Raw genomic sequence first — 72089 nt, forward strand, 5'->3', positions numbered from 1 at the left:
ATCATCAACATCCACCTCTTGCTGTAATTTCCAGATATTACTAGCAATGCTTGGGTGCAAAAAGTTTTGCCAAATCAATTTTGGCCATGACAATACATCTTCTTTGCTTCTTATTTTCTCAACGGCATCAGCTGTTGAAAAACTATCATTTTTGCTTCCAGTACATACCATATTAACTTTTCCATAACTTAACACTGGCACATTTTCAACTGAAATGTAAAGCTGCAATTCAGTTAGAATTCTCATTCCCATATTATGTTTAACATATTCACTGTATCCAATATCACTAATTAGACCACTGTCACCATACCAAGTAACAAACCAAAGAGAGATTTGAGATCCATCTCCCACACACCATCTGACATCTTCTTTAAGAACATTCCAGGCCCATTTCAACCCCTTCCAAATAGAAGAGTGCTTCCAATTATCAGTCCACTGACCATATTTATCTTTAAATTTAGAAGAAAAAAAAATGTCCATTCCTCTTTTGAATTCATAATCTTCCACATCATCTTTATCAATAAAGATCTGTTAATCACTTCTAGCCTCTTGATGCCAAGTCCACCTTCTGCATAAGGAGTACACACTCTGTTCCAGGAAATGGTTTTAAACTTTCTAATATCACCATCACCAAACCATAAAAAGTTCCTAATTAACTTTTCACACGCTTTAATTACTGAAGAAGGCCATTTGTAAACTGACATGTTATATATTGGAACACTACAAAAGACTAATTTAACCAGAATAAGTCTATCTTGGAATGAGAGAATTCTACCTTTCCATGCAGCTAACTTTCTTTGAAGTAATTCCACAATTGGCCACACCATTGCAGATGTAATCTTGCCTGGTGCTAAATACACACCCAGATATTTATCAGGAAACTTTGCTACTTCCAGATGTAATAGCTCACTGATTAATATTTTCTCTGTTGTGAAGTTCCATCCACAAATAGTTTACTTTTGACTTTCCAAATAATTTGGCCTGAACTAGCTTGGTAATTATCCAGAAGTTTGAGAAGATTTGTAAGACTCTTTTCCCCCCCATTACTGAATACAAAGACAATCATCTGCAAAAAAAGGTGAGTATGATGAATACCCTTTTTGTTGACCATTGGTTGTAACTCTCCTCTATCTACCAAAGCTGATATATTTCTGCTTAACACCTCTTCCATTATTACAAATAGTAATGGTGATAAGGGGTCGCCCTGTTTCAACCCTCTCTCCATAGGAAAAAATCCACATGGTCCTCCATTGACCATTACATATATCCTTGCTGATTTAAACATGATTATAAGCCAATCACACCAAGAAGAAGAGAAACCAAATTGTTTTGACACCTTGACTAGGAAATACCAACTAACTGTATCATAAGCTTGGGGAATATCCATCTTTATACCAACATTACCATCCCTCCTTTTGAATTTCATTTCATTGACAAGTTCAGATGCAAGCATAACTTGCTCATGTATACTTCTACCTTTTACATAAGCAACTTGTTGAGGTGAAATTATCTTCCGCATAAGTCCACTCATTCTCTTGGTGATAAGTTTTGTGAAAATTTTGAAAATCACATTACTTAACCCAATTGGTCTGAAATTGTTTGCAGATTTAGCTCCTTGCACTTTTGGAAGTAATACAAGAGAGATTGAATTCATCCCTTTGGGTATAAACTTTCTCATTCAGCAAAATTGAATAGCATTTATTAAATCATTCTTGATTATCTCCCAGCAACTTCTATAAAAAATCCCAGAAAAACCATCTGGACCTGATGCACTTTCAGGATCAATATCAAAAAAAAAATTCTTTAATCTCTTCTTCATCAGGAATGCCATCCAACATTTTTTGATCCTCCTCATCAATTAATTTAAGTATCACATCTAATAACTTGTCATCACAAACCACAAGTTGATATTGAAATTTTCCTTGGAAGTGATTCACTAATAATTCTGCAATTTTTTCTTGGTCTGCAATCAAATTCCCATCTTTATTTTCAATCTCACTAATCATATTTTTTGAATCCCTTATCTTCATGTTGTTATGAAAGAATCTTGTTTTGACTGATCCTTCTTTAATCCATTTAACTCTAGATTTCTTCCTTAACAAAGTATTTGCATGAACCTCTCCGCTTGCATGCTCATTTTGAGCATTAACTAAAATATTAAGAGCTTCTTCATCAAATGAGTATCTATCAGAGATTTTAGTTGCTACTTTTACTTTTTCTCCTGCTTCTCTTATCTTAACATTGACATCTCCAAAAACCTTTCAATTCCACTCATTTAAATTTTTTTTTAATTCTTTCAATTTCTGCAGGAACTGAAAAGCAGGATCACCAACAATTGGCTTTGACCAGCAATCAAATACTACATGAAAAAAGTCAGGATGACTAATCCACATTTTTTGAAATTTTCTTGAAACATTCTTGGGTTTAGGGATACTAGCAGAACCACCCAACAATGGAGCATGATCTGAGACAATTCTCATACCAATCTTGTAACCCCAATCTCCATAAAGCTGTAACCATTTTTGGTTAAAAACTTCTCTATCCAATTCACATAAAATTCTCTTGCTACCTTGTTGACAGTTTGACCATGAGAATTGTAACCCAGTTTTAGGAGCTTGAAATAGTTCACACTGATTGAGACACTCATTGAATTCCAACATTGCATTTTTATTAGGAAGTCTTCCTCCAATTTTCTCTTCTTGTGATAATAAAACATTAAAATATCCAAGTACAATCCATAGTTTGTTTAAATCACTGATAATCAGCATTTCAGCCCACAAAAATCTTCTTTGAACTACTTTAACATGTGCATGCACTCCTGATACAACTACATCACCAACACTGATTGTTATCATTTGACTAGAAACAGAAATAACTTGTGGCTGACTAATATTTTTGCTCCAAAATAACCAGATATTTCCTTTTTTACCAGGACTAGAATTATGAATAACCATTTTTTCCATTCCTGGAAGATTTAACTTTTGACAAAAAGAAGAACTGCAAACTACTTTAAGTTCAGCTATCCATACTAAAGAAGGACTAAATTGATTAATTAAAGACCAAAGTTTGTCCTGAGCCCTCAACTTTCTAAGACCCCTGACATTCCAAAAGATAATCTTCATTATTTAGATGGGGGGTTCCTGGTACCCCCTTTACCAGGCTTTCTGAAATTATATTTATTATTTACTGGAACTAAACCATTTACCTTTGCATTCACTGTTGGACTTTTTGAAGAAGATGTACTTGCAGTAGAAGTTACCATTTCTTTCTCTACTATTTTAGACCAAGAAGTAACCTGAACATGCATATCAACCACTGTACCGTCTTTTCCATTCACAAACTTAACACTACTATTATTAAGATTACTTTGTTCCACTACCTTATAAATCTTTGGAGTTTCAACTTTTTCTTCAACAATATTTTCTTCTTGTATTTCAGTCTCTAAAATACTGAATATATTTTGTTGTGCAACATTTTCACCACTTGAAGCATTGTCTTGAACTGTAACTTTAATAGTATCCACAACTGAATCAACTTGCAATAGAGGAGCAATATCAAAAGGAATCAGAGGCTGCCTCTCCCTCCTTTGAGTATTACTATTTGTCTTTTCAAAAGATTTTTCAACTTGGCTTTTATTCTTCTCAAACCTGCATTCAGTATTCAAATGACCCAATATATTACATGAAGTACAGAATTTAGGACAATCTGGTATTAAAACATCTTGAAAAAAACCTCCATACTTTGTTCCAATCCAAACCTTACTAGGAATGTGTTTTGAAAAATCAACTTCAACCAACACATTAGCATAATACCCCATTTCACATCTCGATGTAGCATAATCAATTTTAATTGGAGTACCTATTTCCCTACAGATAGTGAATAAAATCTTCTCACTCCAAAATTCCAATCCCAACCCAGGAAATCTGACCCAAACCATTGCTTTTGAAGTTCTTTGACTTGCTGGACGAAAATTAGATACCCAGTTTCTGATTTGCAGCACTTGATTTAAGACTTCCAAACTCTCAGACTTGATGTAGTTTTTATCTCTTTGATTCTCAAGCTTAATCGTAAAAAAAACCCTACCCCAAGGAATCATTATAACCTCACCTTCTAATTTCCATTGACTAATAACAACATCATCAACAAATTTTATTTGTTGCAAATTCAGTCTACCAATCAATGAGAATCTCCACGGATTAATACTTTATTCAAACAAATCATCAGGCAATTCGATTGAAGGAATTTTATTTGGAGATTTATTATTATTATCTAAAAAATCCATTTCAGATGAACTTGGATCAATCGAAGTATTTTTTGGATCATGATCCATTAAAAACACTTGATTAATACACAAAAATCATTGTATAACAAGAAACAAGAAGGAAGCCTGACTTTTTCACCTGAATTACTGCTTTGAATCTCGGAAATCGAAGAAAAAAGTCGCCGAGTCACACCGATCCTCAGAGCTCAACTCATCCCGAGTCACACCGATCGAAGACAAGAGAGGGGTCCACACAAAAACAAATGCGCCAAAAAAAAGACAAGGGTCTCTGTTACAACTGTGGTGATGTTTATAGGATGGGTCACATTTGCAAAGTTAGCCAACAACCATTTACGGTGCAAGTAGAGTCAATTAATACTCAGGACAATGAGTTTGGGGAAGATATTTTTGAAGAGGATGTTGAATCACCTGTTGAGTATGATATGAAAATTTCTTTACATGCACTCACTAGGTGATACAGTTCGACTTGTAGACAACCTGCCAAGCCGGTCGCACGTTTTCACGGGCCGGCCCAAGGATTTTGGCCTGTTTGCCGGCTCTAAATTTTGGTTCTCTGTCTTCGTACATTTAAGCTGAAAATATTTAACATTGAAAATTGCAATTGCAAATATTTGCAGTTCTCAATCAAATACAAACCCTTTCTCCTTTTCTTTTTCCTTTTCTTCTGAGTTTCCACTCCTTCTTTTCCTTATCCATTTCAGAGCTGGTTTTTTCTGTAGAGCACTCAAATCTCCTGTCTTCTTCTCAATCGTCTGTAAGTATATTTCTCTCATCTCTATGTATTTAATCCATCTCTCAAAAGAAAAATCTCTGTTTTTTTTTTCACTTTAAAACCCTAGCTCTAGTCTCTTCCTTTGATCAACCAATGTTTTCATCATACTCATTCATACGCTTGTTTAAAATCTATTTGATTGAAAACCCAAGTTTATTTGCGATTTTTAAGTCTCTTGCAATAAAAAAAATCTCAACATTCCATTGCTATGAGATTTGCCTGTGTTTGGGGGGAAATTGAGTGAATGCTGCGTTTCATGGTTACCTGTAAAGATTTGAGATGGTTTGGTTCTTGATGTATTGATTATTATCTTCAGTTCCTTATATTACCTGTAATAATTTGTTTATTTCTTCGAATAGATGGGTGGCGTGTCTTGTTAAACACTATTGATTCAAATAGTGGTATTAGTGTTTTGCAATCATTCGGGGTTGGCAAAGGCATATTCAATCTATCATTTGGTAATGCGGGTAAAACGTTGGAGCAGAGTTGTAGTCCGCCACTCAACATACCAAGTACTCGTATAAATGCCTCTTCTACTTTAGGTACATCTACTACTACTTTCAATATATTTTGTGCGAATACTAGTTTTTCGTGCATTTGATAAGGATGGTAGTGTAATGTAGGGATTTTGTTACAGGTCAATTTCGTTATCTACATAAAACATCAAGCACACCTCCAACAAGCATTCTCAGGCCTTTTCACCAGTCTTGCGGCAATCGGTAAATATTCTTAACAGTAATTCCATAGATGCCTCTTCACATGGTTGCTAATGATGAAATTTCGTTAGTTTAAGAAAAATGAATGTGCTCCAAGATGGTAATGGGATACTGTACTTTGGTTCTTTAGATAGAGTTTCCAAGAACATTTTATTGCGTTTATAAAAGTTTCAAAAAACTAATTTAAAATTTATGTTGCGGCATATATCTGCATTGTTACATATTATCAGCTTACCACATGTTGTTACATATTATCAGCTTACCACATGTTAAATGGTTTACATCATTTTCAGGATCAGTTTATAGTGTATGACTTTTATATACTGTTGAAGGCGGTGGACTATCATTAGTTATGCTGTCTAGGTTTCTCATTTGTCAGACAAACTGACTCCGCCAGACCTCAAATCCTTTTACATTCCCCAGTTTAGGTTGAGTAGTATGTATTAAATAGCTTAGGTTGAGTAGTATGTATTAAATAAGAGAAATGGTAGTGGGTTGCCCCTTAAAAGAGTTGCACGCTGCAACTCCTCATGATATTAGTTGAATTCTACAACTCAGATGCCCCTATTTGAAATCTAGTTGTTCTTAAAATCAAATCTAGTTTCCTCTTTGCACTGCACAACTTTTTTGAAGGAGCTGCCTCCTACTATTCCTTAGTAAGAGGACACCATGTACATTCAAATTGAATGATTCAATACTAGATGCGAGATACATAGGGAACAGTTTGTCACATAAATTAAATATTTGCGCTTGTTCCTTCTTTGATACTTTTATACTGTTAACTCCGACACCACTTTAAATTACAGGGAATTTCTTCTTCAAGGAAGTTTCTTTCAGAATCGTCCTCCGACCAGACACCTGTAGCAAATCCACCGTCATGACCTGTTCCGCAAATAGGCAGTGGAACAACTGAAACCCAAGCGGTGGTCCCTAAACGTGCCAGCCTTCAGGCAGTGTTGAAGGATATAAACAGGTATGGGGTTGTTATATATATTTGAGTGTGTTTATTAGTTTCTTGTTCGATGTGAGTTTAAGTCCCCTGTATATACCATCGATAAGTGCAAAGTACTTGCTGAAAGAACAACGAGAAGTATATTTCAAATTTAGAAAGGAAATTCAGCAGCTCCTTAAAAAAGTTACACGATGCAGCCCTCATCTTATCCGTTGAATATAGAACTCACGTGCCCATTTTACCCTCGTGCTTACTGCTTGGGGTCAACATCCATTGGATGCCTTTCTGCACCATGCAATTCTTTTTATGTAGCTGCCTGCTAGTTCACCTCTGTCAGAACTATGGTCGCGTAAAAAATAGTCATATTTTTTTATTTATTATCCTTGTTTGATCTAAATATTACTTCATACCTCTCCTAGAAATGATATAACTATCAGTCAAAAAAAGAATTTGAAGGGATATTCTTTTGATTTGGCAGATGAGATGGATCGTTTAATGTGTTTCCATTGTAGCTGTTCCTCCTGTAGAACTTTTGTTAGCCTTGCCTCATGCATACCTTTTGGCATCGTGCATAAACTTTTGTTTGTTAATAGCCTAATGTTTAGCTTTCTCGAGGTTTGGGAAACTGTAGAAGTTAAACATAAAATTCGAAATATTCATCTACTTGTACTTACTTGATTAGGGATTATATTTTGAGAACTATACTAAAGATACTCATGACTACTTTTAATGATAGGTAGATTTTAAACTCAGAAATCTACTGGTCTACACTCCTAGGTCCTTCGTTTCAAGGTCACACAGCTCCATGCCTTGCTGACATATTGATCATATACTTTGTTTTTCAGTAACCATGCCTCATCTCATACTCTCTAGTTTTTGTATAATATCTCTTTGTTGAACAAGCCAAACCATTAGAAGCTAGCTAACTTGGGATGCGAATGTTGATGGGTGTTTCATTTCATATATAATCTCTTAGTCATTATATAGGCAAACCTTGTCCTCTATTGCAACTGCAGCTTACAAGAAAGCGAGCATCAAAGACCGCCTATCAGGTAAACTTGTACATGAACAATGGAACTTATGCCTGAACTGTTGAACATAGCAGGGTCGCTAACAACTGTAGGCCGTTTTAAATTCTTTAGGGATTTCTTGTCAAATGCCACTTTAACCAGTGTTTCCCGCCATTAAATTTTTTGTGCTTTTACAATTTCCCAATTAACCCTGTCTCAGATCCTTGAAAATGAGTATATTCTGTGCTTAACTTTGTGATTTTGCTAAAATTTCAAGCTCTTGCATTTTCATGTTCATTCAAATTTTTATTGATGTAATGGTACAGCTAAGTATTGTTCTATCAAGCATTACTTAACTTGAACTAATATTTGTTCATGCAGGTTATACACTCAGCAGTCAGCACGTGCCAATGCAACCCATAATCATGGGTGGGATAAAGATCGTCTCCTAGTTGGTAAGTGCAAGAACTGCTGATGTTGTAAGAGCGCAAAACCAGCTGTGCTAATTATACTTGCCGGTATTTGTGCGACAGCCGAGGCGTTTGTAGGGAAAGGGTTATTCAAAAAGAGAGTTTCATATCACGCGAAGGGAAGATCTGGAATGGAAGTGCGAGCAGAGTGTAGGTTAACTGTCGTCGTCAGGGAGATGACAGGAATGGCACCGGGCATGCTGTTCATATCGAGTACAATGTTCCTGGAGAAACGGTGGAGAATACAGCCCTGAAATCTGGCAGAACGCGCTCCTCCTTTTGACTCCAGGGGGTTAGTTTGGAGGCTATGATAGCCAGACAAAGAATACACAATTTCCACAAGCTCTCGAAGAGGGAGAGGCGATTGGTTCCACATAAGCTTATCGAGACTACTGACTACCCCTTTATGGGGCCGCAAAAGCAAGCCTAGCAACTCAGAGAAGTGTTCCATGGCTTGAAGTAGAGTTTTGGAGAAACAATCTTGTTGCAGAACCAACCACCTTGGTCCAAAATTCGATGCTAGAGGTGGACATTTTTGCTTCGGTTTATGATAAGATGTTTCTGTACCTGGGATTTAAATTTGCTAAACAAACTAAGTTGAAGCAAAGGTGGACATCTAATTGCTTCACAAAATTAAGATCAATAAGTTTTGTATTTTTGGGGCCATTAATTTTTCTTGTGTTCCTTCTGGACTCCATCTTGTGTTATATTGAAAATCGTCGATCTCATCATGAATAGAGAGACATCTGGATGGTTATTCCGTTGAAATAGTGTCCTCCTTTTCACAATCGGCTGGAATCTTTATCACGGTTAGGTATGCAGCAACTATCACCCTTAAATGCAACACGAATTAAGAGTGGAGTCAGCTACCTACTCTCGTAGTGTTTCCCGAAAAAGATACTATTCTTTAGTGCACGTTATTTTCTTAATTAATATTTGCCCACCTTCACTTGAAATTTCCATCAAAGGAAACAAAAAAGAAATAAAAGTCTTGGGGTTCTGATGGAAGATACTGCTGAGGTTATATACCAAGGTTTGTTCATACTGCTAAAAACAGTAGACTGAAGCAGAAATCAATGAATCTTCATCATTTGGTTAGTGGACCTATCCAGGCAAGTAAGATGCCATTAATGCCCTTTACATTGTTTTCATTTTCTTGAAACTCCGTTGTTCAATCAGTGTTTCTTTATCAATTTTGGGAGCTGCTTAAAATACTAAAGAAAAAAAGTTTGGGAGCTGCTTAAAAATAAAGAGTTAGCCTAGATCCAAATGCAACTTAAAGATTCAAGAAGATGAACTAAACAACAATCTGTGCTTAAACCCGATCATCATCATTTGAACTTATCAAAACCAAAAAGTTCATCTTCTTTACCTTCTATCAGTCTTCGTGTTAAAGTCATTTTGCCTTCTTCCACAAACTGCTTTGTTTTGAACCAGAAGATTTACAAGTACTAGTGTAAGTTTCTTCTCGTGTACCCTTTCCAACGCAACTCCTTCTATCAGTTTTAATTTCTTTGACTTAATTTGCTGAAAATACGTTTGATTTTTGTTCTAAAGTTTCTAGATAGATCTGTCAATTTTATTTTGTTAAACCATTTGCATATCAAGTATGGTTTTTTTGCAAGTTGTTAAACCATCATTCTTTGGCAGATCTGTAACAACAAGGTCATTTTGTTGGTTAATTTGCTACTTTGCTTTAGAGTCTGTAAGATTTTGGAGGTTTTCTTGAATCGTTGCTTTTGAGGGGATAATTTATATAATTGATGGGGAATTGCAGATCAAGTTTTTTGTTGTAAATTCATGATCTTCAGTTTCATATTCTTTTATGTCATAACTGTTGCTTGACATGGAGTCTGTATTTTCGCAGATCTGAAACAATAGAAAATGGGTAATTTATTGGGCTGTGTAAAAGTCCACCAGATGGAAGTTGCTGTCAAGGAGAACTTTGGCGAGTATAAGAAAGTTCTTGCCCCTGGATGCCATTGCGTACCATGGTGTTTTGGTAGTCGAATAGTTGGTCATGTCAACCTCAGGGTTCAGGAGCTGGATTTGAGATGCAAGACCAAGACAAAGGTACGTAGACGGAAATACCTTTAGCGCATCTCGAGACTTGATATTTATACAAACTTATAATTAACGGGGTTATAGAAGCATTTAGATGAACTTTTTTTTCCTTACAGGATAATGTGTTTCTGACTGTCGATGCATCTATACAATATCGAGCTGTACGAGAAAATGCAGGCGATGCATTCTACAAACTGAGCAATACAAGGGGCCAAATCCAAGCCTATGTTTTTGATGGTATGCGTGCACTCTAAACTGTGAAATTAACATCTTACTCTTAATTTTAAAGTGTAATCTTTATATGGTTAATCTATTATTTCAGCTATCAGATCCATTGTTCCAAAGCTTACTTTGAATGATGTTTTCGAGCAAAAGGATGATATTGCTAACGAAGTTGATGAACAACTGGAAAGGGTATAATTCATTTCTAATAGCAATTGTTTGATAATGTTCTGTGAGAAATGGCATTTTCATTTGATTTGGCCGTATTTAATTTGACTGCAGGCTTTAGCGGATTATGGATATGAAATCGTTAAGACACTCATTGTTGACGTAGAACCCGATGACAAGATCAAATTTGAAATCAATGACGGTAAGATTCTATCAATGATGGCTATTACTTTGGTTTGTCTTGCATTCCACTCTTCAAACTGTAACTTCACAGAGTTTCTATGGACCCAACTTGCATCCTTTCTGACGCTAAAGTATTCCCAGATATCCTTTGTGAAGGTACAATTTAGTAACAGATGATCCACAGACTTGTGTTCATTATCACACAAGCTACAGTTAGTGTTATCAATCTGAAAACCTCTTCGCAACAGGTTATCAGTTGTTGGTATAGCATTATTAGGAGGTATATTTTTCTCCAAATATGCTTGTAAGAGACTATATTTCCATGATGCATATTCTTCATTTGCCATTTATAACCCTCCTTGGTAGAATATCCTGTAGCAGCCGAAAATTTTTATTTTATCATCTAAATCGGTTAGAGTTGGTGGATTACCATGGATATTGAGATGATTGTTCAGCTCAACTGTGACTTCAGTGGAAGGATTCTCCCTAAGCTATATTCTACAACTTCCATTATGTATTAAATCTGCCACTTTAGCTTGCTTTTGAGATGTTGCCTTGAAAGCTCTATGTGTGTTTCCTTGAACGGAATTGAGCTCTTCCATGCATCCTGCCAGATATTGATATCCCTCCCCCTATCAATAATGAATGTGGAGTTCCACTGCACCAGTCCCATTTCACTTTGAATACCTTTCCAGTAACCCCTTCCATGAGGCTTCTTGTACTCTTTTGGCCATAAGTCATTGTTGTCAGATTTAGTTTGTTGCTGAATTATCTTTCTCCATAAACCTTGTTTATCTTGTGTATACCTGCAGCTCCACTTTGCCATCATAGCTTTGTTAGTTGCACTTATATTTCTTATGCCTAACCCTCCGAACTCTTTAGGTGTGCAACATCTATCCCAAGCAACCCAGCGAATCTTTTTCTTTTCCCTTGTTGTACCCCATAAGAAGTCTCTCATCATCTTGATCATTCTTTTCTCCACACTAGCAGGCATCTTAAGTAAGGACATGAAATAGATTGATAAACTAGCTAGTGCACTGTTTATTAGAATAGTTCTCATTGCTTTCGACAGAAGTTTTCTTTTCCAAATGGCGAGCTTCTTTTGAAGTTTCTCATTAATATACTCCCAAATGCTTGTTTGCTTCACTCAGGCCCCAAGTGGCATGCCTAGGTATTTAATGGGAAGACTTTCCAATTTGCAATAGAGAATCTTAGCTAAATCTTGAATCGTATGGACCAATAAACTTGAAGTATCAACACAAGATTCTCAACCATCTCTTCTTTTGAATCTAGAAAGATCAATGTGTCATCAGCAAATTGCAGATGAGACACTTTGATCTCTGGATGGATATTAAATCAAGTAATCATCCCTAAATGCTCTGCCTTCTCCAGAAGTTTAGTGAGAAGCAATTTACCCGAACTGATGTTTGAGCAGAAGAAAGGAACCATTCAACCCAGTTTCTCCATTTCAATCCAAAACCAGCTCCTTCCAGCAGCATATCCAAGCAGCACCAGTTCACATTATCAAAAGCCTTTTCTATGTCTAATTTACATAACACACCTGGCTTGTTGGATTTAAATCTGTCTTCAATGAGCTCCCCAGCAATAGAATCCCATCTTGAATAAGTTTGCCTTGGATGAAGGCTCCTTGGTGTTCTGAGATGATCTGAGGAAGCACTGTCTTAAACCTCCCAGCTAGAATTTTTGAGATAATTTTATACATGCTGTTCACGAGACTTATAGGTCTGAAGTGCTGAGGTCTGTTAGACTCCTCCCTTTTAGGTATTAAACTTATGAAGGCAGAATTTATTCTCCAATCCATCTTTTCCTCATCTTGAAACTCTTGAATCACATCCATGATATCTGAAAGACTTGATCACAGGCCATGCCACTGTGTAGAATTCCAGTGGACCAGGTGATCTGTTTTTACCACAATTCTTAACAGTTTGCCAAACTTCACTTTTTTGAATTGGTCTTTCAAGCCAAGTTTTCTCCTTGGGTAGTCAGAAGTGTCTAGTGTAGGTATCCAAGGATGAGCCTCATTGAATAAATCTGAGAAGTATCGAGAGAAGTCTTCTCTTATGTCACTTTGATTGAAGTTATCTTGACCATTTATCACCAGTTTGTGCACCTTATTTCTTCTTCTTCTTCCACTAAATTCTTAAATTTGGTTTCAGCTGCAAGGCTACGGTTGGTAGCAACGGAAAAGGCAGAGGCTGAGAAGATGTTGCTTATCAAGATTGCAGAGGCTGAAGCGGAATCGAAATACCGCTCCGGATTGGGTATTGCTTGGAAGCGTCAAGCAGTTTTTGATGGTCTCGCTAACACAATACAACGGTTCTCAGATAGCGTTCCCGGAATTTCTCCCAAAGATGTCATGGAGATGGTTTTAGCAACAGAATACTTGGACACTTTGAAGGAAATTCGTGCTCACACTGAATCTTCCGCAGAGGTTATGCCTCATGGGCTTGGTGCTGTTCGTGACGCAGTCACTCAAATTCGTCAGGGTGGTCTATTTCAAGGCTCTTCTGCTTAGTTCATCTTCACCTTAAAAATACAGCCTAACCCTTTATTCAGTACCCAGCTATATTTATGTTTACATTAATCAACTTCCATACACTCTGTTTGCCTTTTGGGACTAATAGTGTGCTGATATGTTGTTGTTGTTCAACTTTGAACTTGTTTTATGGTTTTCTGAACTCCAACTCTCTTTTTTCATTTTCTTTCTCTTACATCGTAAACGGATGCAATGTTAACCGACCTCAGTAGCCACAGTTCTAGTCTGTTCTCATTCTAGATTTTTCTTTACTTAGCATATGAGTGTTTGACTAGCTAGCATGACCACTTTTACAACTTGTTACAGACTGTAGTAATTTCATAATCTACTTGGCACACTTTGGAGTTATCCAGACTAACAACCGACTCTTCTAAACAAGGACTAGACCAAACGTCATTCACACTTGACAATTAACTAAGTTGACTTATTTATCACAAGAGAAAGAGACCTCCGTTACACTTAAGAGTGAAATATCTGCACAATTGAGTAGTCCTTTTTTGTTGCACACTGTGATTGATCTTTTTAGAGTCTGACAAGATATATATATTCCTATTTCATGGTTTAAAACAAAGCATGGCCGGAAGTTAGGCCTTAGTTTTCTCACAGTGGAATAGCACACAATTGGTTACCGGTGGCCGGCCGGTATGCATTTTAACCTTTAACCCCAATTTATTTATTTTCACTACCCATTATTATCCTTTTTAAACATAGTAACAATGTGAGCTATGACAGAACTAGATTACAGCTCAACTTGGGAGGTCTGGGACTAGAATAGTATATATGTTTTATCTTATTTGCCAACCTCAATGGGCTAGCATTAAGAAATTTAATGAAGAAAATTTCTTGGAAGTTGTTTACCGCAAGAGCACACAGTAGGTAACAGATTAAAAAGATGATGGCAGAGTAAATGTAGAATTGTAGTTGTACATCATAATCCCAACATTATTGCAGCATAAACTCATTGTTATTACATCCACTAGGATCACAGTGTAGCTAGGCTACTACCCCCACTATCTATTCCCAAAGAAGATCAATAATAACTCTTACCCATAAACGGTTTTCAGTTGCTTTCATTTCTTGGAACTTCTACTGCTCCTGGGTGGAGGGTTAACGGCATTAATTTGCACACCTGTCCAACAAGAGGTCACCGGGATTTTGTAAGGGAATATATACTCCTGTATGTAACCGACATGTTCCGAAATTGAGTTTTCCGTTCTTTGGTCGTTGTGTAATTCGATGATCAAGAAAAAAAGACTGCCAAAGTCAAGCGACCAAAAAGAACAAATTTGACTATCTTGTCTGAATCTCACTGTGGAATCTCGTATTGCATTTTAAGCTTCTTTTCACTCACTCTATCCTCAAAGAAAAATAAATATCTGATCAAAAAAAAAAAAAAAGTAAGGGAGTGGGTTAATATGAAACTGATACACAGTTCAATGATTCGTGAGCGTGAATCTAAATATTTATATACGATTTTGAAATATAAAATTCTAATCACATGATCAATGAACCTTAAACCTTACAGAAAACTTATTTTTAAAGCAAAACCTTACGATACTAAATAAGGCTTGTTTTACCGTTCCCTCTTCAAACCAATTCACTTATTGGCAGCAGGAGTTGCAATGGCCACTGCCTATATTGTTCTACATTGACTTCGATAATTTTTTGGAACAACCCGAGTGCATTGTAAAAGCATCTTCATCGTCTTCTTTTTCCATACATCACAACTCTATTAGAAAAGAGAAATAAAATTTGAATGGTAAAAGCGTTTTTTCAATTAGTTTGCTGCAGCTTCGTGAATGATCTCAATTTCTTTCGACCAAGGGAATTTAGCGCTTCTCATCTACTTGTTGAACGTTGAGGCGAAGCATGTACAAAATTCAAACCTACCGAAACTAAAAGGTTTTGCTGTAACCTCTCCAAGTTCGGATTCTTTACCATCGGAACTACCACTATATATCTTAACGTGTTTAATATATACATCCCAACCAAGAGGACGTTTGGGAAGTGAGGTGGCTTTTTTTCTAGGATCAAAATTACTGTGTGAACAAGTGTCTCTTAACCGAGTAGTTTGTAGCAAAAAACTGTTTGAAAAGGAAAATAAAACATACGTTTGTTATTTGTGAATAGGTTTATGATGACATGGTGCTGTAGATGTTATGAAAAAACAGAGGATTGTTAATCTAGCTACATGTACTACTTAAATTTTTATGAACGTCTATGTATATATTTAGTTTTAGTTGCAAGGGAGGCCTTTAGTGAATCTGGGATTTTTCTTAGCATTATCCTAAGTGATTATGTAATTTAGGTCTTTGACCTCTTCCTCCCACTTCCTGATCGTTTGGGAAGTTGAATACTATACCAAGAATTGAGACATAAGAAAAATAGCCTCCGTACTTAGATGTCAGATTGATAGATTTGGAGTGAAGAGAAGTACCAAGTAATGATCCAGGAGGCTTGATCATTGAAAGATAATCGGCACAAGTGGAAAGGGGATCTGTTTACTGCAAGTTGAGGCAAGTTTATTCGGTCCTTTAGTCTCCGACAGATGTAGAATCGGCGATTGAATAATTCTTAAACTGTGTGGCTTATTTATGAATTTAAAGTAAGAGAAGATTCTAGTTTGGCTTTAGAGGGTGTTCTCTCTGGTACATGTCACCAAATTACCCGCAGTTTGATAAGGTATATAGAAATAGCACTACAACTCTAAATACTAGTATTATTTTCAGTTTCATTTTAATTACTACAAATGTTCATTAACCTCTTTTTTCTTACAAATGTTAATTGATAGGCTGTGCCAACAGATATGAATTTGAAAGATCCAGTTCTGGATTGGTTGCACTTGAGCATCCTGTACCTGTTGTCTTGGGATATTAGCTCAACTGATACAAGGGTTCAAGTTCACTGACATGAGAGGTGGGAATCAAAACTAATTACTAGACTTTTTCTATTTGTCTTCCCTTTGGATTGATGTGTTCTGCAAAGTAATTGCTTCTAACTAAAAACTGTAACTAATACAGGATTCGGTTGATGCTCATGCGGTGGAAGATGATGGAGAATTTAAAGAATCAAGTTTGACTTTGAGGGTTTAATCATGGTAATGTCAAAAGCCAAATAGAAGTTGATTTAACTACACGCCAAAAGCTGCAGTTTGAGGTACAAAGAACTAGCACTACCACTGTAAATCCTATTTTTTCAGTTTTATTTGCCAGATTGAGTACCTTAAACAAAGAATCTTTGTTGATTTTGAACTATGAATTTGATTCAATACCTGCTAGGATTTGTTTTATCAAATGTTAGGGTATTGAGACATTTGAGTGCATTGACATTCCGTGAAAGATGTTCCAACACACACACACACCACAACTGCACATCTCTGTTCATTTCGCTTAGCATCTTGTTTGGCTTCTGGACATACACAGAACAGTTGAGGAAAAATGTACCTTTGTATGTTGTTGACCATTAATAGCTGGGTCATGACTGTCGTTAAGTTTGTGGATTCAGTTATCTAGTGGTCGGCGGTAATGAACGGCAGACAAAAGTCTTAACAATATTTTTTTCTAAGCAACTCTTTAAACTAGCTATATCAGTCTAGTGAATATATGCAATCCAAGTAAGCTTTGTTAAAGCATCATGCTAGCCACTTAAACTTGTGATGAGGAACAACATATCAGCAACTCAATTGGATATTGTACATGATTTTTGAAGTTATACATATTCCATCAAGAGAATGTAAATGACTGGAGCTATGTTGTAAGAGGTATGGCGCTCTAAGCGTAGGACTAGCGCCTAGCAAAAAAAGGCGCCAAGTCGAGGGGACATGACCAGCGCCTAGATACTACTGCTGATCTACATGATGTCATTTGTAGAATGAAAAATAAAATGGAGAGACTATCACTGCTAACTAGATGATATATTGAAGTGAGAGCTTTTTGCTAGTTTAATTTGCAGACGATCTTATTTTGGTTTGCGGCGGCCTTCTATAGAGAGAGGGAGTTAGAGAAGGGGAGGCGAAGAAGTATAAAAGAAATGGTTTTAGGGTTTTTGTTTAGTGGTGTTAAAAAGATGTTCGGTCAAATAGCCCAAATGAATTGCCTTGGGCTTGAATATTGTATTTGAGGTGAAATGTTGGAACTTAAGAATTTTAGAAAGTATATTTTATATTTGTATTGGGTATCATCCCGGCTCAACCTCCCGTGATAGTCTTTAGTTTACATACATTAAAACTGATTACATCTTAATCAATGTATCTAAATACTTTTAAAAGATAAGTAAATAGTTTAGTTATTAAGACCCCATGATGTTCACATGTATTTCATAAAATACATGTCGATATGAAAAATTATTCATAAAACTCAATTTGGATAATACTGTGAAAAAGTGATTTCATATTGATATTGTTGTCCCTGCATATGTCGTTCCTACTCATTTTATTTTATTTTGGAATCCATAGATTTTCTGCCAAGGAAAAAAGGGCGCCATTTGTAAATTTTTTTGTTGTTGCCGTAGCTAACATTGTAACAATATGTTCTTCATCTATTGAACTATTTTGATATGAAATTTAAACTATCTTGTTGTGGAGAGATATTTTTTTCTTTCTATTGTTCTCCAAAATCATATCTTATTTGTCGTAGTACGGAAACTCTGTTATTTTTAGGTTTATGTAACAATTTTACACAACCTATTTTTTTATATCGACTTGTGATTCGCATGTGAGTATATACCGAATTCTAACTAAATTTGGAAATCGTCTAGTTTTATGAAACTGTGTAGATTGTTTAATATGTTTTTATATTTTCTACGTATTTTGGTTTTAGTGTGCCTGGTTGGTATTGAACGTTAATATTTTAGCCACTAACTCAAAAAATCTGTAAATATATTTGTGTCATGTGGGTGTATTATTTTAAACGTTATTTTTTTACTTCAATATGCCAGTTTTGCACCCGGAAGTACTGACCCTAAAACTTGATTTAAACCATCGAACTTTAACGAAATTCACAAATTCATGTGGTAAATAGTTACTCGAAAAATTCTTAGAAAAATCATTCACCGAAACCAATATATTATGTTGTCACTCTTGAGATAAATATCAATATTTTCCTAATCAACAACTTTAGCTGCAATTATCGACTAAAGTTTCAACAAAATTTCAATGTCGTCGCTGAAAATATAAGTACCTGGAAAGAGTTAAGGATTCAACTGAATATCCTTTTAAGCAGTCCATCATACAATTCATACCACCAAAGATCAATAAACTTATTAACAGAAGAGGGTAAACACTGATTTGGCTCAAAGCCTAAAACAACTCGATGAGAAAGCACATAGCAAAATTTTACCCTTTTCCATGCGCAGAGATCGCAACAAATGCTAAATATGAACAATAATATTGGGTCTTGGAATTTGAAAAAAAGAAGCCTCCAAAGAGACTTACAATCTGATACATTTTCTGTCTGTATGTACCTACACTTGCATCTATTTATCTAAAAGATTTAATAGTACGAGATAATATCGAGAAGACATTGTACCTCACACCATCCTTTATGTACGCTAATAGAAGATCCGAGTTCTATACTTTAATGTTAAAGTCATCATTCCACATTACCAAATATTTATTAAAATACCGTTACATTGCAAGTTTTTTAGCCTTGGCTTGAAGAATCAAAACATCTGATGTCACCAATGAGTGCCTTAACAGAAGCATGCATTATACAATGAGGTTTTTAGATAGGAAAAAAGCATCTTTAAAAAATATAGAAAAATGAAACCCTAGAGCCCTAGAAAACTGTATCAACGTATAAAAACTAAGTTGCTCACTGGTCATAATTTAGAACTAATGCCTACTATGCTGAGCTGATAGTTTAAAATAGCTAACCAAGTCATTTATTGATCCAAAACTATAAATAGTTGGGCCAACATATTTTGATTCCATCGTTCATGGACATTCTACTCTAAATGCACTCTATCATAAATGTATGATGCTCCAAAGGCAAGAAAAATATATCATCGGACACACACGTTTGCCGCTTCCTTTGCAGAATTCCTAATACCTAATAGTTTTTTCAAAGAGATATGCAGACAAAAGCATTTGACCAAGAACCATTCATTTCATATCTAAAGATATGTTAATTATTCCCCCAACAATTTCTAGAAAGCAATGACTGCACATATCAATTAACGGAAGTAGGAAACTATGTACAGAGACGCGTACTCTAATTGTCTGCATATATTGATCATTTTGACTTGAAACCTTACCTCAAAAATCCAGGTGAACTGTCTCATGCACAACATCAAGACTGCCATATACTACATAACTCTACATCAAACCTCTCTAAAATCCATCTCCAAAGTTAACATCGTTCCTGAGATTATATATGCGAGTAAGGTAGCGAAAGAAAACATAATTGAACTGAGTAAGGATATATAAGTTATTGGGGCATGAATCCGCGGTATGCTATTTTATTTTGTAATGCAAGCACTTAATGGGTTTGCAGTCATCAGGGAACATGTCATGATGACATTATTCAACCATGTTCTTTGGATGCTGCTCCTTCACTCCAAAATCGAAGCTTGTCATCTGGAACCCATTTATTATGAACACGGCAAAAATATATACACGTATTGATTTGTCGTTTAAGATTATGATATTTTTTCTTGCAAACACTATTATTTACCCTTCTTCTGATCCAGTGAATAAACAACCACCAAACACATCCACAACTAAACCACAAAAATATAATATGAATATTTAAAGAAAGCTACAACCTAGTTTCTTATCTGACCACCAGTCATTGGGCCTTGGAAGCTGCAATTCTGTTGAGTTTTATTGTGAGCTTAAAGAATAACACTTGGGGAGAACTTTGCCTTCATACCAATCTTTTTTACATCCTAATAGTCTAAAGTCAATGCATCTAATCATTATGCGTGACTTCTCAACAGCGAGGGTAAAATATGAAAGATTAAGCTCATACATTTGGATTAGCAGGGTTGTCAGAATCAGCAGGAGCAAGTCATCCTACTGCAGTTTCACCAAAATTTTCAATTAAAGTTTCAGTGTTGCAAACGAAGTCGCAGTACTTTGAAACTCGCCAAGCAATTCTCCTGCTGTGAACTTTAACTTGTCTACAAGATAAATACTCGGATATTTAGAGAAATTAAATTAACAAAGAGCAGTCTTTCGTAGCAAAATGCTTAAACATTGGAAACATACACAATGCCAAAGTGAGTTACTCTCAAGTGGAAGGTAATTGATGACACTGGATACTTCTACATGCTATATGGATACTTGGAGCATCAATATATGACATTGATAATACATGCCCCGAATTGATTTAAAAAAACTTCAACAGTCTTGCATCCAAAAAGTAGAGCTAAGTTAAGGATGCCGTCACTTCCCCCTGATTAATGCATCCAATTAAGGAAAACATTATATTCACAAACCTAATTGTCATTTTAATTGATCTTCTAATAAAAATTTAATAGTAGAGCCATATTATCAAACTCAGTACCTTTATGCAGCTAATATTGATAGCCTGTCCATAAAGGATACTACACAAACACAGTGGAAGAGAGTAAGAGAAATTAACATGTGAAGTACCCCCACAAAAGGAACAACATTCGCGGAGTGTCTGGTGAGGCGTAATGGCAGCGGTTTCATCGATGGAGAATTAGTCCACTTGCTAAAAAATTGACCACCTAATTCGCATTAGTTGTTTTTTCCCATACTAATATTTTCTTTAGTGCTTAAAAACACTAAAGAAAATGTTCTTCTTCTTTTCGAAATAAAGCTAGCTAATTCACTGAAAACTACAACCACGACTTTATCGGTGCATACCTATTACCCTCGACATGAGCTATATTACCCAGTGGGAGTTTCTAGCTGGTGGTGCAAACTTCAAAGGTTTACTATCTCATCAGTGCTTCTCCGAGTCTGCGACTTCATATTTTCTTCTTTGGTTGATGCAAATACCTGTTTTTGTCTCTAAAACTGTTTAGGATATGAAAAACAACAATGAATTGTACATAATTTATTACAAAAACAATTTCAAACATTAAAAATCTAATACAAGCATTTATTTTTCTTTATGCATATGCTCAATCTTTTGTTGATTTTGAAAAAGCTGTTCTAAGCTTATATAGCTTAAAATATAATATAGCTAAAGATATAATATAACCTTTTTCGAGTTTTGTTTAATGTTTGGTCACTTGGTCAGTATTCTCACACAAAATTTTAGTCGTCCGGTAATGATTGGGGCGGTGATTATCGTGTCATAGTAGCCGGGGCCCACGACCCGACATTGGATTAGAATTTCTAGAGCTAAATATAGTCCCCACTTTAAAATTATTCATGATTCGATTGAAATCGAGAGAGTGGAACCCATATGGAAGATCCCGATGTCTTGTTAGCTGATCAAATCTGGTCGGCCGCTCAGTATCTTCGCAGAAAATTTTAGTCATCTGCTAGTGATTGGGACGGTGTTTAGGTAATCATGTTATAATAGTCGGGACCTGTGGCTCCGGCCGTGGATTAGAAATATAGTCCCCACTTTAAATTTAGCCGTGATTAGGTTGAAATTTAAAGGGTCCAACTTATAAGGAAAATCCCCATGTCTTGCTGGTCTGATCAAATATGGTCAGCTAGTCAGTATCCTCGCACAAAATTTTAGTCGTCCAATAATGATTGGGGCGGTGTTTGGGTAATCGTGTCATAATAGCTCGACCATGGATTAGAATTTATAGAATCAAATATAGTCCCCATGAATAGTCGTGATTAGGTGAAACCTAGAGGGTCGAACCTATAAGGAAGATCCCGATGTCTTGCTGCCCTGATCAGATTTGGTCAGAAAAAATTAATCAATGAAATTCTACTTCAGTTCATTGTATGGCAAATTGATCAATGAAAGCCTCTTTTTGCTAAGGGTGTGCATCTCCGTGCCTGTTGTATAAATTACCAAAAAAAAAATATTGAATGACACAATTGTAATTTTCCTTATAAAAATATTGTATAAGGAAAATTGCTTATGCATGAACAGCTTAACTGCTCTTAAACATGATAAGTATCCATTTACATATTTACACAATTGTAATTTTTAGAATTCCAAGATCACATTAGCCATTACACTCATCTAAAAAGAACACAAACTATTTTTTTTTCTTTTTTTTTTTTTGCAAATACCTTCAATTAGGTATTGTTGGAGATAGCTCCCAATACTTGAGTACAGTTTATATGAAGAGCCCAGCACTACTCATTAAGGAAAAACACGAAAGGCCGCTCCAACTCCTTGTCGGCGCAATGCGGAAATTATCCAATATTTTTAACAGTTAGGGCCCTTCCAGGAGATTCAAAAACGAAAAAAAAAAACACATTATAAATGAAATTTTACCTGTTGTGGTGCTCTTTGGAGTTTCATAGCTAACCCTCATTCCTTTTTCCTTCATTTTCAGACTGATCATGCGAAATATGCATGACCACATACCACCCAAAGCTTCCCCAAATCTCTGCAACTACAACCACCAGTAAATTTGTAACATGAGAAGAAAATTATGACGATGAGAATGAGGATGAAGAAACAAAGTTCAGCCTTGTGCCAAAACAGAAAATACCTCGCTCATCATCCACACCTAACTCAAATCTAAGCCCATCATACAGAAATTCATATTCTGTTCTACTACGACCACTGTAGTTATTAAATGTGGGGTGTCTGGTTTTATAATAACAGCGGTGTAAAACATGCTCGAAAGTTTCATCCTTCAGGTGGATGATATGTTTGAGTCCAGGAAGCACGCACACGCCAAAAATAGCCGCTTATCCATGTGTGACTGCTACAGATATTTGAAATAGCATCCAAGAATTTAAAGCCCAAATATTGTCCATCTTTCCATGTGCGAAGTATTATGAACCCAAAAATTGGTACTACATCTCGTATTCACAAAAACCAAAATTAATTATATAATATGGAAGTACCAGTTAAGGAAACAAAGAAGTTCGACTTCATTAAGTGGTGGAAGTGATCTTGCAATGAAGCTATGATCCAGATAAAGGAAATGTGATAGCCACCAAGCTTTTATGATTTTTCCATTTATTCACATATTCTTTCAACAAAAAGTCGCCTCTCACCCAAATAGGCAGCACCTGATATTCAAGCTGATGTGGCTCTTCATAATTTGATCTTGCTTAAGACCATAATTGTCCTTCTTGTTAGCAAATTTTAGTAAATCAAATAATCAAAGGAGTTGCCACTAAACAGTAATAACTAACCTAGCTATTGACCAAAATATGTAGCTCCAGTTCAATAAGAACAACTATCACTGCTTACTATTTATTACAGTTCAAAGAAAAATACAAGAGGATTCTATGTTCCAAGAATGTTATTCGTTTAGGATTCTACGTTCACCTGTTGAGTGAGATCGTGTGTATCCTTTTTGGGCCTCTCCTTTGTCCAAAGATTCATCAATAGACTCTGCCAGATTCTAAATTTACAGTATGAATTATAATTAGCTCATGTAGAATCTAGTAACTTGAGTTGGACAGAAAAGCAAAAAATAAATTGATAAATCATTGCTAATCAATAACCCTAAAACTGGTGGTGTATTGTAATGCTGCTGTTGGTTGTTTCTGAATTCAACTGGTGGATCGGGGAAGGGATACGTGGCTACTGGTCATGGATGGTGTTGCGACTTCAACATACTGGTGGTATTAGCATGAGAAGGTGTTGTGTTGCTGATGGTGGTAGTTGCGAACGGCGAGAAGGGGCGTGGGTTGAGATTTAGGTGATGAATGGTTATGAATGCAATGGACGTGGAAGGGAAGGCAGTGGGAGGAGGTGGTGGATGTTTAGTTTTGGAGAGGAGATAACGCAATTCTCTTGGAACATTTTTCAAGTAGTTGAGTTGCTGGCTCTGGTGGTAAAAGAGATATCCTTCTTTGGTTTTCTGCGCCTCAACCTAAGGACACTTCAGGATCCAATATGGCTATGGTTTGAGCATTAATATTATGCATGTTGCATTCGAAAACACAAATATCGTAAATCAGGCAATGAAAACAGTAAAGAAACGATGAATCCTTACCTACTCGATAGAAAACCAAACCTATACAGCCCTGCATTGTTGTTGATGCGTCCTGGATATTCTTTTCCGTCATTCCGTGTCAGCTGAGTTGGGTAAGAACTAAAAGAGTACCTTTGAGCCCAATTACCCAAGCTTAGCCAGGAGGCATGATCTGTGCAGCTGCGATGGAGCATAAGTCGACATAGGTTGTACGTGAACGTGTTACATTAAGCGATCTATTTACAATGGTAATTCTCAGCAATAACGCAGTTGGCGGAACTTTACTTCCTAATTTAAAATGGGTTAGTGTTGATTACACCTAACCATATTTGCTATGGAAGCTGATTTAGATGTATAAAAACTAACCCAATTTAGTTAGGAGTGTTACTTATATTCTATTTGAGGGAGCTGGATATCAGTAAATTTCGCTCATCTTAACTGACGTTGACTATATATATTCCAGGAGACATTCAATTATAAAAATATTGTAATCACCCACAATGAAAAATATACTGATTCCACAAAAAAAAGAACCAAAGGGAATTTATGAATTTAAGAAAAGTCGATATAAATTATGTGATTCGCATAAAGAAATTGTGGAACAGGTAGAAGGGATGAATACCTTGTTGGCGTTTTCTAGGAAAGATACAGGTAGAGAGGCTTGTTTGGCCATTGCAGCAATATTCGACTCCAATTGATAATTGAATTGTTTGGCCATTGTAGCAAATACCCAACTTTCAACAGACTTTATCACCTGAAATCACAGAAGCAAACTGAATATTTAGAGTTGAACCAAAAAAAAAAACAATCATGTAGGAAGATGCGTAATTTTTATGAAAAATACTCTTTGGATTATAGCTGAAAAATTGAAATAAACAGGATTATAAAATTAGGTTTTGCTTCTTCATATTCACTTGATGAACGTATTTGGCAACATGAGCTCCTAACTAATAAGGCCAGCACATCAATAGAATGCGATGATAAGTACAGGAAGCTATGATCTAGAAAAACCCTCATAAAATAAAATCCCTGAAAAAAATCAACAAACTGGTATTGGAATCCAAACAGAGAAGAAAGAAAGAAAGAAAGCCCAAAAGAAAAGAAGGAAGAAAGCAAAATTCTAAAGTTCTGCGAGAGTAATACTGGGAGGGATATTTTCATGCGTTGAATTCCCTATCACAAATATAGTGCTCATGATTTTTTTAGCTTAAGCATTAGTAAATTGGTTCAACTTTTGCTATCTTATCTTTTCGCCACACGTCTTGCTTATTCTCCCCCTGTAGTTGAAGATAAAATCAGTTCTTCAATTTTCTCAGTAGCCTTTGAGGAAAAGAAATTGAATGAGCTTACCTAAGAAATTATATTCAACAACAAAGAACAAAAGTAATATGAACAATAGGTATTTAGCTGTGTTGTCAAGCAAAATTATAACTTTCCTCAATCCTTATGAATTTTCACCATTGAGTGCAGAATACAAAAACCCTAATTAATTTCAATTTTTCCTGGAAAATCTGTAAACGGAATCTCAACAACAACGAACAAATTGGTTTCTATTGGTTAGGTTTGTATGAATATCGTATTTTTTCAACGAAGTAACGAAAAGAGAACGAAGAAGAAGAATTAGATGGGAAAGATTGAAAACTTCCTTAACTTGGCTTCAAAGGATAGATCGTCACTTAAAATTTCCATGAATATGAGGTGAGATTTAATTTTTTTCAGATTACGTTAACAGCAGTAATTCAAAGAACAAAATTTGAAGGTGGCATATGGGTTTAATAATTTTTCTTAAACAATCTTAACTATAGCAATGCTTACCTCATATCAGAAAAAGGATTGATGGTGAACCTGCTAGATTAGTAAGAGTTAGGCTAAGAAGAATATACAACGAATAAGAGAAGAAGAGAGGGAGCATGTATTGGTAGTATTAGGGGAAGAATATACGGAATCAATCACCTGTTTTGTTGGTGGAGACTGAGATGATTGAGGTAGTCTTGGTAGTGGTGCATCAAATTTAAATTTTTGTTCGACTACATTGAAAAACCCCCGAATTTACCATCAAATATATACGGAACGCTAAGATTTAATTTCTGAAACCATGACAAAAATCAATTATTTGTGCCAAAATCTCTTCTTACCTAGAAACCCCTTCTCAAAGTATGAGAAGATGATGCTGCTCGAGAAGGGAAGTATATGAAGGTATAGATAGATTCTGGTGATGGTGTATAAGAAGATGTAAATAACCAAAGAATATTTGAGTATGCAGAAGAAGGAACCTAATTTTTTTTTTGTTTAGGGTTATATTATCGATTAAGCGTCACACCCTCCACACCTCACCCCGTAAATAGCTAATCATTCCCAGCAGTCCAACCCAAACGAAATCCAGACGCTGTGGACCGCGAGATGACCTTCTCCGGTGAATCCTGTCCGTTTAATGACTCTTTGATCAAGGAGTCAAAGTACACCTTTTTTTATAACAGTGATTGAAATTGATTGGTAAAAAACTATTCATCTTTTAAACAAAAAAGATAAAGTTTACCTTGGTTGGAAAAATTAGAGATTCAGGAATTCAATTATAGGCAATTCTAAGAATTGAATGCAGAGTATTTTGCTCTTTGAGTTGCCAAACTAGAATTTGATAAAATGATAGGGAGATGTCTGGAGTTGGGACTTAGGTAAATGATGCTTTCTGGAGTTGGGACTAGCCAACTGCCGCATCAAAACATTAGGAGAATGTTGCATTTCAGGAAACAGCCAGACCTAACTACTGAGACAATCCAAAGATGCAGCAACATGTAGATATTTTCAATATTGTTTGCCGCTACGAAGGAGGGTCCGGGGGAGCGTAGCCCCTCCCGGTTGTGTTCGACCTAATTCGGTTTCCAAAATTTTCTACAGTCGCGTCTCTTCCCATTAATGGATGACGACCTTTGATAGCGTGTTTTGAAGATGAAACGACATCTCCAAAAGGCATGAAACCCTCTATAAATAGCGAAGGATTCTTCCTATTACAATCATCAAAAAAAAAAACTCTTTCTCTCTAAGCATCTTCAGAAATAAATACAGTGTGTTCTTGGTTGGGTCAAGGGAGTACAACCTTTGAATCCAACAACGTTGTTAGGGCTTCATTGTGTCCTGACAACAATATTTCGCTGACCGATTGTACTCGTCAATTTACTGGGAAGGGTCGAAATAATTACTGAAAAGAATCGCAAGGCCTTGAAACTCAAGTGATACAATATTCTTTTCGTCCTCTGGTTTTCATCCTCGGTTACCCTGATTTTCCAACAAAGAATTGCGGTAATGGACAGATACTCAAGGTTACAGATGCCTCTCCTGCAGGAGAGACCAAATAAAAGTGTGTATCTGAAGATGCTGCCGATTCAAAAATCTTAAATATCACTTTTACATACAACCAAACTAACAACACTATATTTCATACAAACTTGAATAGGTAATGATTTTGAGCACATGAATAATGCAAAGAGCAATAAAAACCAACAAATAATAACAACAAAGAGGGCAATGAAAACCATAAATTTGCTGCTGGTAAGAATTCCTGCCGAACCCCCTACTCTCCTCCACACAATTTGTATTTACACCATGGCCTTACCAAACAAAGTCTTCTGCCATGTGCACGGCTTAGGAACCCATTCTAGCATACCAGATTTCGCTGTTGGAAGGAATCTGTGAGAAAAAAAAAATCATAATTGCAATGAAGGATTCTCGAAGCCTCCATGTATAAAAGAGCTCCACCACTGATTCCTACGATTGCAGTAACCTGATGAGTAAAGAACCACTAAATTCTTAAGAAAACGAAGGATATACAAATGAATTACCATTGAGCTGCTGGAGCTTTCAATTACCATCAAAAGATTCAAAACACCAGTTTTTCTGTTTCTACCTGAGCTCCAATGCTACATATAAGGTCATTTCCACTGGTAATTCCTAGAAAATAGTAGACCTAATTTGGCTAATTTCTAGATTAGCCGCAACCACCGCTAAGATGCGAATATTTCTTTACCTCGCACTGATGGAAGGATTACGGACGCCTATAATGAATACTGCCGCACGACTCAGAATGTCACCCAAAACTATGTTTTTGAGCAGAGATATCATAATGCTCATTGGGATTCAAAGAGATTCTCGTTTGTTCTTCCACCACATTCCCATACGAAACTAGTACCACCTATCATAGATCTAGATCCACATGATGCCATTTCTGGTTTAGGGTTGTCTATAACGGCGTTTTTCAAGGAGGGAGAGTTGGAGAAGATGATGAAAAAGAAATAAGTTTCGGTTTAGCATTTTGGTGTTAAATAGGAACGATTTTTTGGGGACTACTCAAAAAGGGTGGGGGACTACTTTGTGATACAAATGTCCACCCCCACATTATACGGGGTGTCTTAAAAGATTAGGGAAGACTAATCTGCCCTTATTCTAATTAAGGTTATAACTAACCCTAATAACCCACCACCCACTAATTCAACCCTAATTAAAATCTATTTTATAACCTAAAATCAGTTTCAAAACTGATTCTTTTTTTTTTCTTTATCTTCTTCCTCCTCTTCCTCTTCTTCTTCTTCGTCAACATCGCAACATCGACGTTAATCGTCGATTCGAAAAAATTTCATTGTCGATTAATCAATCTTTATAAGCAATGCGTGCCAAGAACACACCCAGACAACCAGGATTGAGTCCGGGACTCCCACATATAGTGAATCTCCCAAAAGAATTGCTAAAGTTCAAAGAACTTGAAGAACCGTTTTTAGGCAAAATCAATCATCCAACCGCAAAACAGAAGTCTGATTCAAGTGAAATGCAAATCCGCGGGTAATTTCCTTCATACCCATTCTTTTCAATTCATTATTTGTTGAAGAACTCGATTATAAATCATCAAAACCCATTCAAAATGGTAGTTACAGTTGATAGTACGGTTAGGAGAATGTTTTTTGTAACCCTATAATTGATAACCGAACTTTCAACAAAAGAACAGTTCGGTGTGCTCGCAACTATAAGACTAATATCTGTTTACCGAATTATATAGTTCGGTATGCTCCCAAAAAATTTCTCGTAACCGAACTCAATATTCCTTTCGAAAGAATGAGTTCGGTTTTGTCGATAATTAGTCTCAGTAACCGAAATTTTGGAATAGTTAGTTCGGTGTGCTCGCATAAAAAACTCTCGTAACCGAACTCAATTTTTCAATGGTGAAGATTGAGTTCGATTTTGGCGTTAGTGTTTTTGGCTAACCGAACTTTTGAAATATTTAGTTCGGTTTCCTCGCATTTTTTTCAGGCAACCGAACTATAATCTGTTAAGTGTTGTGTTTACTTTATTCTTTAGTTCTATTTCCTATTTCATCTGATAACACAATATTCTCTTATGTTTAGCTAATACTTTGGTTTTTGTTCATTAGGAACAAAGGACAAAGATTGAGACAACAAGTAGATGAGGATTTGAAAACTCCCACCCCTCGCGGAGCAAAGCATTTAGATTTCCGAATGCGTGGTAACACAAATGATAATCATGGAGGGGGCTTGTTACCCGAAGTCAACCAAGATAATGTTCGTGATGTAATTTAATATGTCAATGAAGAGGTGATGGAGAATGATGATGAAGAAGAGAATGATGATGAAGAAGAGCAAGGAAATGAAGAGGTTGAACAACAAAGAGAAGATGTTGAGAATGTAGACGAAGAAGAACTAGGATCTGACAAAGAAGGATAAGGACAAGAGGAGGAATACGATAAAGAGGCGGGATACGATGAAGAGGATGAAGAGGAGCAAGAGCCTGATGATGAACAAGAGCAATAAATTGTTCTTGTTGTGGAGAAAAGGAAGCCGAAGCCGCCTAGCAAAAGATACTCACACATTACCCCTGATAATTTGTGTTTGGATCCAGTGGACCCAACTTATGGTACTCCAAATGATGGAGGGGCAACATTGTTTGGGTACAAGCACTCATGGGCTGCGAAGATCTATGCGACAAAGGTATCCTTTAAGTTCATTATTTAACAAAACGTAAATTTTTTTTTTTTGGTTTAACTCAGAAAACGTAATTTATTTGGTTGGGGACATGTTTCGTCAAGTATTAATAGTGTTATGTTCTTTTCGTAGGATCACAAGGATGCAGTTCGTGTTATTAAACGTCAAAAGGCGTCCAAATGGGATCTTTCTAAGGAGTGTGCCGAGTTTCAAGCAAAGGTTAAAGAATGTGTGTTATGAAAAGCTATTGAGTTAGCACATGTTGATTTTGACGTTGTTGTTGTATCCGCATTTCTCGAGAGACATTATCCTGAGACATATACAATGCATCTTCCATTCGGCGAGATGACAATTACTCCTGATGATTGCCATAATATCACCGGCCTACCATTGGAAGGTAAATGTCTTCGAGAAGGCTACAACCCCTCGATGAGTTATGAAGCTCTTGAAGCATTGGCTCAAAAATATCTAGGATGGGATGCAAGAAAGTCTCAATGTGAGTTTAGACGTTCAGTGAGGTCCCCTAAAAAAGGCGATGAGTATAATGCATACGAGGCAAATGGAGCAAAAAAGAAGACAGTGAAGAAATTCAAGTTGGTTAAGTTGAAGGAAACATTTTCTGAGACCAAAAAGAAGGTGTCGAAAAGAAAGTTGGTGATGGACGCGGAGACCCTTAGGCATCATGTCACCGCTTATTGGTTATATATGCTAGGAACTGTCATTTTCCCCGACACTTCTGGAAATAGGGTGGATGCACATTATCTACAGCTTTTGGAGGATCTCGATGAGATGAACAATTACTCTTGGGCTACTGGTGTGCTTGCTTTTTTTTAGAAGAGATGAGCAAAGGGTCGAGGATTAGGTGTAATCAAATTGGAGGTTACTTAACTCTTGTTCAGGTGAGTTTTTCTACATTGTTAATTAGCAAATTATTCGCTAAATTTTTCTACTTCCAATTAAATTTTCATGTACGTGGATATTTTTGTAGGTTTGGATTGACGACCACTTCCCTAAATTGGGATTGGGTTCAGAAAAGAAACCTTATCCCTATGACCAACCTACAACAGGAAAGTGGTTGTTTTTGGACGCACAAAAAAAGTCCAAAGAAGAACAGTTGATTTTGTTGAGGGAGAGATTGGATGAACTTACGGTGAACGATGTGGTATTTCACCCATACGGCCCTCCCGATGATGTCTCTGTAGATGAAGAAGAAGTGAATGCTTTCTCTCAAGTCGCGCCTTACAATGGACCAATTTGGCATCCTAACGGCTACGCAATATATAATCCAAGGAGAATACTAAGACAAATTTGTTGCGTCCAAATGGATCCCGACGTGGAGCAAGAAAATTTCACTTTGCAGGTTGAAGGAACAAAGAACTCCGAGAGGTATTTTGAGCCAAAACATGAACCAACTCCTGCGGTAGCACATTGGAAAGCACTTACTACCTACCACGTAACACAAGCTGATTTTGTACCTTGTGAGGGAGATGTAACTGCATGTGATGAAGATTATGTGGAGTTTTATGAAGAAATTAGTCATCATTTTGTGATAAATAAAGAACAACAGGCTATATCTGATGCAACGAAGGCAAAGGCAAAGGAGAGGGAGGCTAAGAAAGCTCAGAAGGAGGTGCCTATTTGTGGAGAAGAATCTAAAAGGTTATGGGATAATGTGGTAATAAAAATTTCTTTATCTTATACATTTCGGTTGTTTCAAACTATTGGAAAAATATTTACTAGTGCTTAATATTGGAATTAGGTGTTGAAGGGTTCGAAATTGTTGAAGAAATGGATGGCTAAAATCAAAACTGGAGAGCCGATGGATTCAAAAGAACAAACCTCCTACTACAAGCAGTGTGAGGGTCTCATAACTAAAAGAATGGTGGATCCAAGTAGGTCTAAGCAATTAAAGAGTGGTCGACAACAAGGTGAAGGTTCAAGTCGCGTTGTGGACGAAACCGGTGGAGGAGACGAAACCCCAAGCGATGAGGAAGTTCGTCCCAAAACTCGTGGTAAACAAGGAGGTGGCAAGAGGGGTCGTAAAATTGGTCGTTAGTGACTTTGTATGATTTTAATTTCAAAAAACATCTTAGTTATGGATTTCGTATGGTTTAATTTGGTGTGTTTGTGTTTTTTAAACAATTACTTGAGGATTTCGTAGTTTTATACAATATAACACTTTTATATTTGTTTTAGAAACTTGTTTGTGTTTTCAATTTTTATTGGGTTTGTGTTTTCAATGTTATAAGAATGAAATGTTGAAATACAGATTCAAGTTCGGTAACCTGCGATAAAATACTGATCACCGAACTATGAGTTCGGTGACCTGGTAAAATAACCAGCTTATCGAAGTCCCAGTTCGGTTACCTCGCTATATTTTTACTGGTTACCGAACTTATATGTAGGATGAAGCAGTTAGCCTTGATCCAATAGATATTAGTTCGGTTAGCAGATTATTATAGCTTAGGTCACCGAACTCTTATCTGGAGACTCAATTTTTTGTTATTTGACATGTCGGAAAAGGCATTCTCTTGAATCATAAATCACATGGACCATCTCTTAGGTTTGTTTTGGAGTGTTTTTGGAATCATATATGTGTTTAGTTTGGCTGTGAGCCTTCGATATAAAGTTAGGTTATATCCCCTTTTTATGCTAAAACCGAACAGAAAGTTCGGTTGGAAGATCAAATTCCTATAGGTCACCGAACACTACTCTCGAGACTCAAATTTTTGGTGTTTTCCATGTGTGAAAAGGGATTCAAGTGAAGCAGAAATCATATGCACCATCTCTTAGGTTTGTTTTGGAGTGTTTTTGGAATCGTATATATGATCGCTTTGGTTGTGTGCCTCCACAAATAAGTTCGGTGACGACATGGTTATATCGCAAGTTTTTCACTCCTCAACGAACTAGGTATTTTGAAATTTAAATGTCCTTTATTAAACAAAAATCTAGTACATAATTTTAAAAGTATGTACTATATATCAAGTAACGGCTAATTTTATAGTCGTTATACACCCAAGTGGTATATATATGTGTTTCATGGTTAACATTTTGTTTCAAAATATCCTAAAAATGGCAGCTACTATTCCTAAATTTACTCTAGTAGAAGATCTTTCTCTTTGCAGGAACTTCATATGATACTATCCAAAGAGGGTTGAAGAACGAAGAATGAATGGAAGAACGAGTCAAAGTTATTGGGGCAAAATTCATGAGGAATTCACCATAGACACAACAAACCCCTATAACCGTGATCAATTAGCTTTGTTCCCTCGATTTGAAAAGATTAGAGAACGAGTTGTGGAATTTATGGCTTTATTTCGTATTGTAAGGCGGTATCAACTTAGGGGTAAAGGATTCGGCGAAATCATTTTAACATCAAAAAACGAATGGCGAAGATGGAAGAGAAAGGATTTCAAATATGAATATCATTTCCGCCTCCTTAAAGACTTTTTCGTAACGCGTTTCGGATATTAGATGGTACGTGATTTGATTTTGGAAAGTCCTGTAAGAGTTCGGCATTATCCTGTAATTTCACTTCCAAACCGAACTTTTGTCTATTAAAGTTCGGCAATGTCTTGTAATTTCACTTCCTAACCGAACGTCAATGTCAAATTCTTAGTTAAAATGTTAAGCTACTGAACTGCAGTTCGGTAACCTGTTAATATTTATCTTCGTAACCGAACCTATTGTTCGGTTACCTGGTGAATTTTGTGACATCACCGAATTTTGGTTCGGCAGACTCGATATTTGAATCCGCCAACCGAACTCTCTTCTAGCAACTACATAAATTACAAACATTTACTCAAAAATTAATAAGACTTTTCAAAAAACATATCCATTGAAAAGCATACTTAGTTCCATTGCATGTGTTATTTAATCATCCTCAAGTGAAATTTGACCTTCATGCACAATTTCTTTCGACTTCTTCAAAGCATTCCACATCTCCATGTTAGGCTCGTACATGATACACCAACCCAACATTCTATCCGCATTAAATGCAGGCCAAAAAGAGGTTGCACATATTGGAGGAAATGGACAATCGGGTTTTAACCGGAGGCCTATAAAGTGGTTGTTGTTAACCAATGCCATCACACATCTACTTAGTTTGAGTTTCTCGACACATAAGGTTGTTTTCGGCGTGAAGGTGAAACTTGCATGTTTTGAGAAATAATGAACCACACAATTGAATGCATCGGTGATTAAGTGTCCACATAGGCATGCTCATCCAATAATCTGATGTAATCGGATGGCCCCCATGAATATGACGTTGATACCTAACAAATTTCTCATTGAAACTACCCTCCACATCGCACAACATTGTCTTGTAAAAGGCCGGATTATCCTTTAGTTTGGACAACAACCTTTTCCTTATATGAGTGATTGCACACCCATTATATGGCTTCTCACCTTCGATGAAAAGCCCAAGTTGTTGATTCACAACATGAAAACCACAATTACCATCCGGAGGAACATCTTCGGTGGAAATAACATAGTCTCTAATGTATAGAGGTAGATCATTCAAATAGTCTTTATTTGGAGCCTCAACCTTCACGTCTAGGGAATATGGTTGGATGGGTCACATTGGAGACTTAATCTTCACGTTGATGGAAGACGTTTGGCTTGGTTATGATGGACACATCGGACCTTTTTTCTTCAAACCTCGCTCACTTGTTTCACCTTTCTCCTCAATACTCCTACCCCGTTTCTTGGTTTTCTCCAAGTATATTACCGCGGTATATTCATGGCCACAAGGATCTCTAGTATTTTCGTTTTCCTCACTTTTCTTCTTACGTAACACCTTTGCATATTCTCGTAGTTGCTTTTTAGTTTCTTTTTTGCTTGGTCTCCCTTTCGGTTTGCCTTTTGCCGGTTCATAGACATTCTCTTGTGTTTGTGGATATATGATTTTCCTCATGTCATCCCAAAAGATTTATTTTTGGAGCTTGTTCATGCCACCATACATCTCTAGTAAGGTTCTACCCATTTCATTATCACCAAACTCTTCTTCGTATTTTTCTTCCTTTGGAAGAGGGATGAAACTTGGATGCTTCCAAAATGGATCAATGTCGCTTAAAGGGATTACGCCATGCTCATAGTTTATTATCATATAGCGACAAGGAAGTCCCATAGACTTCTTCATGTTACATACACACACCTCATCCGCCTTGGTTTCACACTTATCAATTAACTCGACTTCTATAATCAACAACTTCATACATTGCCGAGATACGTTGTAATGGATCCCCTTGAACAATGGGTTGTCGGCGTATTTTCCTTTCATTTTAAATATACGGCTTTTTTGCAACTTCTCTTTGATTCTATCGATGTCGCGCTTGAAGTAATTTTCCATAGCATTCCACGTGGTTACGAAGTTATCAACACATCCAAAGAGATTCTTCTTCAACCGGTGGTGAGCCAACTCTACCAAACTTGTCGCTTGATTCCCCAAGTGTTTATATTGGTTGGTATAGGCATAAACGAACCTCTCTTTGTATGGTTCCAACCATTGGCGCAGAATATACGATACAACACCGGGGTAATCGGGAGTATCCCAATGAGCAATAAAACCCTCAAGATTTAGATAATAACCTTCCTCGGTAAGGGACCAACACAATGCTTCCCATTCACCGTTGAATGCAACCCATTTAGCGTAATTTTCATTGTATTGTTTTTCAAGTTTCTCTTTTGCATCCTCTTTTTCTTTTTTCGGTAGCATCTTAATTTCTCCATATCCTATTTTCTTGGGTGGACAAATTATTGGATTGCACCTATTCATCAAATTACACCATATATGGAACGTACAAAGCATATTATTTTCTAGTGGGAACATTTCCTCTATTGCATTCATCAACGTGACATCATTATCCGTCACTATAACCCCGGGGATATCATCACCTCGGAAGATTTCCTTAACTTGTTGTAGTGCCCAAATGTAACTAGGTTCTTTTTCATCTCTTAAGAAATAAAAGGCCAGGGTAAACGGTGACTTTGTCGAAGAACGCCCAACAATATTCAACAATAGCCTCTCGTACTTGTTCGTCTTATAAGTGCAATCCATTATTAGAACTTAATGAAAGCTTTGAGCCAATTGGACACTCGTCGGATGTGCAATAAAGAGTTGTGTTATCTCTCCTTCCGAATCCACATCCTTTTGAACCGCGTAATTTTTCTCTTGGGCCAAAAGAAACAATTGTTGCATTACTTTTCTATCTCTCAATTCCTTCCTTTTAATTGTCTCAATTGCATTGTTAATGGTGGAAAAAGATGAGTGGTTATCCTTGTTATCCTCCTTTAGAATTTGAAGCATTTGAAGCGGTGAAATATTCATTTTCCTCATTTTAGCTACCTTGTCCGTCTCTTTAGGAGTTAGCTTTGCCGCCATGAAATGTCCTTTAAGATGCTCCGGACGAGGATGATTATGACAACCATTCATAACCTTGTAGAGTACCCATCCACCCTTTTCTTCGTTTAAATTAAATGATAGCTTCAATGGGCAATTAATCTTCTTTGAGAAAGTTTTGTTCTTCCTATTTGTCTTTCCCTTATAAACATAACCCTTCCTCTTGTGGCTTTTATCGGGATCACCGCTTCTCTCACAAACCATTTCAAAGCGAGTTTTGCTTTCTCTCCCATTCAATACTAATACACACATGTCTTTTTGTGCATGTTTTCTAGCCCAAACCTTTGCATCTCCCGGAGTTGTGAATAACAGGTCATTCATTAGTGATGGGATGTTTCATCGTACAAAATACCAACCGGGGAAGGTTGGTTTTCCATTGGGTCAATTGGATTACATGGAACCTACATGTAATAGCACAACGTCAATACCATAAACATTTAACACTTAAAGTTCGGTAATCTAGTTTTTTTTTTGCGACCCTACCGAACTCAAAGTTCGGTTAACTAGTTTCCAGAAATAAATTTTGGCCTTACCAAACTATGTATTCAGATTTTGTATGTGAAAGTTCGGTTAGGAATGAATATACATATATTCTGCGACATTACCGAACAACAAGTTCGGTAACAACGGTATTGATATCACTACATCAAATTGAGTAATTTGTAACACTGAATTGTTGCACTAATTTGTGTAACAGATTTTGTTACACATACATCATTAAAAAGTGTAACATTAAATCTTTATCTAATTCTATTTTATTTTTAACCAATTTTGTCATACGAATTAGTGTGACTAATAATCCACCCCGATAAAAAGATTAAAAAAATATTTAAAATATAAAAATGATAAGTGAAATAATTTTCTCTCGTGTATTTTTCTCCCTGTCAACCAGTAACCACGTTTACATACACGGTTATTATACCCGTGTATTATTAAAACCTAGCCACACAGATAAAAACCAAAAGTAAACATAACTAGTATTATCATCTTTTCTTCCTCGAGATATGCGCCTGTGTTTCTTTCACTTATTCTCTTGTAATCTCCGCTCTGTAGAACTGTGAATCGTGGAAAAAAAATTCCTTCGCCAAATTCTTTTGATTTCGTGATACTTAACACCATTTTCTTTTTCTTTTTGGAAGATTTGTATCCCTTTTTTATTGTTCTTCAGATTCTGTTACTATTATTCTACCCTAAGTTATCAAAACGATTGGGATTCGTTAGTTACAGATGAAAATTATTGTTAGGGTTTGCTGTAGATTAATATTGTTAATCTGATTATTATTATTCTTCTTCCCTAATCGTATGATTGAGATCTTACTATTTCTTCCGACTTTGTTGTTTTCCCTAATTTCTATTTTGAGGTTAAAAGAATCAGTTGAGATAATATTATGATTTGTTAATATGCGTTCTTCCTCTTTTTGGTGACTATTAATCGATACATAGTCAATTAGTTAACTTGTTTGTGCGCAAGTTCTTGTGATTTTATTGTTATGCAAACATTCTGGGTTGCATTCATTTTTGTGGTTTGTTGTTATGTGAACAATTTGGTGTTTCTTATCACCATAGCAACATATCACTAACAATGGTACGTGCTTTAGTATTTTATTGTTACGATGGTACGTGCTTTAGTATTTATTTCTTATTTGGTGATTGCTTGATTCTATAAATTCCAAACCTAAGCAGCCTCATTTCATAGTGAAAGAGTTTTAGATTCTTAGAATATAAAAGGTTGTTTCTTTCTATCTGGGACTTGCCGGCTTGTTGAATCAAATGACATCGTGACAACTTGTTTATTTGGTAGTGTGGTGATCTTAAAGGGATAAAGTAAAGTAGTTGACTTAGTGTTTTTTATCCACCAGTTACTGACAATGTTAATCCTTGTGACACGGTGTTTGTAAACAGACTATACATGTAAAAAAGAGAGAAGGTTCCTTATGAACTAGCTGGCCTATTGATGGTCTTAGTCCCGTAACTTTGCTATTGTTCTAGAGTCCAAAGATTCTTCAACTTCTGAAATCTGCTAGCAACATCTGTTGTATGACCTTGAGGCTTTAAGAAAGTACTTTTTATTTTACCGTCTAAATTATTTTACCGTCAACTCAAGTCACTTTGCATTCTTGGAGAAACTCATGGATAAAAACAAAGTTGGTGATGAAACCGTTCTTGGAGGTAAATAAGATAAGACCAATTTGTGAGTTCAATAGTTTATTCCCATTTTTTTTCTTAGGCTGAGATTTGCAGTTGAAGTATATATCTCCTCTGTAATCTAGAGTCAAGTAGCATCTACTCTTGAATATGAACTATGAAATGGCAGTAAATTTCAGCTGATACAATAAGAAAAAGAAGGTGATGTAGGAAATTTGGAACTTTTGTTTCTATACTATTTTTCATAATGGTGGAAATTATAGTTGTTGCGGTTAGCAGTTTTTGAATCACTAGATTGTCCCTCCATTTTGTTATGTATGCTAATCATTGGATATTTAGCCTTTTGTGGTGTCGTTAGATCCTTTCGGCTAAGGGTCAAGAAGCTGTATATACATCTCTTAAAAGATGATTCGGTTGTTTAAAAATTGTTGTTGCAGGGAAGTGAAAATACTTAAAAATGACGTTTTTCATTTTCTTACGAAGGTTTTGTGGTGGATTTATGAGATGCTAGGCATTTTTTTTTGTTTATGCTAAGCACTTCCCATTTGTTGCATGTGCATGATTGATTCACTTCACATCCAATGATTGAATATTAGGAAAATATGACTTGATAACTTGTAAGGTAATACTAATGCCAATTACATCCTAAAACATATATTTGTTGATTCTTAAATTCATATTTTTCAGCATTTTCATTTCTTCAAAATTTTCTATACCGCTAGTCCTCTGGCATCTGATTGTATCTTGGTATGGATTGTACTTCTATGATTTTGTTAACTTATCATGACTTTTCTTTTATTAACATCTGTAATAAAAAAAATTTGTATAGAATTAAAATGCCCGGCATGGTGTAATAAAGAACTAATGAAAGTAGCTTAAGATAGTGCTGCCAGAAGGGTTTAGGTGAGCACATTTGGGAAAGTCTAGGAGCGCAGAATGATGAAATACCAGAGTAGCCAACTATGATGATATGTTAGAAGTTTCTCCTGCAAATGTATATTGAAATTTTGATTTTCTGACTACTTGTTTGTAGCCTTATTACTTTGTAATGGAATGACTTATATGAAATTTTAATGCAATTCAGTTTTTTACACTACTTCCCTGAATATGGGTTTAGAAAAATGTTGAATACGAGTTTAGAAAAATGTCTTTGGGGTGGATGGCGAACTGGCGAATTTTTTTTTTAATATTTTTTTCGTTAATTACTGTCACATATGTGACACTAATATGTGTAAAACTCTTGTCACACATTTAAGTGTAACTTAAATTAATTTAAGTCACACTTATTAGTGTGACCCCTTATGTGTAACAAATTAATAACATCATATTTATTACACTAATAAGTGTGACAATAAATAAGATGTCACACTTATTTTTGTAACAAAATCTTTGTTTTGGTGTAGTGTATTCACTTAACCGAACTATGCTCTGTAAACTCTATAAAAAGAGTTCGGTATAATGTTCTGGGGATTACATAACCGAACTCTAAAAAATCACCATTAACATACAGTTCGGTTACCTGTGTTTGCTCAAGTTAGTAACCGAACTACACATTAAGAACAGTTCGGTTTCCTCGCAAAAAAAAAAAAAATTGGTAACCGAACTAGGTTTACGTAAACGAATTTTTTTCAGAGATTTTGAGTTTGGCCAAATTTTTGCACAATTCAAGCTACATTAACTAAATATGAGGCATACCTGAGTACCCATAGCTTCATCTTCAGGTTTTGGCTGATGAAATCCATCATTTGTTTGGTTAGCTTGATATTGGGGAAAAACGTTTTCATCATCTAACAAATAACTCATATTTGGATCATTAGAAATATTGACAAACACACAATGAGGTGAAGGGGGTTCTGATTTTGATTCTGAAGTATCATCACATGAATCACTCAAATCATAATTACTAAACTCAAAAAAAGATTTTTTGGGTTCACCCATCTTCTTCTTCCTATTTCCTTCTTCTTCTTTCTCAATAATAATGTTATAAAAAAACAATCCTACTAATATAACTCACTAATTAATCAGTTACTAATCGTAACACTAACACTAATTAATCATCACACTAACTAAGTTCATCATTAAGAGTAAAGTAGGTATTTTAAAAAAATCAGATAAGGGGTGATTAGAAATTACTACCAATAACCACCCCAAAAACTTGAGAGCAGTCCCCCCCCCATTTTTTGAGTAGTCCCCAAAAAATCGTTCTTAAATAGCTGGTTTGTCAAATCTAGTCAAACAAAGTCAAGGCCCAAATAAATTGGTCAGGGCTTGAACTAGAGGGTATTCGTTTTACGTCTCAAAAAAATCAGTTGATGTTTTGGATGTGGTTTTGATTGTGTCACAAATTTGACTAACGCAACTATATTTAATAATCTTATAAACCAGAAAATAGAGAAAAAAAGACACAAAGTAGAGAGGAGAAGAAGGGAGAAATTATATTAATTCGTGTGTAGAATACAAAGGTTTAGGACTCTCTTTATAGAGTTTACATACTTGGTTCCCAAGTAATAGGCTCCCACTTAAGTGGGCATCTACATAATAAACTGTCATTTATAACACTCCCCCTAGATGACCACTGTATCTAAGTATAATTGCCTCGTTAAAACCTTTGTCAGGAAAATGCAAAAGGGACAAAACCTGATCGAAGAGAAAAGAGTACAATTATGAGAAAACTTAGAACATAGTTGGACATGCATATGTTGCCTCGTTAAAACCTTGACAAGGAAAACCCAGTGGGACAAAACCTTGACGAAGGAAAAAGAGTACAACGTGATAGTCCAGTAAAATGCTTTTTACGATGATGCTCCCCATGATAAGTACTTCAGTTGAATCTTAGCTTGCAAATCTCTGAGTTGAGACTTCCCAATTTCGATGAAGGAATCTCTTGAATGCTGGAGATAGCAATGCTTTCATGAGAAATTTTCCAGTTGATGAAGTCTTCTTTTGTGTTAGTCTTCTAAAGGTAGTGTTCTCGAGTCTTCATGCTTCTTTATATACATTGAGGACTTGGTTCTTGGATTGCTAACTTCTCGAAGATGATTTGCATAAGTAGTTGATGTAATTTCTTCAAAAGTGTCAATATGTAGTTAAAGTTGTATAAGTGAACAAAAATTGTGATCATACCTTATATGGATTACAATAATATCCAAATTCATAGGAGATGGTTATGTTGATATGGTCTAAAAAATTGACCTAGTTAATGGCGGGAATCCACCAAATAACCGAAATTGATACAACTCCCCCTTGGATGACCACCATGTTGAGTTTAATTGTCTCACTAAAACCTTTCCATTAAAAACCCAATGGAAAAAATATGGATTAAGGAAAAAGAGAACAAGTATCAACATTAAAATAAATTTAAATGTCAGAGATGTTGCCTCATTAAAACCTTGTCAGGAAAACCACATGGGACAAAACCTGAAACGAATGAAAAAGAGTACAAATTTTGACGTAAATATGGATGCTAACCCAAATTTTGACGTAAGATAGCATAATTCTAATTGCAAAATTAAGAAAATAATAAAACAAAAAAATAGAATTTATGCCGCTAAAGCGTGGATTTTCTGTTTTTTAAGGACTCCTCAAGAGACCCATAAAGTTGATAGCATCAACTAATTTATTATCCGCATTTTTGGATTTATACCAAATTCTAAAAACACATAGAGGATTGTTCAACCTGACATAATCAAGTCAGGTGGCTGCCTAGTATAATTTGAATCCTACAAGGATAACAAATTTGAATATGTTCCCAACCACATTTCTTGTGTAAATGCAATACGAGTCCTTCAAGGACTACCACGCCAAAAGCATCATATAGGGAGAACAATGTAATATTGAAACAATCCTGGGGTTTGAACATACTCAATCGCTCTTAAAACGATTTATTTTTCTTAATACGCAATATGACTAACACCAACCTGTAATTTCCAGGCTTGGCACTTTTATGGTGTCAAGTCTATCTAGGATCCTTATATTGCGTCAATCGAGAAACTAAAATAATCCAATCTAATATGGAATGTACGCCAACCAATCACATATGTCAATATTTCTCTGCAGAGGGGTTCACGACCACCATCATTTATTTCAGTAGATACTATAAATGAATATTCGACAATAAAATTAGCTTAGTAAGATCCCACAGAATTTCAAGCGTACGCATATCTTGAAAAACTCAATCTTTTACGGGTACCAGTGCCCTTAACGGGCAAATAAAGAGATATTGATTTGAAAAGTGGGATCGTGTTTTGATATACTCTATTAAAGCATCATCTGTAGCATGTACATACTTGCTGGATGTGACTGGATTATCCTCTTCAAGAGGAAAAAGCTTAATAAAAGCAAAATGAAATATTTTCGCGCCTATTTGAGATGTCAGCCGATGGGAGAGAAATATAAAAGTTAATGAACACCGACTTCTAGTTGGGTATAATCTCCCCCTGATAATGGCGGAAATATTTTCATCACATATACGAAAGAAAACTTCGTAAAGTATTATCCGATTAATTCGAGACATATACTCATAAGAATTTCTGGATTTCAACAACACCAGTTGGACTGTAAAAATGACTTCAAAAGGCATTAAAAAAATGTCCAAAAATTGTAGTTCATACAAATTAAAGATCAATTTTTTTATTGGTTATAATAAAAACATACAAATTAAATCTCCAATAATTTTGTGACCTATAGGGCCGATGAGATAATTATTGAGAATAAACTTATGGACACATTCTTCATCAAAGAAAATTATATCACGATCACTATAGTCAAACAAGGACTAATAATATGGCCTAACAAGCCGGGTGCACACTCATTGATCTTTTATGTCCTACCATATTCCAACATCAAGTTGAACGATCTCAATTTTGGAGATTATAGGAAGAAAAATTTAAACTGCTCGATATCCCTCAAGAATGCAACGAATTTTCGTTCACTGGTATTTGCAATGAGCTTAAACCATAATAACGGTACTTTATCCCTCTAACATATACAGGGAAAACCAAAGATAATCGGCTTATACATTTCTTTTTATTGAGATAAAGAAATCATATATCGTCATTTTTTTAACCATGTTATAGATGATAAATGGACTCAGGGAAAGAATAGAAAACAATGATTTGTACACAAAATTGGTTAAAAAGACCAAAATCAATAATTCTTGGGTGAAATGGACAGTTAGATTTTGATACTGTTTAAATGGACAAAAATATAAAAATAGGCAGGATGAAACCAGTTTCATCGTGCCCATTTTCAAATATTTTTTCTTATTTTTAATTTACACATGAGGTGTCCAGTTTCATCCTTACTATTTTTTAAATTTAAGCTAGGATGAAACCAGTTTCATCCTTACTATTCTTTTTGGCCATTTCACCCAAATTATTTTTTACTCGTCCATTTGAACCGTGATTTAAAAATATTTGGACAAATGACCCATTTTCCGTGATTTGTAATGTCCCATCTTTTTCTATCTTTTGCTATAGATGCAAATGTATATTGTCATCACCAAAGGTTTTTTTTTAAGATAGAAACACACATTGTTGTCACCGAAGACAGACAAAATTAGTATAGTTTTACGCCCTCAAAGGCAACCCATACATAGACAACCAAGATGAATCTCGAAAAAATAATCAACCACAGTTTGGGAAAAGTGTTCTAATAACTGAGTTGAGATATATCAGAACAAGGTGAAAAAGAAAATGGAAAGAGAAATGAACGAAAAAATTAAAAGAAACCAAATCAATACACTTACTTTTCATTGTTAACCACTAGCAAAATATTTATGCCATATGTCCGAATCCGAGTCCCGACCATTCATAATCACTAAGATAGTATGAGAATTGAGAATATTGTGAACAGAAACTTGAGCAGTGTCTGCCATTTCCAGAAAACGAAACATATGTACCGTCATTATCCATCTGGGATCGATGTAGAAAAGAAAAACCAATCCGGTAATGTTTTGCAAAGACAAATTGGTTCATCACCAGTATAAAGTAAAACAAGCTATGGTGGTAATAACATTTTAAGAAACCACATACCACCAATTATATAAGATAGATGGACAAATAGTCTGTGTATGGTGATTAATACTTATAGTTCCTTGCTGGAAATTAGAAACAAGTATTCTCTGCGGCACAAAAACTTGGTACGTAGAAGGAACCCAAAACTTATGATTCACCAAGGAAACCGTTAAAAACTGTTTCTCGGGAAAGATAGAAACTAACGTAATCGACTACCAAGTCAATGAATAAATTAACTTATGCTAATTTTTTCAGTTTTCTGTAAACCATAGATTTCTCTTCTTCATCACTACTAGGGATATTAATGAGTAGAAACTGTATATACAAGATTAAGTTATGGTATAGTTGTAGATTTCCTTTTAAGAATAGAAATCAAAATCCACATGTGATCATTTTAAGATCAAACACATTTATAGTGGATAAAGGTTTCTTATAAATAGATCGAAACCATGGTGTCTACTGTCTAGAATCCATTGACAAAAACGATGGGAAAATCCAACTTATGTCTGGCTATGCGATAGAAGTCGAACAATAAAAAATTGCCGATGCAACCTCTTTTTAGGCAGTGGATATATGTAAATCCGAACAATGTTTCGCTTATCAATGATCAATGAAGCAAATTCTAGACCAGAAGAAAAAAGGTTCCTTTTTCTTTAAGAAGATAGGAACCATACAAACCTGTTGGGTTTTCACGCCCTTATGGCCCAACAGTCGGTGACCCTTATCAAATAAGGGAGAGCTAACTAGGAGTTTCCCATTTAGGTCAAGTTAGAAAAGGAAACAGGTTTTGATATATATATAGTCTCTTGTCCGTGGGAACAAGAGGTGCAGAGAACAGCCGCGACCAAAGACAGAGTAAATAGTTTTTTGTGCCGTGAAGAAAAACAAGAAGAAAAGAGAAAAGAAGTGCAGCCGCCATTAGGGATTTTTGGTGAAGATTATGTGATCTTGAAGAAGAAGGGTGTTCTAGTGAAGAAACCGGGTTGATTGGTGAAGATTTATCCACCGCATCCTACATCTTTTCAAAGGGTTTTTAGGGATTGTTCAAATCCTAGTAGTAGTAAGTTTCTCATCTTCTTTGTTTTGTTATTGGTTGAATCTACCTAAGTTTTGGTAAAGAGTTTGTTATCCATCGTTAGTGGTGAATGAGTAGAGAAAGAGGACATTGTTATCCAAGTGCTATATGCACCTTGAAGTCGTGTGGAACCCAATTTGAAAGATATCGTTGTATCCCATTATTTAATCATACTGGAAGTTTTCCTTTAATATTGATGTTGTGGTGAATTGTATTATTTTCGTTGTATTGCGTATTATTGCTTGCGTAGTTCCTTTTTCTTTAAGAAGATAGGAACCATACAAACCATCGTTAATATCCTTCAAAGAATGAAAGAAATTGAGGTATATTAGTTACTGGGTGTAAAACCGTATAAGTCGCAAATACTCACAACTCGGGTTTGAATGTTGGAACTAATTAGGATACTGGATACAAATATATACAAACAACAACAGTAAAGCTTGGGAAAGAATATTTAATCCATAATCCAAAAGACAGAAAGAAACAAAAACAATATGCATGCCTAATCCAAAATCCAAAAGAACGAAAGAAACAATATATTCAACCCATAGGCCCGTCAATTGCAAGTTTGCGTTTTAGACTGAGATGGGAGTTTTTGTACCCAACGAGATGGGAGAATACTAAGAACCTGTCACGAAATTAAGCGTTCTAAAATCAATTGGGAACGCATATGCTTAAAGAAACAGTAAAATGTTCAGAATGGCTCATTCCGAGTGTCGGCACGGCATAGAGTGGAATTGGATTGCATAAAAACGAGGTGCACTTGCTCTTACGGAAGGCAAGAATCCAAAACAAAAAACGGTACTAAAATATTGTTAAAGATGTCATATAGGACAAATTAACACCAAAAAATTTGTTGCCACATACAACACAAAAACCTAAAGAAAAGAACTACTGGTGGCCTGAAGTTTTGATTTGCTTATAAAAAAAAAGAAATATTTTGTAAAAGGGTCATATGTTTATTGCCTTATTAGGTCCGCGTCGTAAAACATGTTGTTGTTGATGTATTGGGGTCGTAGACTAACCTAGGACCGTTATAAAACTGGCAGTTGACTTTTCTTGTGTTGTTTAACACCCTGACTATGGGCTAACTGACGTTGACTGTTGACTATGGGTTAACTGACTATGAAATGGGTTTTTAATTTCCCCCTAAATCATCACCCAAATATTTTCTCTTATCTAACCGTTCATCTCATTTCAACCCATCAAAATCAACCGCTGCTATTTGGACTGATAATAAACCGTCGGTCTCTTCCGGTGCCGAATTAAGCCAGGCTTTGTCAAACACAACTTTCTTTAACTATTGATGAAGCAGTAATGTTAGAAGAATAAAAAAAGTAAATCACAGTACTAGTCTAACCTATGGAGAATGTAAAATAGAAAACCAAGAATAGTTATTAGAATTGTTTGGACCCGATACATAGACAATCAGCTACTATCAATGGAAGTTTAACCAACATAAGCCATAAATGATGAACAAGATAAACCTGTACCAATGCAGCTGCTAGAGCACTTCTTCATCTATCAGGTATTTCATCAAACACTGTCTCCGCATAACTCATTTCATAAAACTTCCCATACAAATCGATAAAACCACTCTCAAAAAACACATCATAATCAAACCCATACCTCATTTCCAAATAATGTATCTGTTTCCCATGTAAGGCACTAGTTTTTCACCACAAGCTGGTAATACAGTGAGAAAGTAAATTGATTAGGATGCGCCCTTGTCTTTCTCATCTGGTTAAAAAGGTTTAATGCTTCATTAGACTTATGGGGTATGTAAGAAGGGAGCAATGAGACACGTCTATCATAGAAAGACATAAGAAGATCGTCTGACTCCATTTCTTCTTCCGGAGCATTAAAAGACAGAGGGGAGAGAAGCCTCCCCCATTTAATCATAAACGGCTAAAAATCAATTAATTACCAGAAATTTATTCTTAGCCGTCCATAGTAACTAAGATCGACGGTATAAATAAAATACCAAAAACTATTTGGATATGGAACGGAGTTTGGATACACTGGCATTTTACTACTTCCAAAGGGCATTTAGGTAAAAATTTCAGAGGGTCAACATAGTCCTTGGTCAGTCTACAAGCCTAACACATCAACCGCATGTTCTACGACCCAGACCCTAATTACACAATAAACATACAACCCTTTTACAAAATATAAAGGTTTTATGGTGACAAAAAAAAATTAGTAAAAATGTACTTTCAGGGTTGGGATACATAATCAGTAATATAATTACGCCTATCAAAACCCATTCCAAAGTTTTAAGCACCAACCTATCTCTTATTATATATCTATTATGAAAGACAACAGATGCAAATCGAACAACTGAAATTGAGAAACAATATTCACTAATATACTTATGATTTTGATTATGATAGAATCAAATCAATTGAGACTATTATTAGCCGAAAGACGATGATATAAGAGAAGTAAGTAAGATCCTGGTTTGGATTTCTATAGGACTTCCGACTTGATAAATTTTACGGACGGCGGCGGTAGAGAGAGTTAGAGAGAAGAGAAGGAAAAATAAAATGAAGAAGAAAAGAAGAATAAGAATAGAATCTAGGGTTTTGATAAGCATCAAATAGTAACTCCGGTCAATATAGTCAAACATAGTCAAGGTTTTGAGAGGAAATATCATAATGCTAGTTATTAATTTAAAGGTTTTGAGTGGAAAAATAAAATGAAGAAGAAAAGAAGAATGAGAATAGAATCTAGGGTTTTGTTTAGTATCAAATAGTAACTCCGGTCAATATTGTCAAACATAGTAAAGGTTTTGAGAGGAAATATCATAATATTAGCCATTAATTTAAAGGTTGTTGTTTCTCACCCACATTCCCATGTGAAACCACCGCTTATCATCATAGATCTACATGCCATTTGTGGTTCAGGGTTTTGATGACGGCGTTCTCCTCGAAGAATAGAGAGAGAGTTACACTGAGATGAGATTTGAGATTTAGGGGAAGATAGGAAATGAAGATTAGGTTTTAACGATTTTGTCTGGTGGGCTACCTAAGTGGGCTAACCTAATTTATGTGTGCACAAATTAATGGGCTAGGGAGTGAGCATTTGACTCGTAATCTGTCGATTTATAATCCGTATATTTTACGGATGAATGCCCAGACCGTTCACTAATGGATTGGATGTTGATGAGATTTTCAAATCCAGCATTTGACTCGTAAGCCAAAGTCCCATACTTGAGATGATATAGGTCATCTGTTGGAAATATTACTACAACAGCTTATTGATCTTTTAACACTTTCGTCTTTTTAAAGATTTTGGATTGATCTCACCTATGAAGTGTGAATACTTCAAATTTGGTGTCATATCTGTAACGGTGTCGTATCGGTATCAAATATTCGGGTGTACCTCGGGATACATATCAGATACTCCATTTAAAGTGTCACTATTTTTAAATAAAGAAAAAGGTAGGAGATACTTTGCGGATACCTCGTGGATACTTTAGGAGGGATACTTTCAATAATTTAACATGTTTATATTCATAATTTTATATGTAAATTCTGAATACTTATAGATATTTGTAGTTTGTACTCATCAACTTATCGAAAAATTATATAACATTTGAACGTAATAACTTGTTCACCATAAAGAAAGAATACTTGGTGGTAATTGTATGGTGCTTCGGCTCCATTGTTACAAAAATTCAATTTTAAGGCTTCTTAGGAAGCTATGTTCCTCATGTTGTTCAGAGAAATATTGGAGCACCTATAATTTTATGCATGAGAAATAAGATTGAACCTCAAAATGATAAGATTGAAATATTAGTGGAGATGCATTTCATCCACGTGACAATGTGGGAGAACTTGAAGTAGGAAATCATTCACTTGACAAGCTAGAACTAGAAATGGTGATATTTGGTGAACACAATATTGATGGGTGAGCCAGATGTTAGATAATATTTATTCATTTTTTTGGTAGTATTACATATATTCCCTTCGTTTTTAAATAATATGCTTGTTTGCGTGTAAATCTGCTCACAAACCAGTCTATTTTTTAGGAACAGAGGGAGTAGCATTTATAAGATTTTTTTATTTTATTTAATTATTCTTTCACTAAAATGGATTACTAAATAGTATAAATATTTTTAATAAGTGCGCGTATCCTATCATATCAGGTATCCCCATTATTTCAAAATTGACGAATCCCCACATGAATATCGTCGTATTAACATTTCCGTATCAGTATTCGTGCTACATCTGATGCAAAATGTTAATAGAGTATGTATAAACACCACAATGAGCTTTCTGGGTCTTACAGCTATACCATACTGAGTTGATTTCTTCAAAACTACTCACTTTTCAAAGAATTACTTTTTATTATTTGCATTTTCATTTTTTTCGAACTGAAAAATAATTTGTCATTCTACTACTACTTGAGTATAATTCCAGGTTGTAGGTTCTACTAACACGAGCATGGGATTTAAGTCCGTAATTCTACTTTCTCTAAAGATTTAAAACTAGACATTCGAGAGTTGTTTTGACGCCTAATTTTCGAGTAAATGACATATTAGACGTTGCTTGAATACAAGTTGCTTCCTCGGAGTTTCCTTTTGACGCGTTTCCGGACGTCAAGTAAAATTCCAAACTGAATTATAAAAACTCATTTGGAATCCATTTTTGTCATAAAACCCTAGCCAAAGTTCTTCTTTCACCCACTCTATTCACTTTACTTTGCTTAAAGTCAACAAGATCACAAGTTTATTCTCACTGTGTATATCACTCGCTAGATCTACTTTCATCTCCTTAATTCCCCACTAAGTATATGATCTTCTCTGGCACACCACTACCTTGTTACTAACTCCATCACCACTATCTTCTTCTACTTCTTCTTCATATACATCTAACTTATTCTTCTTCTTCAAAATTCAATCAAAATCACAGTATATTTTTCAGCAAAAAGGTATGATATTTCATTTTCTCTTTGTATCCTTGTTTAATCTTGTTATAATTTTACAAAATTAATATCTAGGAATTCAGAAAATCAAAATTTGTTTTTTTTTTTTTGAATATAGGCAGTCTGTAGTAGGAATTTACACAGATTCGTGGTTTTGGAATTTGAGATTTGGATATTGATGGTGTTCTTTGACTGCTGATAACGTGGTTCGTCGTTTTGAATGTTGGTTCACCAGATCTAATTTCAAGTCGTCATGTCTGTTTTAATTACAGATCTGAGAGGTTGAGAAAGGAGAGTTTATCTAATTCTTCTTCAGATCTAACCACACAATCACAGTCTCAGTTGGTTCTGGCAAGCATACATAAAATGGTATATTCATTTGCTGATTTTGTTGTGAAATTCTGAGTTGAGATAGTTTATGAAACCGATTTTGGATTTGTTTTCCACTGTTGGGTTCAATATATGCATATCTAGATTTAATATGAATCATACTAATTGGTTATATATAGGTTCAGTCAGAATATTGATTTGGTGAATATCTTCCACAGAACTTATGGAGATATTAGAGTCTTATTTATACTAAAATTGTTACAGAGTTTGTTACAGAATATTTCAAAATACTGTTAAGGAAAACAGATTCTTGACTGAGCTACAACTAACAAGAGACGTTACTTAATAGCCTTACGACTAGATTCTGTTGTAGACATGTTCAGTTGAGAGTCTGGAGAAGGACTCGCAACAGTATGACTAACACCGTCCCTCAAGTTGAATTGGAGTTGACGAATGTGCAACTTGTCTCTGATGAACTGAAACCTCGGCGTGGGTAAACCTTTGGTGAAGATATCAGCTAGTTGATCACGACTGCTGACAAATTTAACAAGTAACTGTTTGCGTGCAACCCTTTCACGTACAAAGTGATAGTCAATCTCAATGTGCTTTGTACGTGCATGGAAAATAGGATTCGCAGTAAGATACGTGGCACCAACGTTGTCACACCACAAAGAAGGAGTAGGAGTTGCAACACCTAACTCAACGAGCAAAGACTGAATCCAAATGAGTTCAGAGGTAGCAATCGCAACACCACGATATTCAGCTTCAGTGGATGATTTCGAAACAGTTTTCTGTTTCCGTGCATTCCAAGATACCAGATTGCCCCCAAAGTAGATACAATATCCACTCGTTGATCTTCTGTCATCTAGATTTCCTGCCCAATCAGCGCCGCTATATGCATGCAGTGTATAATCTCCTCCAGGTGTAAAGTACAACCCATAGTCAATCGAGTGCTTCAGATAGCGCAAGATTCGTTTAACCATCTCCCAATGTTCTATATAAGGCTCGTGCATATACTGGCAAGCTTTATTGACAGCTACAGAGATGTCTGGTCGTGTAATGTGAAGATACTGCAGTGCACCAACAACACAGCGATAGAGTGTAGGATCAGTAAACTTTTCAGAACCAAGCCTTTGTATTTTAGCGTTGGCTTCCATAGGAGTGCTCACAGGTTTAATGCCATCTATCTTTGTGCGTTGCAGCAGATCAGAGACATACTTTCTTTGGGACAAGACTAAGGACCGGCCCTGGTGTAAGACCTCAACACCCAGAAAATAATATAAATTTACCATATCCTTCATTGCAAACTCAGAGCCCAAATATGAAATCAAATTATCCACCATGTTTGAGTCTGAGCCTGTTACAATGATATCATCCACATAGATCAACACATAGACAACAGAAGCTCCAGATTTTTTTATGAACAGAGAGGAGTTTGCAATAGATGCAGTGAACCCCAGTTTGAGAAGATGATTGCTGAGACGTGAAAACCACGCACGAGGAGCCTGCTTAAGGACATACAAGGACTTATGCAACTTACAGACGTGATTAGGATAGTTCGGATCAACATATCCAGAAGGATGCTTCATATATACTTCTTCTTCAAGAATCCCATGAAGAAACGCATTTTCAACATCTAATTGACGTAGTTGCCACTGGTTAATAACTGCAATAGAGAGGACTATCCTTATGGTGCAAGGTTTTATGACAGGTGAGAAAGTTTCCCCATAATCTAAACCTTCTTGCTGGTTAAAACCCTTAGCTACCAAACGAGCCTTATAACGCTGAACTGTGCCATCAGGATTACTTTTAATACGAAAAACCCACTTAGATCCAACTATATTCATTCCATCTTCATATGGTACCAGAGAGTATGTGCCATTCCTGATTAATGCATTAATTTGATTGTCCATGGCTTCCCTCCATTCTGGAATTGTACAAGCCTTGGAGTAACACGTTGGTTCCATGAAGTCAGCATCATACAACGGGTGTTTTGTAGCAGTCAGACACAGTCTTTGGATAGGTTTAGTGATGCCTTCCTTGTCTCTAGTAACCATTTGATGTCCTTGCTGCAACGTTAGATCTTGTGACTGCACTTCAGGTGATGCAGTAGGCAGAGACGTCTGCATATTAGCCGAATGATCATAAGGCAATTGAGGCACATTAATGGCACGATGAGATGATGCTTCTGGAGATGAAGACGATAGTAATATAGGCTCCAAAGTTTGTTGCTGCTGCAATGTAACTGCAGGGGATGACTGAAATACAGAAGAACTCAAAAACTCTATGCTTGTAAATTGAGGTGGAGAACTAACCTCTAGAGAGTGCTGTGGAGGAGGAGAGAATGGGAATGTCGTTTCTTCAAACCTAACATGTCTTAAAATATACTCTCTATTTGTAGGAATATGAAGACACGTATAGCCTTTATGAGATGGGTTGTACCCTAATAAAATGCATGGTAAAGACCTAGGTTCTAGTTTATTTGAACTATAAGGTCGAAGACACGAGTAGGATAAGCAACCAAAGACTCGAAGGAAAGAATAATCTGGCTTTTTGTTGTAGAGAAGTTCAAGAGGATTTTTTCCTTCTGAAGAGAACTTAGGTAATCGATTAATCAGATAACAAGCAGTGGTAAAAGCATCAGACCAAAATTCTGAAGGAAGTTTAGCATGAAATAAAAGGGCTAGACCACTTTCTGTAACATGTCTTATTCTCCGCTCAGCAAGACCATTTTGAGGTGAAGTGTGTGGACAAGAAAATCGATGTTGTATACCTGTATTGTTTAGATATGAAGTGAGTCTTTTGTATTCAAGAGCATTATCAGACTGAAAAACTTTGATTTTATGACCATTTAAATTCTCTACTTGTTTATGAAACTGAGGAAAAATATGGAACATATCTGATCTTTTTATCATTGGAAAAACCCAGGTATAATGAGAGTAAGCATCCATAATTAATAAATAATAACGATATCCAGTTCTTGAAATTTTTGGAGAGACCCATATGTCTGAAACAACTAGACTTAGTGGTGCATCACGAGAAAAAGGTAAACGCTTACTCTTGCTGATATGACAGGAGTGGCAGAAACCAAAATTTTTATTCAAAAAAGGAAGGGAAAATTTATTAACTATCTTAGAAACTGTGCTCAGCATAGGATGGCCAAGCCGCTGATGCCAGATAGGTATGCTTGCAGAGAAAAAGGATTTCGCTTGGTTGTTTAAGTCTCCCAGTCCATCTAACACGTACAGTCCATTCTCATTCCTCCCCTTTAGCAGCAAAGCTCTCGTTGTTTTGTCCTTCACAACAAAGAAATCTGTGTGAAACTCAAAGAAAACATGATTATCCTTACAAAATTGATGAAAAAATAGTAGATTCGATTTTATCTTTGGCACATGGTATACATAATTTAAGCAGAATTTTCTATTGTTAGAAGTAAAGACAGCGTTGCCAATATGAGCAATCTGCAAAGTATTACCATTACCAACTTTAACTGTATCAGTGCCATCATGTTCATGTGGAATGCATAAGTTCTTGACGTCAGTACTCAAGTGGTGAGTAGCACCAGAATCTGTGACCCATTCAACACCTGAAGAGTCACCAGGAAAAGCAAGGTATGTTGTTGGAGGCTTGTGCTGAGGAACCTTTTGTTGGTCATAACGAAACCAACAACGATCTGCTGTATGATTCCTCTTTCTATAGATCTGACAGGAGACTTCTCCATTAGATGGACTTCTGTTGTGCGGCATTTGGCGATGATTGTTGTTTGGAGGAGGTGGTCCACGATTTTGGTTATTGAACCGTTGTGGTTCATTCTTAGTAGTTGCAGTGGAACTAGAGGCAACAAAGTTGGCAACAGGAGCTTGTATTTGTGCAAGTTGTTGGTCAACTCTCATTTCAAAGGAGAGCAGGTGTGAAGTGTAGGTCTGGATATCCATCCCTTCAACAGTGCTAAGAGCAGTGATGATTGGATCATAAGTTTGATTCAATCCATTGCTGATGCACTGTTTCTTTTCTTCAATTGAGACAATATAACCAGAAGCAGCTAGCTGGTCAAACAAACGTTTAGCATCATTGAGATAAGATTTTAACGATTTGTCACCTTTGGTCATGCAGTGGAGTTGCTTCTTGAGGCAACTCTGGTGAGAAAATATTTTTGGTGCATACTCAGTTTCCAGTTTATCCCAGATTTCCTTTCCAGTAGTTAGTTCTGAGACAGTGCTAAGAACTTCAGGTGTAAGGGTTGAATTCAGCCAACCAACGATCAATGAATCTTGAGATTCATAAGCTGTGAATGCTGGATTTACATCCTCAGATTCAGGAAGATTACGTGGAGGTTTTAGTTTTGTGCCATTAACAAAACCCGACAGATCATATCCTTTAAGTATGGGTGTAAACTGTGCCTTCCACAGATGGTGATCCGTCTCTGTGTGCTTCAAGGTGACAAGATGATGTATCTGAACATTTCTAAGAGTTGTTGTTGTATCTGCCATTAGTGATTTTGTGTTTGCAGATTTTTTTTTTGTGTTTGTGATATGTTTTTGATAAGTGCGGAAGCGACTGGATCAAAGGCTGATACCAAGTCAGAATATTGATTTGGTGAATATCTTCCACAGAACTTATGGAGATATTAGAGTCTTATTTATACTAAACTTGTTACAGAATTTGTTACAGAATATTTCAAAATACTGTTAAGGAAAACAGATTCTTGACTGAGCTACAGCTAACAAGAGACGCTACTTAATAGCCTTACGATTAGATTCTGTTGTAGACATGTTCAGTTGAGAGTCTGGAGAAGGACTCGCAACAGTATGACTAACAGGTTCCATTTGATCTATATGTGGTTATATTTCAGTTTTTTTTGTTTTCAGGGTCGCAAGAGTACAGGTATATGGTGCTTTTATTTAGCCGTTTTCATTACCGGCGCAATGTTTAGGGTAGCCATGTATGTAACTTGTGATGCCTACAACGGCCGACCCACGAATGAAGTTCTGAAATTTGTGATATCGTTGGGTCTGTATTCATCGATCACGTCTGTTTTTGTGTTTGGATCTATCCTAATATCCCGTAATGTAGAAGTGGTGAAGTTGGAAATAGGTCTTGGAACACTTTATATATCTCTAACTATGATGTTCGTAACCTTCACAACACGATATTATACGGTAATGCGTGGACTAGAGTCGTGTTAACCTTTTCACAGATTAAATTGCTCATCCAAATGTTCCGTTCTACATATCGGAGGAGAACTGGATGATCAGGATAAGCAATGTCGTGGTCTTAGGAATTGTTATAAAGCCTGCAGGTGATTTGCTATTTAAGTTGTTTACTGTTTCCATTTGGTGGGTTATTAAGAAACAAGAACAATATGTCTGTTTGTGTGATTTTTATTAAGAGACTTCTGATCTCTGTGTAGTTGTGAATTAACTTGGAACAAAATGAAGTAGAGGTATTGGAAGACTGTTCGATGTTTACGTGTTTCTTTTTATGAAATATGATATCTTTTCTGATCTTTCTATCTACTTCTTGTCATAGTGCTTAAAAAAAATAAAAATAATCCTTGTCGTGCTTAGAAATACTCCTTGTCTACTTCGGTCTTAAGGGTCTAACATCAACAAATAAATAAACAGATAAACAACACTCAAATAAAAATTCTGAATAGCAGCACTGAAACAGGACCAAATAACAAACTAAAAAGCAGTAAAAGTGCATGTTTTTCTTCCTGTAGTCAGCAATCCTGAAGTTAGGCTGTTATAGACAAGGTGCATCAATTCATGAGCACAGTTACACTAGTTTTAGCTTCTTTAGGAATGAAGGTTTTCGAAGAAACGATTTTCTCCATTTCAACCTGCAGCTGATATAGGAAATGCAACCACTATATTGCTTATCTAGGATTTTCACTATGCGGCTATAATTTTGGAAAATTCTCACAATCCTGGAAAACTGGAAATCCGTAGCATAAAGGGTTTTTTGAGCTTCAATTCCTTGCTGAAATTAGATTTCCGTACATTTTCTAAGGATAGGAACAAATGAGGGGGTACCAGAGTATCATACTTGGAGGCTAGACGTTCAGATCTTGAGGCCAGACATGCAGATCCTTGAACTGGAGCTTATTCATTATTACTTGAAATTTTCAAGAAGGCATAGTGGACAAGATTCTGGTACGAGAAAGCAGGTTGGACAGTTGTGTTGGAGGGACCAAATAATGGTGTATGGTGATGGTGAATATCGGAGATGGAGGACCTGTCATTTGGAGTGCTGAGTGCATCATAGGCAGAAAGAGGTGGTTCATGGGAGGGAAGCAACATAACAGAATAAAACACTTCTGCAATTCCGCACTCTTAAAATCACTTCTAAACACAAAATACAACAGCACCAACCACTAGATTTCATACAATCTCGAATAGGCAAAATAATTGTTAAAATGCAGTAAAACCCATAAATGATGTCTCTTTTCAATGAAATGAAAGTGCCGACCTTTGGATACTGCACGGAGCAATGAAAAATAACTAAAAATAACAACAAAATGAGCAATAAAAACCAGAAAATTGCTGCCGATATGAACTCCCAAGTGTTCCTAGACCCATAATTGATAACTCTCCAACTCCGCAACTTGTATGGTGCCCAAAAAAAAGTTCAAGTTTTCAGTCATGGGTGTGCAATTACCAGTTGGCCGAGTTGGGAAGGGTGTGTAACCGCACACCCCGCTACAATCTGGCTCGCCTCCTGACCATGAAATGCAGTGCTTTCACATGAGGTGGGTCACAATGTCAAATTTGGACCATAACATGGATTTTTGGTCGTGACACATTTTTTTTGTTAATGAGGCAATTTGTTGACATTGATATAATTTGGGAACCTTTAGAAGCAAAATATATAGAGAGTATTCTCCAAAATGATCAAAGTAAGTTGTATCTGCTATGATAGTGGAGTGGTATTTCATATAAACTCGTTAGGTTGTATTCGATAGGAGTTAAAATTTTGTTGGTTGGAATTAAAAGCTATTAAAAACCGAAAAAGATAATAATAAAAGGAAAAAAAAAAAAACAAGGCCTCAAATCAAGTATTTTCTTGAAATTTTTCTTCTTTTATTTTCTCTTTCTCTCGATATCATGTCTTTCTATTTTCACTCGGCCTTTACTTCCTATAGTGAGAATACGAATTTTTTTATAAACCCGTTAATATTACGATTAATTTAGTTTCTAGTGCATGGCTAAATTTATAACATGTGTAAGTGTTAGCAACGATGATTAGTATAGGATTACTCACTTGATTTCACCGTAATTTTTGTTAATTTTTAGTGCATGTTTTAACCAAAAAGAGCACATTTGGTCAGTGCGATTACATTCGATTTGTGGCACGGGCTGATTCTGCGCCTAGGGCTAGAACCCGTGTGAGGCTTATTCCGTGCCTCGTCTAGTCTCGTGGGCTATTCAGTGTGTTTTCTCTTGTAACGCTAGGGTTCTTCAGTAATCGTATCTTCAAAAAAACCACACCAGGCATGCAGTTGTACCACTTACGGCGGCGCATAGTTACAATCCTCCATTAACCATCTTCTTCATTATCACCACCACCACCACCACCATCACCATCATTATCTTCAGCACCACCTCCACCACCAGCACCATTTAATCAATGGGTTATAAATGGAATTTAGGTTTTCTTTCCCAAATACCTTGGAGAGAGCAAAGTAGGGAAAATTGTTTGATTTGGATGTTAATCGGTAAGAGCGGAATCACAAATGAGTTTTTCATAAGCTGTTACGGGTTTCGGTCGGGTCAAATGCTTTAATTAAATTCCTATCTCTCCTGATTTAGAGATTTGGTGTGGGAAGTCAGTCATACATACACATCATAAAGCCAGCAGAATGGTGTGCTGATTCTGATGAGAGTCATGAGTAGTCGCGTGCTACTGATGTTGCCCAAGGAGATCATATTATTGGCGGTTTCTCAAAGACACCAAAGGGGCCAACATAATTCAATTGAATGCAAATGCCAAACCTGTGCTGGATCTTTTCATGATCCTAGGGAGCTGAGAGCTAATGCTACCACCAACAGAAGACGGTAACTTGGAATTTGGAAATACAAGTCAACAAACTACAAGAGAGCAGCATTCCTGTTATCAGATAAATTTGTAAGTTCTTTCTTTATAGGAAAGGAATTGTGTTAATGTTGTGTACATGGTCGTTAGTACTATGCCTATGTCCTGCACCCACTAAATGAGTTAGTTACTTGAGCTTTGGGTCTCTAATTGTATTTGTGTATTTTGACATATAGGTTTAGAAACAAACATGAAAACATGTCATGACTTTTACAATACTAATATTTTCGATTGTCAAGGAATGTGTCTCTGATAAAAGTTTCACATTAAGGGTTATTTAAAAGTTAATTGTTACCGGGCATATATGTGAACGTTTAGATGTGGTTATCTACTTTTGGATGCAAAAGGGACTCAAATCCATGCATTTTTCTTAAATTGGCCCAAGTGGAGAAGAGTGGGAATAGTGGGGAGTATTCATGGTTGGTTCAGGTGGAAGATGAACCAACCATAACAAAATGGTTGATGAAAGGGGTTGTTGAGAATTTATGATTTCGTTGTAGTGAATAGTGATTTTTTATTTGTTATGGATTCTGTTTGGTAATTTGTTTTAGCAACATGATGAATGCAGTGCTCACATTAAGGGGAACTTTATTTGGCTGGATGATATTGAATCCATGATTTCTACTTCGGTATTCATGGTAAAAAATCTTCAATACTCCTACTACTATGCTCGTGTGTCAAAGAAAAACTTCCTCCTCAACTGCCAACCTCAGAAAAACTACCAAAAGTAGTCAAAGGGTGTCAATGGTGATTTAGAGGTAGTCATTTTTTTGTGCGATATTGAGAATGCACAGCAGGCTGTTAATAAAATTGTATATCATTAATTATCCTGAAATTAATAACATTTCTACCATGTACTGAGTGGTTGTTGTTGTTGCAGGTTCATCCGGTGTTCCTTTCCAGTTTCACCATGATTACAGTCGTATACCAAAAATGACTTTCAAAATGTATTGAGACCTGAACAACCTGTTGCTTAACCTGCCAAAGTTGAGTCTTCTGTACAACTTCAATCCAGTGTTGAGGAGGTGTCGAAACCCCAGCAAACCCAGCCCACGAGTACATGCTGAAGGAGAACACACCATTAGGTTCCAACTTGGCTGCATGAGTGATGAAGTCACTGGCTCTGCATCAATAAAGACAACTTGAATTATATGTGATCTTCGCTCCATCCTCCAATTTCGTTTCAAGATGGCTAGAGTTTTTGCAGATTGTTTCAACCATGATAAGTTATCTGATTGTCATAATATAATGACTTCCCTCTCGCCAGTAAGTCTTATTTCTCATTTTCATTGATGTTTGTCTAAATTTAAGTTGTTTACTTGTTTCTTTTGAATATGTTTGCCAGAGTCTTGTTTGACTTACTTCTTTACACCGAGTCTAGCATTAATGTAACTTGTTTGAATTTAGTTGTAAACACATACCCTAGGAATTGCTTGATAAATTGAAAGACAGAACATAGTGATGTTGTATGCCTTCCCATTACCTATAATTGGATTAGAAGATAGCAATGAAATGGAGACTTATGATGATTATCTCATTGTTATTGTTTTACTTATCGGTATCCTTATCCTGTTAATGTATGATCACCTAGATATTCTCGCTTCAACATGTTTGCTGGCGAAATTAGCTGTTTCTCGTATGCTTGGGTAATAAATAACTTTCAGAAGGTTGTGCAAAATGCTCCATAGAGATGTATTTTATACCACATAAGTTGTCCAGAATACAGTTGTTTCTCGTAATTACAATTTAAGTTTACAGTCATTGTTCGAGTCCATAGATTTAAGAAGGTTGTGAAAATGCACCATGGTGACCTATGATTGTATTTCTGAATTTTACACTTCGCTTTTATGCCTCTCAAGTGGTTTTGTTTTTTATGTTACTTGTTGATTTTTGTATATTCTGATCTGGTACAAGATGTAGTCAGTTTCTCAAATTTTACATTTTAAGTTAAAGGAAGTTCAAGCTGCATTTTTCAAGGCTGGTGTTATTCCTTTCTTAATGATATCCCTCATGAACGACGAAGGCACTAAATTTGCCATGGTATTTACATTTTGGATTGGTTGTCGTTGATTGAATCAATCGTCATTACAATTTAATGGAAAACAATCTCGGCATGACTAATTACCATTACGTTATTAGTGTCTAGTAAAAACACGACTAGTAACTGAAGAAGGTGTTTTATTCTATAAACAAGATGAATGTGTTCTCTCCTCAAGCATTTGTGTTTTATTGGTAACAAACTGGATACTTTTTTGTCTATGATTCCTTGTTGCTTTCGACGTTATGGAGTTGGACTTTTGAGCCTTGCTACTGAAAAGAGAATTGCTCATTGGAATTAGCTTCCTGCAGAGAGAGACGAGTTCCAAGTAGAAGCTGTTTTAAATGGGTTGATTAGGATGTTAGTGCAGGTTGATATACGTATTCCTATTTGTAATTGGTAGTTTTTGTTTTCATAAGATCTTTCACTTTTTGTATTGTTCTGCCCCATCTTTATTTTGTTTTAAATGAGTCATATCTATAGGTCTTCGATGTTAGTGGTGGCATTGTATTATCATCTAGTTGGAGAGGGATAACCAACCTATATTAAGTTTGGAATTGACATCCTGGAATTTTCCCAGTAATATGTTGATGGACAGGGAGGGAATCGGTATTTTTTACAACAAACTGCAAGGTGCATTTCGTTGAGAATGCTTTGTTTAGGAGTAAACCATTTCATTGTAAAAGAGTAACTAAACACTTCTGAAGTTTACTGGATAGAAATCTCAGTGACGCACTTCTTAGCAATGTGCCTGTTTTCGAACACCATTAGAGTCTGAACAGCTCCCGATGTAACAATTGTCCTGAAACCTTGATAGTTACTGGTGTAACTGAAAACTCAAGAACAAAACAAAGCCAGTAAATTTGCTGCATTCTCTTTTACAAAAGATACTGCATTTTGGCATTAATAGTGAACGCGCAGTTGGGGATATGGAAATTAATTGGGGGATATAGCTACATGACAAAATAGGGATCCAAATATCAAAGCTGGGTCACTCCTTATGTAATTATTTTTTCTAATTTCTAATCTAGCCCTCACTAATCAGGTTTAGTGGTTAATAATAATTAATAAAATCTTATGTATTTGGGGGATAAATTAGTGTGTATTTTTATTTGAATTTATGTGAGTGAGGTGAGAGTAGAAGGAGGGAAAAATATTTTTGAGTGGAATTGTTTTTGTGAAAATGGAAGATGATTGTGAGGAGAGATATACCGCTGCTGAATCTTTTTGCTCAACTACAATAACAATCATATCTTCAATCTTCGGTTAATGATAACAACTCAGAATTGGAATTATATGATGTACCAACACCCTTGGAACATGATTTTCATGAGCATGAAGTGTTTTTTGAAGAACCAACCCAAGAAAGTAAACAAGTTCAACATGCAAGCATCCCAACACACATGTAATGCTGCTAAGAGGTCGAACATTTGATTATTTTTTTGAAACCGCCATTTGTTCTCTGAAAAACCTTGGTGACGGCATACTCGTAATATAAACACCACGTCGGCACCGCCGGAACCGGCACGGTATTCATACTAATTCCATGCCGGCATAAATTATCCCCCATTTTGAAACATTTTCCGGCGTGGATTCAACCAAAAAAATCCATGCCAGTGCGCAGTTAATTTTTTACCTACCACCGAATATTCCATAGAATATCCAAACCGGCATGGTTCACTCCTAACTTTACCATGCCGGTACCACAAGCAAAATATCCAGGAGTTTTAGAGGATGCAGGCACCGGATACCGGCGTGGATTGTAAATTATTGACAATGCCGGCACGGAATACCGACTTGAAACCTTACATATTGAGCGTGCCAACTCCAGTTTCCGGCTTTGAACCTTGTGTAACGAGCATGCCGGTATTGCATATTCCGGCATTAATGTGCAAGAAAATACAATGTCGGTACTGTTTAAAATTAGTTCCTCTTTTTCACGTGCAGTTCCAAAATGCCGGAACATTATTATGGAATGCCGGCACTTTTTTTTCGGCTTTGGTTGTTTAGGCGGAACTGTCGTCGAGCATGCCGGAAATAGTATCCGTCATAGTCATTTTATTTTTTTGGAACTAATTCAATTATTTTTCATTCATTCCTTAGATTGTGACATATATTGATCCAACAAATTCCAAACCGCTTGGTACGGATACGTCTGAATACTATAAAATACCTCCGGTATATTACTAAACAATACTTTTCACCTAGTTTTTAGAACTTTATATGGGGATGGCTTGTAATGAACCTTATAATCTTTTATTGTTGTCCTAATTTAGGGAATAAAATCTCCAGAGGAAGCAATTGCTTGGGGAAAACAAACGGCTCTTAAGAACATGTGTGTGCTGGTGAGGAATACCCAACGTTCAGATAATCGTTTTGAGATGACCTGCAAGAAAAGTGGGCAATACAAGAATAAGGATAGCCATAAGAGAAAGGGTTATGTATATCTAAAGAAGACTAATAGGGTATGCAAGACTCGTATGAGGAAGGATAATTGCCCCTTTAAGCTTGTATTCTATTTAAGAGACAAAGAAAAAGAATGAGTTCGAGGATGTATATCCGAAAGACTCGTATGAGAAAGGGTTATGTATATCCGAAAGATTGTGTTGGTCACTCCCTACTTGAGAAGTTAAAACCTCATGAGTTCAAGGATGTAAAGATAATGACCAAAGCATGTATCAAACCAAGAGTGATTCTCAGAGTCTTTAAGGAAAAGGATGATCAGAACGTTTCTTGTCTAAGTACAATTTATAGCGCAAAAGCAACCATTAAAAGGGTGGAATGGGGAGGGAGGACCGTTATGCAAGAATTTGAGAAGATAGTTTGGGATCACAACTACACGCGTATTATTAAAATAGTACCGGACAACAAACCCCTTCAAATATTCATTGCGCATCCTTTGCTTCACAATTGGCTCATACATGTTGTGGTGTTCTTATGATGGATTGCATCTACAAGACAAACAAATACAACATATCGTTGTTCAACATTGTGGGGTAAACATCGGATAAGGTAACATTCATATTGGCTTGGTGTTTAATGGAAAACGAGAGGGATTACAATTACCATTGGGCATTACGACAACTGAAATTATTGTTCCCATAAAATCAATTTCCAAGGGTCATCGTAACCGATCAAGATGACGCATTAATGGGTGTTATATCCGATGTATTTCCGGATGCACAAAATTTCCTATGTACGTATCATATAGGTTAAAATGTTACGAAAAAGTGTCATGCTTTCTAGGAAGAGAATGATTGCTCAACTAGACGAAGATGTTCACAAGAAGAAACTATCACCTGAACAAAAAGAAACTGAAAGAGGAAAGATTAAAGAGCGAGTGGAAAAATAACACGATGAAAATCATAAAAAGTGGTTGGAATTTCTAAAGGATTGGGAGAAAGTTTATTGGTCTCTTACCGAGGATATATATGAAAAGAGATTGAACATGTTTAGTGCCAAATATAACGAAGTGTATCCCAATGCCGTCTCATATTGTCGGGATAAATTGTTGGATAAGTTGAAAGAAAAATTTGTGTGTGCATGGACAAACCGGTATAGACACTTAAAAACTGAAGCAACTAGTGCAGCGAAAGCCGATCATGGGAGATTTAAAGATCTCATCCAGTCCGGCCAAGGAAACGTGGTTACGTCACCAAGGAAATGGAGCAATACTTTAAGGCTGATATCGATAGGATCAAGAAGGATTTTGAGAAAAGCTCAATGGAAAGGATGACTCAATTTCTTCAATATACTAAGTTTCTCCAAGGAATAGAGTTCAATGTCTTTCATTGGGAAATAAAACATATGATGAGAGAAATGGCATATGAGATAAACTACGGAAAACCGGGTGATGTGTGTATTTGTCCGGACATGTCTTCATTGGGGATTCCGTGTCGTCATATGCTTGTAAAGTATGAAGAAGTGATTCCTATTGAGGTTATTGATCCGTTTTGGAGGAAACTATCTTTCGAACCCCCTCCCACCCCCCACGGAAGTTCCCGGACAATCACCGTGGGATACGAACGAAGCAAAGGAATTCTTCGAAGCTTACTCACGTGGCAACTAGGCTAGCCGGCAAGTCCATGGATCACACAAAGTGAAGATCCAAGAAAGGTAGATCCGATAGGTATACCACAAACTAAAATTGTAAGGAAAAAACAGAGGAAATAATTCAAATTAATGACTAATCGTGAAGAAGAACTCGCGGCAATTAAGAAACGAGATCTATCGGCAAGCGAGATTTCAGAAGCAAGATTTGCGAAAGCGCCAGTTCCAAACAAAAAGGGTAGGCCGAGAAGGAACCGCTATCAAGTCAACAACAAACGACGGGTTACGTCTCCACACCAAAATCCAATGGATCGGAGGTTCCAAAAAAAAAGGGGAGGTCGTCGAAGGTACCAACGTCAAGCTTGCAAGAACAACAAGGTGAGCATTCCGAAGCCACATCCATAGTCGATGTCTCGGATGTTCTAAAGAAAATGGGTGGGCCGCAAAAGGTACCAACATTGATCTACCAAGAACAACAAGGTGAGCATTCCTCTTGCCATCAATCCTAATGGAATCACTTGTGACTTGATAAACGACTGCTCAGGAGGCACTTAAATTTCGCGTTGAAATTTAAAGAGTCTTTCCAAAAGTGGTGAGGTAGAGTCTCTCACCCCATGGGACATCATTTCTAAATCCGAAAGGATTCGGATTTTATAGGTACAAAAAACCTACTCGCCACGTGTTTGAACGAGATTACACGAGGTAGAAAAACGAATCTCCCCAAAAGATCTTCTAAGATAAACCTGAGGAGGAATGTCAGTGATAAGTCGAATAAGCGTCAGAAGTTACTTTCACTAATATCAGATCTACGAAGTATGAATCCATACCTGAGTAAGAGATATGCGAAATAATTATGAAAGACCAACATAAGAAATAAGATCGACTGAGCGAAGAAATAGTTAACGAAGTCAATAATGATTCCAGATGAAGATGAATTGTTGTGCAAGAAATGGGACAGCTGTACCGACAAGTTACCGAAGATATCGGCGAAAAGGAGAGGAAAACTTTATTGAAAATGGCTTGGGCGAAGTATAAAGAAGAATATATCACGTGAATTGTGTGATCTTCGGCGAACTAAAATGAGTTGTATTCCGCTATCTAATTTTGCCTATAAATAGAGATCTTGGTCCATTGTAAAAGGAGTTGGAAAATTAGTATTGAGAGAGTTTATGTTGAGAGAAAGTAAGGGATAGTCCTTGTGAGTTTCATACTTGTAATATCATCATCGTCATCATCTTAAAAGGAGTTTCTATTTCATTTGTTTGATCATATCATAGATATTAAATTTGTTATTTGGGTGTACTACTGGATTTCAAGTAGTTACATTTTGGTGTCCAGAAACAGGGAACTTAGGTTGAGAGTTTACTCTCACCTGAGATCTTGAGATAAAGTTGAAGTCGTTCTTGAGTTATTGTTATTTTTTAATTTTAGCGAGTTGTTCTTCATGGAGATGTGAATTCGTAAATTTTAGACGATTGGATCAAATCTTAGATCTGAGAAGTCTACTAATTCATGTTTGAGTTCTATTTTGAAGGACTCATTTAGATCTAAAACGAAAGTTTATCCTAAGTTTAAAGCAAAGTTAACTTTATTTCATTAACCAAAGATCATTAATCAATCAGTGAGTAGGAGTTGATACGTAAATATTAGCCGAGGTTAGTTAATGACAAGAATTCCATATCGAGCAAGGCACGTAATAGCAGCAAGAAGGAGCAAACATTTAGAAGAAAAGAGAGGAGAAAGAATGGAGAGAGGATAAACATCAGTTGCAGGAGGAAGACATGGTGTGAATCAACAGCAGGACGATGACGTCGATGAGAATAACTCTATAGAGGGATCTATTCAAACCTCTGACACTGAGACTATTGTGGGAGAAGTTCCAATTCACGAGGAGATGGAAGAAAATATCGATGAAGAGAATATGACATTAGAGCAGCTGAGAGAGACGATTCGTCAAGAAAGAGAAATAGAGAGATCTAGTGGAACAACGCACTAGACTCGCTAGACAGAACGTCATTTTGACACAACAAAAACGTCAACTTAATGATAAAAAAGCAACCAATGACTCACAAGGAGGAAATTCGGATTCAAGGTCAAGAACGATTTCGTCAGCAAGAAGGAATTTACATCAGAGGGACAATACACACGAAAACAACGAAAACAAAGAAAGGAAAAATGAAGAGGGAAGAGTACGAAGGAGGAGGAGGCGACGAGAAAGTAGTGAGGAAAGGGAGTTGGGGAGATCATTGGAAGTAACAAGATGGGAGGATCTAAAGAGAAGATTTGAAGAAGAAAGGAGACGCGAAGTGGAAAGATTATAGGAAGAAAAAAGGAGAAGCGAAGATGGAAGGAGACGCGAGGTTGAAAGAAGACGTGGCGAGGAAAGAAGAAATATTCACGAAGAAGATTGAGGAAATTTAAATTAAGTTGTTCTGAATGAGTTGCGAGACGTGAGGGATATAATAAACAATGCACGAAGAGGAGGATGAGTGCAACTAGCAAAGGCAATAGAAGAGGCCGACAAATCACCGTTTACATATGAAGTATTGCAAGCGAGGAGGATGAGTGCAACTAGCAAAGGCAATAGAAGAGGCCGACAAATCACCGTTTACATATGAAGTATTGCAAGCAAGTATCCCAGCGAAGTGTACATTGTAAACCTTTGGAAGCATATTTAGTGGATCAGAAAGTGCAGTACAACATTTAAAGCAATACACTCTCTCCTTGATGCAATGGGGACAGAATGGCGCAGTAATGTGTAAGTATTTTCCAGCGAGCCTGACTGGAGAGGCGTTGGCTTGGTTTTATGGATTGTCAGAGAGATCAATTTCCTCGTTTAAAGACTTGCAGAGGATATTTCTAACAACTTACATAAGCAATAACATGCTGAGGCCAAGAATCGAAACCTTGTTCAACCTGAGACGACGACCTGTAGAGAGTCTGAGAAGTCTTATGACGAGATGGAGATTTGTATGTAATGAACTCGCTGGAAGGGTTCACGAGAAGAACTTCATTCTAGCTTTCGTGAATGCCCTGATCCCAACTGACCTTCTATGCACCCAAATATTCATAATTCGAAATTCATTTACAATGAATGAATTAAGGAAGAATCAAGAGGAGTACATAGCCTTGGAGGAGAAGCAAATAGAAGTAAGCGAAGCAGAACAAGGAAATTCTCATCTTTTACCAAGAACGATGCATGCAGTAGAAAATGATTCGAAATAGGAAAAGGGGAACCTTCAAATGCTATATGGTAGTTGACCATGTAGTTTATTGCCAATCTTTATCAGGAAATCTTTAACTGTTTTTGGGAAAATTGGGAAATTGTCCCAATATGGGATGCAATGTTGGAAAACTGCCCCAACGTTAAAAATAGTTGGGAAAATGCCCCACTGTTAGAAAAGCCAGTTAAATACACGCGTGTGAATTCACACGTGCGGAAAAAAGACCAACTTACCCAACAACGTTTAGATCATGCCACATATGCTTATGATCTGACGGACCAAGAGGAGGACGAGACGCACGTGAAAGGCACGTGATATGCAAATAATTACTAAAACAATATTATCTTTTCACGTTATGTCTTCTGTGTCCTTCCTCCCAGATTGCTCCACACTGCTGGTGTCGTTTCATCCGACCGTTGATATTTAACTTAACGATACCAGTTTGAATTCAGTTAAACAAGTTAAAAACTTGACCGGTTAGATGCGGAAGAAAAGGAAAAAAAAAAGACAAGAGTAAGAAGAGTGAAACTAGTTCTTAGTTGATGAAATGAAATCAAAGAAAAAAATTACCTAATACCATGATACTTATGTGCTCATTCTTACACGGAAAAAAAATGAATGTGCCCATACATAAGTAACCGATATTGAATCTGATTTCTAAAGAAATTGACATTCAGTCCAAATCCAATTTGACAAATTTGGGTTTCACCATGGAAAAATTTAGAGCTCTGGCATATCAACAACAGATAAAATGAATTAGACAACTAGTCATAAATTTATAGAATCAAAACCGATGAAAGAACTTTGCACAATGAGCACCAGCGGGACAATCAACTGAGGCAAGAACGAAATGAGTTTTTCCACCGTAGCGAATGCATGCTCATGTTAATTAAACATCATGATTTCCAGTTCACTATTATTATAAATAATAAATTATAAAAATAAACCCCCTAAATTTCATGAAGCCCTAAAATTATATTTCATTTCATTTACAAATTAAAACAAAACAATTGGGTTTCATTTACTTGCTTTTTTATCAACTGCAACTATGATCAAACTTCAAATTTCATCACTGCAACATTTTCTGGAGCTTTTAGTCGTTATAAAGAGACGAATCTTCATCACTAGCCTTTAATAGTTTCCAGTTTAATCCAGATGAGATCGAAGTTGGAATGATTCACCTAATCTCCTACTCATTCTTTCTCTTCTCCGTATATATTTTGGATCTGAATGAAACGAAGAAGAAGAAATTTCTTCTCGATAATTTATGACAGAACATAAAATGTGGACCCGCTGATGGACAGGTGTTGCGTTAAAAGCTGGGTTTAAATAGTATTTCGGCACGTCACGCGTGCCTTTCAGTGCGTCGTGTCCTCCTCTTGGTCCGTCGGATGATAAACTTACGTGGCATGATCTAACGTCGCTGGGTGTTTATGTGTTTTTCCTGCACGTGGGAATTCACACGCGTGTACTTAACTGGCTTTCCTAACATTAGGGCATTTTTCCAACATTTTTCAACGTTGGGGCAGTTTTCCAACATTACATCCCATATTGAGACTTTTTTCCAAGTTTCTTTTTTTTTTCTTGTCTAGGCAATATTTTTCCTAGGTGCACAAGATAAACGGCATATATAAGTAAAGTTTTTCGTATGCAGGAAAATTCGTATATTAATGTTAACATGCATATATAAATGACGAATACAATTTCCAAAGATAATGGAGGAGATCTTTTATATATATATATAAAAGTAAAGTTTTTCATCATGCATATGCAGTAAGGTTAGTATATTAATGTTAACATGCATATAAATATAAATTGCATTCCATATATATGTATATATATGCCGAATACTCTCATCAACTTCCAAAGATATTGGAGATACTGTTAGGATATTCCATAAGACATTAAGTTTGTATTAACATTCCCACGTTTTCTCCCCAATAAGATTCAGAGACCTTAGTATTTTCGTTTGTGACTAATTAACAATGGCTACTTTTTCAAAGCTCTTAAAGATGTTCATAGTTTTGAACATGATGATATGTATACAACACTTGGTTGTAAGTGGAAGAAGAATTTCTACAGAAGAGGAAGAAGATATTGAGATACAAGAACAACTTAAAATCTTGAACAAACCACCGATCAAAACTGTTAAGGTAAGCTCACTACAAGAAAGACTAGCTATTGCTACACCATATATTGCCACACCTTTAATATAGGTGTTGCGAAAGCAAATTTCTAGCCACGGTACTTTTTAGGTGCATCTAAAAGCTATAATTTACTGCTACAAAATGAAACTTTTAACACACAACTGTAGCAATAATATGAAAAGAGTGTGACAAAAAAAATATAATAAAGATTGAGTGCAACAATAGACTTTTTGCTACATAGGTTATCGCGACAGTAATAGGGGTTTATGCCATAGTCATTGGGTGCTGCAATATATTAAGTTTCTTGCAGTGGCTGTTTTCTTGAATTTGAAGTAGTGTTTTTGTGTATCCATGAATATATTGATCGATATTATAATGAAGTGTATGGTTTTACAGATGAGTGATGGTGAAATTGTCGACTGCATTGATGAGAATAAGCAACCTGCCTTTGACCATCCTATGCTCAAAAATCATAAGATCCGGGTACGTACTACTACTTACAGCCGTTCACAATATAAAGCTTTTCGCTATTAGTTTTAGTAATTGTCTTGCAAAGAAGTTTAAATATTTCTCTCCTTAAATATGAAGGTGACCTTTATTTTGATTTGTTGGTTGATTGGTGTTCTCTGAGTCGACCAAACAGAAAATCACTTTTGGAACCCGTCAAAGTGAAACATTGTTACTGTTATAAATTTGTCGCTTTGATTTCCTTTTTATTATCTACTACTGATTTGGATTAATGTATGCTCAGTCGACGCCTAGCTCTCCTCCAAATGATGCAAACCGTGGAGCATCCTCGTCTTCATCTCCGAAGATGGTTAAGTTAAGACGTGTTAAATGCCCGAAAGGAACCGTCCCGATTCGAAGAACCAGTAAAGAAGATTTAATTAGAGCTAAATCTTTCATGGAATCATTTGAGCCAATAAGGCCTATTATTATTAATCCAGACGAGGAAGTAGTGGAGCCTCCGGGGCGGCATGTAATAACCATTTGTTTCTTTCTTTTCTTTCAAGTATATATACTACGTATACTCGATAATTGATTTATCTTTATATATACTCTATATAGGTAGCAGCATACCACAACCGTCCGCAAACTGATCCACATGTACATGAACAATTTTATGGAATAAAGGGCAAGATCACGGTAGAGAATCTGTCTTTGGGACTTAATCAATCTAGCGCATCTCAATTGTGGATCGAGTCTGGACCTACAGATGA

The 72089-nt window shown here is 36.2% G+C and overlaps 2 protein-coding genes and 4 long non-coding RNA genes across 7 annotated transcripts in view; all 6 read left to right on the top strand.

Moving 5' to 3' along the window:
• Positions 1-4907: 4907 nt before the first annotated feature.
• LOC113319238 lies at positions 4908-8895 on the top strand. 2 transcript variants are annotated; one of them, XR_003345255.1, is made up of 6 exons: positions 4908-5036; positions 5414-5596; positions 5692-5773; positions 6577-6743; positions 8114-8187; positions 8266-8895. It is a non-coding gene; the product is annotated as an uncharacterized LOC113319238 (long non-coding RNA). The 2 variants fall into 2 exon arrangements; XR_003345254.1 differs by having other exon boundaries at positions 8114-8895.
• A 333-nt stretch (positions 8896-9228) lies between these two features.
• On the top strand, positions 9229-13599 carry LOC113318967 (hypersensitive-induced response protein 2-like). The gene is made up of 6 exons (XM_026567268.1): positions 9229-9658; positions 10070-10275; positions 10383-10503; positions 10589-10680; positions 10771-10858; positions 13017-13599. Exons 2-6 carry the CDS (start codon positions 10087-10089, stop codon positions 13373-13375), a joined length of 849 nt encoding a protein of 282 aa, XP_026423053.1. The 5' UTR covers positions 9229-9658; positions 10070-10086; the 3' UTR covers positions 13376-13599.
• Positions 13600-15795: 2196 nt separating this feature from the next.
• On the top strand, positions 15796-16563 carry LOC113318025. Its single transcript, XR_003344225.1, has 3 exons — positions 15796-16078; positions 16188-16312; positions 16417-16563. It is a non-coding gene; the product is annotated as an uncharacterized LOC113318025 (long non-coding RNA).
• A 34392-nt stretch (positions 16564-50955) lies between these two features.
• LOC113317767 lies at positions 50956-56649 on the top strand. Its single transcript, XR_003343994.1, has 3 exons — positions 50956-50992; positions 51259-51355; positions 56185-56649. It is a non-coding gene; the product is annotated as an uncharacterized LOC113317767 (long non-coding RNA).
• Positions 56650-58811: 2162 nt separating this feature from the next.
• On the top strand, positions 58812-60987 carry LOC113317543. The gene is made up of 3 exons (XR_003343628.1): positions 58812-59443; positions 59979-60168; positions 60291-60987. It is a non-coding gene; the product is annotated as an uncharacterized LOC113317543 (long non-coding RNA).
• A 9720-nt stretch (positions 60988-70707) lies between these two features.
• LOC113316243 overlaps positions 70708-72089 on the top strand; it is a 2326-nt gene continuing 944 nt past the window's right edge. Inside the window, exons 1-4 of the mRNA XM_026564462.1 lie at positions 70708-70875; positions 71266-71352; positions 71621-71848; positions 71938-72089. The exon at positions 71938-72089 is cut by the window's right edge and continues 28 nt beyond it. Coding sequence (XP_026420247.1) covers positions 70708-70875; positions 71266-71352; positions 71621-71848; positions 71938-72089 — 635 coding nt within the window. The remainder of the gene's footprint in view (positions 70876-71265; positions 71353-71620; positions 71849-71937) is intronic.

This window comes from Papaver somniferum, chromosome 10 (genome assembly GCF_003573695.1).
Source record: "Papaver somniferum cultivar HN1 chromosome 10, ASM357369v1, whole genome shotgun sequence".
In the NCBI taxonomy this organism is placed as follows: Eukaryota; Viridiplantae; Streptophyta; class Magnoliopsida; order Ranunculales; family Papaveraceae; genus Papaver; species Papaver somniferum.

What these genes read in the sequence shown, in the direction of transcription:
- LOC113318967 (XM_026567268.1), top strand. Translation starts at nt 10,087, where the DNA reads ATGGGTAATTTATTGGGCTGTGTAAAAGTCCACCAGATGGAAGTTGCT. An exon ending in CCAAGCCTATGTTTTTGATG is followed by an intron (nt 10,504 to 10,588) that starts GTATGCGTGCAC and finishes CTATTATTTCAG; the next exon opens with CTATCAGATCCATTGTTCCA. An exon ending in TTGATGAACAACTGGAAAGG is followed by an intron (nt 10,681 to 10,770) that starts GTATAATTCATT and finishes ATTTGACTGCAG; the next exon opens with GCTTTAGCGGATTATGGATA.